This window comes from Lolium perenne, chromosome 4, assembly GCF_019359855.2.
Source record: "Lolium perenne isolate Kyuss_39 chromosome 4, Kyuss_2.0, whole genome shotgun sequence".
Taxonomy (NCBI): domain Eukaryota; kingdom Viridiplantae; phylum Streptophyta; class Magnoliopsida; order Poales; family Poaceae; genus Lolium; species Lolium perenne.
In genome coordinates, this window is record NC_067247.2 from 205,542,033 (window position 1) to 205,614,121 (window position 72,089).

A 72,089-nucleotide genomic window follows, 5' to 3' on the forward strand; every position below is an offset into this window, starting at 1 on the left:
TAGTTCGTTTAGTTCTTGAGGACATGGGTGAAGTCTAAATGTTAGTAGTGAATTATGGTTGAGTAATATTCAATGTTATGATATTTAAGTTGTGGTGTTATTCTTCTAGTGTTGTCATGTGAACGTCGACTACATGATACTTCACCTTTATGGGCCTAGGGGAATACATCTTGTATTCGTTTGCCAATTGCGGGGTTGCCGGATTGACAGAAACCTAAACCCCCGTTGGTATATCGATGCAGGAGGGATAGCAGGATCTCAGAGTTTAAGGATGTGGTTAGATTTATCTTAATTACTTTCTTGTAGTTGCGGATGCTTGCAAGGGGTATAATCACAAGTATGTATTATTCCTAGGAAGGGCGGTGCATTAGCATAGGTTCACCCACACAACACTTATCAAAACAATGAAGATTAATCAGCTATATGTAGCGAAAGCACTAGACTAAATTCCCGTGTGTCCTCAAGAACGTTTGGTCATTATAAGTAAACAAACCGGCTTTTCCTTTGTGCTAAAAAGGATTGGGCCACTCGCTGCAATTGTTACTCTCGCACTTTATTTACTCGTACTTTATTCATCTGCTACATCAAAACCCCCTGAATACTTGTCTGTGAGCATTTACAGTGAATCCTTCATCGAAACTGCTTGTCAACACCTTCTGCTCCTCGTTGGGATCGACATTCTTAGTTATCGAAAATACTACGATACACCCCCTATACTTGTGGGTCATCAGAGGAGGAAGACGAAGAAGACCAAGAAAGTGCGAAAGGCGATGAAGAGCCGCTCGACGGCGGCGAGCGCGGCGACGGGAGGCGTACCGTGGACACGCGGGGACCCGTGGTGCCGGACCGATGAAGAGAAGGCTGCGGACTGGCGGAGGAGCTTGGCCGCAGCTGGTCGCCGGAGTTCGCCAGAGGTCCGCCGGCGAGATCGACTGGGCACGAGAAGTTCGCTCGAGCGGAAGAGAGAGGCGGAGCGTGGGCGCGAGGAAGAAGAATGCGGGGAGGCCGCCTCGGTACCGCCCCACCGGCATTTATAGGCGCCTGCCACGCGCGGGTTGCGGCCAAGTGGGGAGCGTGGCCCACGACGCGGGATTTACTGTGCCATATCTTCCCCCACGTACGCAGCGGTTACCAGAAACGGCCACACCACAACGCCCACTACCGTAGAAGATCCGTAAAAGACAGTGATTTGACCAGACGAAGCGGCAACAGCGGTTGCCGTCAGAGCCATCAAGTCGGGCGCAGGGCCCGAGGTGGCGGAGACTCCGACGCGCCCAAGCCGCAGCCGGACGTCCCTCTCCAATTCGGCCCAAACCCTCCGAACAAGGCGGAAGAACCTCCAACACTTGAGAAACATAAAACCTGCATAACAAAGCGGCGTCCGGTTCGAGAGCAGCCGGGTGAAGCAAGCCGAATGAGGGCGCAGCCGGCTGAACAAAAATTCTTAGCTGGCCCCTCGAGTGCTTTTCAATCAAAATCTACGAGATCAAAGACTAACGGTCAGGAAAACCTGTACAGGTCCTTCTTTACGCAGGACCTTGCCAGCTTCAGGGGCTAATGTCGGGTGGAAGACCCAGGGTAGGGCAAAAGACTGAGAACAGCTGGCTCAAGGCTGGCTGGCCCGCGGCAAAGGCCAGCTAAGGAGCAGCCTGCTGGAGCCGTGGCCGGCTGCCTTGGGAGCCGGCTGGTTCAAAGTCTACGTTGGTCTAGCCATGGCCGTCTGCGCTATGGCTGGGCCGGCTTCCATTTTGCCATATCCGACTTCGGTTGTCTCTCCCCTGACCGGCTCGAAGCTGGTGAGCCTTGCAGGAGAAGGAACTGGAAAGGTGATCAGACTGCTAAAATCCACAATTATCTCATCCGTCGTAAAGTAAGGGGCACTGTAGAGCAACAGTGCTTCCGCCGAACATGCCATGATGGCTCACGCCGCGCCGTACGGCTACAGGCCATCGATGGTGATAGGGACGCTTCCTCTCCATACCGCTGACTTCGGCAGGAGACAAGACAAGGCCTCAACGCCTCAACGGCTCCTGACATCAGCGCCTCGGGAAGGAGCGGGAAGCCGGAGCCGGTCAGCCGGCCACTAGGTCATAGGGACTTCTTTGTATATTGCCAGCGTCTATAAAAGCTGCGCTACCCCTCTCGTGCAGGGGGACGATCGATCCTTTCATTCATTCTAGTCTTAGCGCTACTCTGGGAGAGAGATCTTCGTCTACCTTACCCTCCCCGAGCAGCCGGATACAGCTCAAGGAGCACCATTGTACTGTGATACTACTCATACACTCATAGCAGGAGTAGAGGTGTTACCTCCACAGGAGGGCCTCGAACCTGGGTATGTCGCCGTGTCGCTCGTGCCCGTACCCGCATCCGGCTACCGCCGTAGAAGTTACTAGGAACTACTTTCATTAGCCACCCCATGGCATATGCCGTGACGATACCACGACAACGGAGGGAGTGGAGATGGCGATGGCGGCCACTCCCTCTTCTTCCTTGTTCGAACCCTTGTCTTCACGCTCTTCACCTTCATCGGAGGAGTACTCCTCACGGATAAAGAAAGCCCTAGGCTTCTTGGTGAAGGAGACCTTGGCGTCACTGGAGTTGGAGGAGAACTTGGAGAATCCTTTGGAGAGAGATTTGAACTTGTCCTTTCGGACGAGCCTTCCACCATTGTCTTCCCTTCTCTCAAAGATACAATCCGCAACAAAATGACGTTTGTTGCCGCAATTGTAGCATGATCTCCCCCTTTGCTCCTCCCTTGGACTCTTAGAGGAGTATCTTGAAGAGTCACGAGGTAAGTATCTTCTTGGCCTTGAGCTTCGTGTCTTGTTCCCACTCCAAAAACTCTTGGCGGCAAGAGCCATGTGTTCATGATAACTGGTCTTGAGATCATCCGGACCCCACTCCATGGGATCCTCATCGCTCTCACTTGCTTCACGCTCCCTTATCTTCAATGCAAGGTTGGCATTGCGAGTGTTGTGAGCGCGAGCAACAAGGAACCCTGCATTCTTCTTGGAGATGTCCAAAGCAATAACTTCACTAAGGACTTCATCGAATGTCATAGCGCGGAAGGAGGCATTTTGGCAGATGGCCGTCAACTTCACTTCCTCATATGGGAGAAGAGCATTGTAGAACTTCCTTTTGATCCAATGGCCATCCACAAACGTTGCTCCAAGATCTTGCATTTGTACGGCAAGAGCGATGAGGCGACGGTACATTTCTTCAGGAGATTCTCCTTCATTCATGACGAAGTTGTCGGCCATGTTGTTCACTTCATCGAAGTGAGAGCTTTGGATGCTCTCATTTCCAAGGAAGAGCTTGTCGAGTTTATCCCATGCTTCCTTAGCGGTCTTGAGTGAGCGGATGTGAGCACGGTCCTTGGGTGTTACGGCCATGTGAATCATGTTGATGGCGGTAGCATTGAGTTGGTCATCCACCGCTTCCCTTCTAGTCAATTTCTTTTGGTCTCGTGGTGAATAGCCTTCCTCGATGATGTGCCAAAGCTCGGTAGAAGCGCTGCGCACATGAGAACGCATTAAGAATTGCCAATTTTCGAAGCTATTGGATTCAAGTAGCGGTGGTGAACCATGAGACAAAATATGAGGCATAAGTATTGGGACATTATGGTGTAATCACTTGGTGGAGGCACCGCATGATTACCTCCTAATTGTCCCGCAACCGGAGGTTCATCCTTCCCTTTTGAAGAAGTGTCGACATCCCCAAGTTCCCCTTCTCGAGTTGGTTTTGTCGATTGCGCGACAAAATCAACAAGAGGAAAGGTGTTGACTTGTTGTGGGGGGACATCGGCACTTGCCTTAGGATCTATGATGGGGTTGGTTTTGGAGCAATCATCTCCATCATCATAGCCTTCATTTGACTTACAATGGATGACTCCAATTTCTTGAGGTCATCCAAAGTAGCCGGTGTGCTATCAGCGATTGATGGTGGAGGTGATTGCTCACCGGGAAGGGAACCATTCACAACCTTCTCTTGTTCGGCCATTTCTTAGGCGGTAAAGCCCGAGCAAGAAAACCTTGCTCTGATACCAATTGAATGGATCGTAGCGAACAAGAGGGGGTGAAGGGGCGCTACACAATTTTTATCCTTTTTCAATTTTAGTGCGATGCAGAAGTAAAGGTGATAGCTTTGATGTTAGAGGTGATCCTAGTATGATCCTAGTCTAGTGCAACAAGCAAAGGAAGCAAGCATGATAGTAAAGATAGGGAGTGGGACAACCGGGGGACGCGGAGATGAGGCGAGGTTTGTTTCCCGCAGTTCCTCCCACAAAAGGGAGTACGTCCGCGTTAAGGAGGTGCTAGCCTCACACAAGAGGCTAGACGGCCACACCACGAAGGAAGGCCTCACCTTCTTCCTCGAGAGAGCTCCACAAAGGAGCTCCCCCTTCTCCACTAAGGCACCGGCCGAGGCGGTGGTTCCTTCACAAGGTTGGGGGTGATCTCCACAACACTAGGAGGCTCCCAACACCCTATGGGGCTAGCACAACTCCAAGCTAGCCTCCATAGGAGCACTTCCTCCAAGATCCCACCATAGGAACCCTAACAACAAGATCCACTAAGGACTAGATGGTATTCGTGAATTTTCTCTTGGTAGATCAATAGATCGGGGCCTCCTCCACCACTCCTCCAAATTTGGGCAAGATTGATTGGGTAGGTGGGGAGATCCTCAAGGTTTGAGCTCAGCAACAATGGAGGAGAGAGAGAAGAGCTAAAAACGAGCTGGGGAAGAAGGGGCCTTTTTATAGGTCCCTCCAAATCCAACCATTATGTGCAGTTTCCGCACAACCGGTACTACCGCTTTGGCAAGCGGTAGTACCGCTCTGGATTCGAAATCCCCCACAGATTTAGCCACGTGGACTCACAGCGGTAAAACCGCTTGAGATACCGCAATGACCTCTGTGAGTCCCTGGACCCTCGCGCGGTACCTAAGCGGTACCACAGCGGTGGTGCCATAACTTGCGTTACGGTACCTAAGCGGTACCAAGGCGGTACTACCGCTCTCAAGCGGTACTACCGCTCAAGGTACTGTAGAGGTACCGTAAGGCTCTCTGTGGGACTTTTCAGTGCAAACTTCCAGAGCGGTACTGCAAGGTGGTACCAGTAGGGTATCGGTACTACCGCTCCTGGTACCGGTAGTACCGGTCAGGCAGAAACTGTTTTTTCCTCTTTTCCTCTCCAACCATGTCACCTTGCGACACACACACAAAACCAGAAAACCTATAAGCTACGCTTCAGTCTTCCGATCATGACGTGTTCAGCGAGGGCACCGTGCACCTGCAAATCTATCAAAGACAATCTTTGCACACGGTTAAATTTATTCAAGTGTTGTTATCAAACACACAAAACACGGGATATAGACCTTGCTCTTTCAGTGATTTTATTGGCAAGTTTGTGGTTGTGTACTTTGATGATATATTAATTTACAGCCGCAAAGAATCTGATCATGGTATGCAAATTCGACATGTTTTGCAAGTGTTGCGTGATAATCAACTTTATGGTAATCTTTAGAAGTGCACATTTTGCAAAGATAAGGTCATATTCCTGGGTTATGTTGTCTCTAAGCATGGAGAAGAGGTAGATTCATCTAAAATTGAAGCAATTCAAAATTGGCATACTCCCATGAATGTGAGTCAAATAAGAAGTATTCATGGTCTTGCTGGTTTCTATAGACGTTTTGTGCATAATTTTAGTACTATTGATGCACCTTTGAATGAATTTACTAAAAAGGGTGTTGTATTTTAGTGGGGCCCAGCCCAAGATCATGCTTTTGATGAACTGAAATGAATGTTAACTTCTGTACCGTTGCTTGTACTTCCTGATTTCGATAAGCAATTTGAGATTGAATGTGATGCTAGTGGCATTGGAATTGGTGGTGTGTTGATGAAAGAGGATCGCCAAATTGCATATTTTTCTGAGAAACTTTCTGGTGCTAAGTTGAACTATCCAATATATGATAAAGAATTGTATGCTTTAATTATAGTTCTTGAGGTTTGGCAACATTATTTGTGGCCAAAAGAATTTATCATACATTCTGATCATGATTTTTTAAAATATCTAAAAGCTCAATCTAACTTGCATAGGCATCTTGCTAAGTGGGTTGAGTTCATTGAGTCTTTTCCATACATTATCAAGCATAAGAAGGGAAAAGATAATGTCGTTGATGATGCTCTATCTAGGAAAAATATGCTATTAACTCAACTTGATGTTAAGATTCCTGGATTGGAGATTCTATGTGATTTGTATTCTAATGATCATGATTTTGGTGAACCATATCGCTTATGTCCTATTGGTAAAGCATGGGAAAAATATCACATACATGATGGGTTCTTGTTTAGAGCTAACAGACTATGTGTTCTAGAATTGTCTGTGCGTTTGCTCTTATTGCAGGAATCACAAGCTGGAGATTTGATGGGTCACTTTGGGCGTGAGAAGACGCTACTCATGCTCGCTGATCACTTCTATTGGCCAAAGATGAGGCCGGATGTGGACAGGTATGTGAAGAGACGCATTACTTGCAATAAGTCCAAGTCCAAGCTGAAGCCTCACGGTTTGTATACTCTACCCGCACCTACTACACCATGGAAAGATATAAGTATGGATTTTTTGTTGGGTTTGCTGCGTACTTAGAGAGGTCATGATTCTATATTTGTGGTAGTTGATAGATTTTGTAAAATGTCACACTTTATTGCCTGCCACAAGAGCGACGATTCATCGCATATTGCTAACCTATTCTTCTGGGAGATTGTACGTCTACATGGAGTCCCGAAGACTATTGTTTCTGATCGTGACGTCAAGTTCATGATCTACTTCTGGAAGACACTTTGGGGAAAGCTGGGGATGAAGCTACTTTTCAGCACTACTTGTCATCCCCAAACTGATGGTCAAACTGAGGTGGTGAATAGAACATTGTCAAAACTTTTGAGATCCATGATCAAGAACTTTCGAGAGTGGGAAGATTGTTTGTCGCATGTGGAGTTTGCTTACAACAGGCGGTACATTCTACCACAAAGTTGTGTCCGTTTGAGTTGGTGTATGGTTTCAAACCCATTACTCTACTTGACTTGTTGCCTCTACCCATACATGAGAGAGTCAATATGGAGGCATCAGAGAGGGCAAATTTTGTACGGAAGATACATGAGAAGACTAAAGAGCTGATTGAGAAGAAATGCAAAAAAAATGTTGCAAGAGTCAACAAGAAGCGCAAGGAGATGTTGTTCAAGTCTGGTGATATGGGCTGGGTTCATTTTCGCAAGGATAGGATTCCCAAGCTACGGAAGTCCAAGTTGCTTCCTCGTGGTGCTGGTCCTTACAAAGTGCTTGCCAAGATCAATGACAATGCATATGTTATAGATCTCCCAACTGATGTGTTTGGTGTCAGTAATTCTTTCAATGTTGCTGATTTGACACTGTATGGCGGAGAAGACCTTGGAGCATCGAGGTCGATGCCTTTTGAAGGGTGGGAGATGATGAGGACATCCCTACTGAACTACTACCTCCATCATTGCAAGATGAAGACGATGTTGCTGTGAAGCTCAAGTCCAATGAAGTTAGGATTGGACCCATTATAAGGGCTCGTGCGAAGCTACTAAAACAACAGGTGAATTCGCTCTTAAATGATGCTTTGATCGATGAGAACTTTATATTGCCTAAGTCTTTTCACTTATGTATGATCAGGTATGTAGATGGAGCAAGCATCGCACGAGGAGGAGAGGAGCAGCTGGACGTGAAGACATCCCATGGACGTGCGAGAGAGGAGAGGGAGGCATGTGCGAAGGTGGGAGAAGGAGACGTCAAGACCGGCACCATGTCTGGACGGCTCGGCGCTATGCCCGGCGCCGCCAGCCTCTGTGCCTGATGACCCGGTCCCGACGGGCCCATAGACCGGTGCACACCGGGCCCGATCCAGGGTGATGGCGCACCCGCCCGGTGGCCACCCGATGCCTGGCCCGGTTCCTGCCGGCCCGCCCGGCCCCTGGACTGGTCCGCCGGACCATACACCGGCCGTGTCGGAAACAACTTTGGTCGAATCCCAATCTGGGTCGGTTTGTATCACCTATTTTCGACCCTTGGTCGTCCTAAACCCCTATATAAGTGCCCCTGACGCCCCCAAATTAGGTTGAGACCACGTTTAAGATAAACCCTAGTTCATAGTTGTTTGCTCTGCAAAACTATTTATACCAACACTCTCCAATTTGTTTCAATATGGAGTTTTATGCTATTGAAAGTTTGTGTGATCTGATGTTCCATTGGGGATTAGAAGATTGAAATTTACTGCTTCGTGGTCGACGGCTACGTGCGCAAGTGTGTGGAGTTACGAATATCTTGCAGGGTTGAGAGCTGTTGCATTGGCGACATGAATCAATCGAGGGACTTCGTCAGCGTCATACAAGTTATCTCCACTTCATCGTCGTCAGGGTTGATGTGTTTGGTGTCAGTAATTCTTTCAATGTTGCTGATTTGACACTGTATGACGGAGAAGTCCTTGGAGCATCGAGGTCGATGCCTTTTGAAGGGGGGGAGATGATGAGGACATCCCTACTGAACTACTACCTCCATCATTGCAAGATGAAGACGATGTTGCTGTGAAGCTCAAGTCCAATGAAGTTAGGATTGGACCCATTACAAGGGCTCGTGCGAAGCTACTAAAACAACAGGTGAATTCGCTCTTAAATGATGCTTTGATCGATGAGAACTTTATATTGCCTAAGTCTTTTCGCTTATGCATGATCAGGTATGTAGATGGAGCAAGCATCGCACGAGGAGGAGAGGAGCAGCTGGACGTGAAGACATCCCATGGACGTGCGAGAGAGGAGAGGGAGGCATGCGCGAAGGAGGGAGAAGGAGACGTCAAGACCGGCAACATGTCTGGACGGCTCGGCGCCACGGCCGGCGCCGCCAGCCTCTGTGCCTGATGACCCGGTCCCAACGGGCCCGTAGACCGGTGCACACCGGGCCCGATCCAGAGTGATGGCGCACCCGCCCGGTGGCCACCCAATGCCTGGCCCGGTTCCTGCCGGCCCGCCCGGCCCCTGGACCGCTCCGTCGGACCATACACCGGCCGTGTCCGAAACAACTTTGGTCGAATCCCAAACTGGGTCGGTTTGTATCACCTATTTTCGACCCTTGGTCGTCCTAAACCCCTATATAAGTGCCCCTGGTGCCCCCAAATTAGGTTGAGACCACGTTTAAGATAAACCCTAGTTCATAGTTGTTTGCTCTGCAAAACTATTGATACCAACACTCTCCAATTTGTTTCAATATGGAGTTTTATGCTATTGAAAGTTTGTGTGATCTGATGTTCCATTGGGGATTAGAAGATTGCAATTTACCGCTTCGTGGTCGACGGCTATGTGCGCAAGTGTGTGGAGTTGCGAATATCTTGCAGGGTTGAGAGCTGTTGCATTGGCGACATGAATCAATCGAGGGACTTCGTCAGCGTCATACAAGTTATCTCCACTTCATCATCGTGTATCTCTGTTGTGTTCATCGCGTGTTCATCACCATCCATCTCGCTTACTGAGAAGATCGGGCAACCCCTTATCATAGGACCATACAAAGATTCTATTGATTTTGGTGTGGTTCCTATGACGGTGTGTCATCTATTGTTGGGCTGGCCATGGCTCTATGACCGTTCTGTGCAACACAATGGCCGTGCCAACACATATCACTTGGAGTTCAAGGGCAAGAAAATTAACTTGCATCATGTGTCAAATCGTCAATGAATCTCGTCAGAAAACTCAAGTAAACTTGGAGGATGCATCCATAGATAGGCGAGAGAATTTAATGCCGTGAGTGATATAACAGAAAGTGAGGGAGTGAATTCCTTAGTCCTATTAGCCACCAAAGAGGATATGACAATTTAGTGAGGATCCTAAAGCCATGCCTCTTGTGCTCATGTACAAGGATGAGGTTTTGGTTTCTAACGACATGACCCCTATTTCTCTTGGTGTTTCTCATGTTTTGCAGGAATTCAGCGATGTGTTTCCGAAGGAGGTGCTCACAGGATTTCCACCATTGCGTGGTATTGAGCATCAAATTGACTTGATCCTCGGCGCCTCGCTGCCCAATAGGGCGCCATACAGGACGAACCCCGAAGAGATGAAGGAAATACAGAAACAAGTGCAAGCGCTTCTCGACAAAGGTTATATTCGCATAAGCCTAAGCCCTTGTGTTCTTCCTGTTATTTTAGTTCCTAAGAAAGATGGTACATAGCGCATGTGTGTAGATTGTAGAGCGATAAAAACCATTATTATTCGATATCGTCATCCTATTCCCCGTTTAGAGGATGTGCTAGATGAATTAAGTGGTGTTGTTGTTTTCTATAAGATTGATTTGCGCAGTGCTTATCATCAAATTAGGATGAAAGAGGGGGATGAATGTTAAACAGCCTTTAAAACAAAATTTGGTTTATATGAGTGGTTAGTGATGCCTTTTGGTTTAACTAATGCACCTAGTACTTTCATGGGATTGATGAACCATGTTTTACGTGATTTTATAGTTTGTGGTTGTGTATTTTGATGATATATTAATTTACAGCCGTAATGAATCTGAACATAATATGCATATTCGACATATTTTGCAAGTGTTGCGTGACAATAAACTCTATGATAATCTTGAGAAGTGCACATTTTGCAAAGATAAGGTCATATTTATGGGTTATGTTGTCTCTAAGAATGGAGTAGAAGTAGATTAATCTAAATTGAAGCAATTCAAAATTGGCCTACTCCCATGAATGTGAGTCAAGTACGTAGTTTTCATGGTCTTGTTGATTTCTATAGACGTTTTGTGCCCAATTTTAGTACTATTGCTGCACCTTTGATTGAATTGACTAAAAGGGTGTTGCATTTGAGTGGGGCGCCGCCCAAGATCATGCATTCGATGAGCTGAAACGTATGTTAACTTATGCACCGTTTCTTGCACTTCCTGATTTCAATAACCAATTTGAGATTAAATGTGATGCTAGCAGTATTGGAATTGGTGGTGTGTTGATGCAAGAGGGTCTTCCAATTGCATATTTTTCTGAGAAACTTTCTAGTGCTAAGTTGAACTATCCTATATATGATAAAGAATTGTATGATTTAATTAGAGTTCTTGAGCATTGGCAATATTATTTGTGGCCAAAGGAATTTATCATACATTCTGATCATGAAGCTTTACGGGCTATAGCGGGGCTATAGCCGGCTATTTAAAACTATGGTTTCAAGGCAGAGGTCAGAGGAGAAACACCAAACAGATAAGACATGGATCATGTCCTGCAAGCTGTCCAGCAGCAAAATTAACAGGTGCCGACTGTCAGAGATTCAGCAATGATGGTGTGTGTGTGGGGTGTCGCCTTCTCCGCCCTAGCTGGCCCTCGAGCCGTGCATCGCCGTCGACCTAGCTGGCCCTCGAGACAGTGCTCTGTTGACCGTGCGCTCCTCCCTCAGCCATCATCGTCATCAACAACAGCACGTCCACGCCATTGAGCCACACAGCGGATGAACATCAATTAGTGTGTAGTAAAAGCCCACATGAAAACGGTGGATCCGATGGTCGGGCATAGTTCTCTTGGAGAAGAACCGGTGACCTCGGACGAAACCATGTTGGTGTCGTCTTCCTCCGGCTGTCTCTCCCTCTCGATGGGATTCGATCTAGTTTGGAGATTGGAGATTGTAGAGGAGGAATCGTTTGTTTCCTGGCTATATGAGGAGACAACTGTGGCATGTGGCTCATGGATTCGTTTCGGGGACGGAGTCGGAGGAAACACATACAAAGACGATTGCACGGACGGACAAAACATATGAATAGATAGATAGGTATACTTATTATGGGTGGCAGTGGTGGGTAATTTGTACAAACTTTTAGGGCAGTTTTGAATTGGACGAACGACCAAGGGAGAAACCCTTTTGCTTTTATTATTAGGTATATATAACAAGGGAAAAGATAATATTGTTGCTGATGTTGTATCTAGGAAACATATGCTTTTAACTCAACTTGATGTTAAAATTCCTGGATTAGAAGTATTATGTGATTTGTATGCTACTGATTATTATTTTGCTGAACCATATTGCTTGTGTGTTATTGGTAAAGCATGTGAAAAATATCACATACATGATGGATTCTTGTTTAGAGCTAACAAACTATGTGTTCCAGAATCGTCTGTGCATTTTCTCTTATTGCAGGAATCACATGTTGTAGGTTTGATGGGTCACTTTGGGTGTGAGAAGACGCTACTCATGCTCGTTGATCATTTTTATTGGTCAAAGATGAGGCGGGAAGTGGATAAGTATGTGAAGAGATGCATTACTTGCAACAAGTCCAAGTCCAAGTTGAAGCCTCACGGTTTGTATAGTCCTTTACCGGCACCTACTACACCATGGGAAGATATAAGTATGGATTTTGTGTTGGGTTTTCCGCGTACTAAGAGATGCCATGATTATATATTTGTGGTAGTTGATAGATTTTCTAAGATGTCACATTTTATTGCCTGCCACAAGAGCGACGATGCGTCGCATATTGTTAATCTGTTTTTCAGGGATGTAGCAATTGTAGTGTCAACAATGACAAGAAAGTATATCTAAAGAATTCAATAGCTAATAGTTGTTGTTCACATCTTCATTGTTGATTTCATCAAAATGGTTATTCATGTTACTTTGATGTTTTGTGCCCAATTCTTTTTCTCTACATCCGTATACTTCTGAACAAGGTCGGCTCTATCTTTCTGGTGGCCCTTGGGCGAGTGACCAAAGAGGCCCCTAAGACTAACATATATGTATATGCATATCGATATATAAATATAAAAAATTAACATCCAACGATACATATAGTCTCAGATGTCTATAAGTATCATATAATGGTAGGAAGACAAAAGAGTAGCAAAATATGATAAATTGTATTTCTTACTAGTTTTATTACCTCAAATAAACAAAATTCCGAATGAATCCATCGACACCGTTTCAAACTCCGTTAGCTGCAAAAATCAATCATTCAATGTAGCAATTACAATGTCAACAATGACAAGAAAGTATATCTAAAGAATTCAATAGCTAATAGTTGTTTTTCACATCTTCATTGTTGATTTCATCAAAATGTTTATTCATGTTACTTTGATGTTTTGTACGCAATTTTTTCTCTACATCTATATACTTCTGAAAATACTCAATGACCCCATCAATGCGTTGGAGAGTAGCATCGATGCACACAATTTGTGTTTCCGTCTCACAATGTTTACATGGGATGAGAGGAAGGCAGTAACACAAAATGTTTGATCGATAAACAAATAAGGTGGAGAGAAATTAGTGAATTACAGGCAAGAGATAACGATCAAAGAAGAACTCGATCTGCAGGTTGGCGGTAGGGCGAGGCGGAGCGGATCCAGCAGTGGGGTCAAATACCAGGAGACAGGGTCGGGTAGAATAGTCGATCGCTGGCAAGTCTTTCTTTCAGTTCCGTACTCCCCTTCCCCTGCGTCTGTTTTTCTCCTTGGGCCTCCTTTCTTTCCTCCCCGCTGGGCTAGGTCCTTTTCTTTAAAACATTTTTTGAGCGGGAACGTATAGAAGCGAGATGCACTAATGGGCCCTTCCCACGCGGTGGCCCGTGGGCGTTGCCCATGGTCACCTAGGGCCTAAGCTGGCCCTGTGAGGCACATCCTACTTGATCGAAAATGAAGGGGATATTCGGAGCTTTCCTAGATCGCAGATCCGGGGCAGGGGAGGGCACTTGTGGAGAGGACGTTCGCGAGCCTAGGAGATGGGTGACGAGGAGACATATACTATGTTGGGTTGGTTTTTAATGCTGGAAAAAGAAACGTCTCAAAGAGATGAAGAGCAGAACCTTTAATTAAGGTAATGAAGAAGATGTTTAATTAAGGTAATGAAGAAGATGGTGCGAATGCAACAGGTAACAGAGATGCGATGGGCTGCAGCATGTGGAAAAAAGAAAATGATGCGGAGGCTATAAGAATGCAGCGTCTCAAATGAAGCCAGTGCATGCTATTCTTGGTTTATTCTTTTGCAAATATAAAAGTGTATACATGTTTTCTATAGTTTTATGTGTTTATGATATCAAATTGTGCGAACTGCATACCTTTTTACACTTTTGAAATACTACACGGCTATATTTTCTATATACAAAGATTTATGTGTGGTTTAAATTTATGAACCATAGCAACGAACAGGCATTCAACTAGTTACTACTCCCTCCGTTCTGAAATAGTCTATATTTTAGCTCCAAAATTTGTTCTGAAATACTCTACATTCTAGCTTTTGATCAACAACACTGAAAACGAAGTGATTTTGCTCTCTTCATTGGATGTTGTTATTTTTAATGTAGCTTGAATTGGTTATTCACATATCTAAGTAATACTAATAAATGCAATACTAGTTTGTCTAATTTTTTCTAGAATGTAGACTAAATCAGAACGGAGGGAGTATGTATACAAGGACTTCATACAGAGGAGGCACCTACTGTATGAGAAAACATTCTTGAAAAATTTCTTCAAGTGGTCAGTCCAAAGATAGTAGAACTTCCCATTTATTTATTTTATCATTCTTATGTACACAGTTCATACAGTGGGAGGCCTCTTTGTTTTCCTAAAAATGAAAATGCTCCAGTCAAAAATGTGTTTTTTTTTCCTGTGTTTTATCGATAACCATATAAGGTGAAGCTGATAATAACACCAAATGCTCTAAAAGTAACCAGAATAATAAACAAAATATACAAAACCTGTAGATTCCATCTCTCAAACATTAGCCTTAAGGCTCCATTGGTCAATATAGTTGGCAGCAACATGACAACGGTTATGTTTTACTCTGCTGTTAAGAATTGTAAGTACTCAGCCATGGAATTGCTACTTGCGATTAGAGGCAACGTTAATATATACATCCAAGCTATTCTGTTATGGTATTCTCTGTCAACAAAATTTATTAGACGAACTCTACTCATCTACTGGTCATCGATTGCATATGAGTTCTCTATCTTCTCTAGTGACAAAGGGGCGGAGAAATTTAACGGTGAGAACATGTCATCATAATTAGATTTGGGAGCAGGTTTGAACTCGTATGGGCCAGCCTTGGTTCCCCAAACCTGAAAATGATTGGGTGAAGTGTCAATATAGTACTCTTCGTTTTACTAGAATAGCAAGTCAAAGAACCATGGTGTCACAAACATAGGAAACATACCTGGTTTCCATCATCGTCAAAACCCTTGTCCCAAATGTGTATTTCACCATTCTTGTGAATGGACAGATCGGATGTACAGTATGCTGCACCACTCTGTTAAAATATTGATCTTCAGACGGAATCAATCGCCAAACATTGTGTAAGAGGATAATCCTTCGGTGGGGTTTTATTTTGAATTAAAACAAGCAACTTCTAATATTCTTCATCAGGAAGAAGACTGAACATGTAGATTCAGAAAGGAGTATAAGTGGCTCACCCAACTGTTGGGAAAACCTCCAGGTGGGGTTGATCCTTCATATAAGCAGCGTTTTCCACGCTCACATCGCGATAACTGTATGGTGGTCAAATGCTCTGCGATATCCTGGACACCAAATAATACACTTGAGTGCAAGGACAGTTTTATATGCCACAAGCTGGGATGTGTTAGTGTGGACCACATTCTTGGGTAGCCAAGTAGAAAGTTCGCCCATTTTATTTCTCCTACCAAGTAGGAATTCAAGCTTTACAGGATAATGTTCATTTTATTACCTTAACTTATTTTCTATCTCCTTAAGAGAGTTCACACACATCGACAAGAAACTTCATATTATATATAGTTCTATGCGCACAAACACACAGACACTGTAAATGTGTAATCTACAAAAATTGCCGGTATTCAGAACAAAATTTTAGAAAGAAGTCAACAACAGGAAAAAGAAAGCACAAATTATAATCACAATCCAAAAATTTATATTAGCGTCACAAATAAACTTCAAGACTGGAGACTTCTTCATATAGCAGCATTTTGTTCTAGAGCACTGAAGCTACCACCCAAATTAAGGTCCTAACATGTTACAGTGTGATCAAAATTAGCATCAGGAACTAAATCAAATTGGAGCGAGGACTGTACTATGCAGAGCCACCTGTCACAGGGCAAGCATGATTCCATGTAGAAAGATATACCATCTTTATCCATGCAGATGCTAATTCTGGTTCTAGTAAAAGTACTAACTGACCCAAAATTGGCTCAGCGGTTGCACTAGTAAGTGGTAAACTGGCAATAGCGCTAGATTCCATAATCTTTAAATCATCAACAGGCTGCACTCAGACGGCTGGCAGACAGTTGCAGCTCAACTAACAATTCACAAATAAACCTTTACTATTAAGGTGAAAGATGCAATGTCTGTCACACTTCCCGTGATGTCACACTTCTTATTATTAAGGTGAAAGATGCAATGTCACACTCCCGTGATGTCACACTTCACACTATTTACATGCCAAATGCCACCGCTTTCACGTCAAACTCACCTTTCAGTTACAACCATATTTGCGAAAAGGATGGCAGCGCGTGGTTGTAAAAAGAGCGGACGCCTCATCCCACTTAACAACCGAAACCAACGCATGCACTGGCTAACAAACCTTAGCCAGTATACTTCAACGCCTCCATCTTCTCCTGCCCAAGTTTATCTGTGCCTACCAGAACGGCGAATCAATACCACTAGAATCTCCAACACCCATAATCCTTTCTTTTTCCTAGGGCACAAAGCACTCATCTTCACCCCACTTCAGAGTGCGACTCATTTCAACATCTGGAGGCACCTAGCTAGGATGGACAGCAGATCGGTTCTTTCTTTGTTTCTCTCCTGCTGCTGGGTCACATTGGACACGGTGGGCGGCACAGGCCCGGCGGTGGTGCACCACTGAGCGAGATCAATCACACATCAGCTGGGCACGACGGCGAGGAAGCCAACTGTAGGGGTGCATGAAGGCTTTGATCAGAACCAACGTGTTGTGCAGCTGCCCACCGGCCGCGGTGCCGTACTCCGCTAGGCGGCGACCGAGAGTTCCGATGAATCCTAGAGAACGTATGCATCATCGCCTTGCTGCCATGAAAGGACCGTGCATCATTCATCTATTTTACTAACTGTAGGCTGCTCCCACCGATTTCAGGTTGGACCAAATCGATCAGCTGAATCAAAAATTCAAAATCGATCTGCTTATCCGACTCAACAAGTCTTATTTTCCAACTGGTTATGTCATGCCATCATATATGGGCAATACATTATTTTTATGTGTGATTGGTCAAGGTAAGGTTGTTTGAGAATTCGTGGGCGATCCTTTGATGTTAGATCCAGAGTTTGGTCTTGCAGCAGTGGGTATGTTTCTATCAGAATTTGGACTGAGTTTCAGGTAAATTGTCAATGTATGATGATTGATGGTGAAAAATCAAATAAAGTCAGATTCATTTCAATTAGTATGTATATGTTTTCTTAATGGGGCAAGGTTAATTGTTGGAATGACGCTTGAACGCTAGCATCATGCTCAGGTAATAAGAAAGAACTTCCAATGCGTGTAATGAAGGTTTTAATTCTTTGTCGCGCCCCCGCGTTGTCCTCGCTTGGGCGACACGGGGGATTTAGGGTTCCCTCTCAGCGCCATCGGCGAGCCCCCATCCGCCTCCATCAGCCTCCATCCTGCAACTCTCCCCTCTCCTTCTCCTTCTGCGGAGACGGCTGCCTCGCCCTGGGCTTCTTGGCGGCGCTCGAGGTCTTGGTCCTACTGGTGTTGTCCCCCTTTCATCGGTGCTTGCGAGTGGACGTCCGCTCGTTGGTCCATGCTTGGTCGCCGGCACGCCGCCAGATCTGACCATGGGTCAATCTGAGGCTAGATCTGACCAGGCTAGATCTGACCATGGCAGACCTTTGAGCTGTTCTTGGGCCTAGACCTCTCCGGTCTGCGCGGATCTGTGCGGGTACAACTTCGCTGCGGCGTGGAGGGATGGTGAAGATGGTTGTGGGTGTTGGAGGTGCGCTCGTGTGGCAGCAAGGCTGGCCTGCTGCGTGCGCGCGGCTCGTGCTCCGGAGGGAAACGGGTTTGGTTGGCTCCTCGGTTTCTGGAGCGGCGGCTTCGGGTGGTGGACTGATGTAGCCCTACCCAAGGTTGACACTACATCAAGACCGACAAGCCCTCCTCGTGGTCCAATGACACGAGCTCGAGCCCAAGCCATACACCAAGAGGTGAATTCGCTCCTTTCCACGTATACATTTGATACCTCTTTGGATGGCGTGCTACTTCATGCAAATACCCTATGTTCAATCAGGTACATCGACCAAGACGCGAGCCATGGAGACCAAGCCAATGGAGAGGGAGCTGGAAATGATGAAGATGGAGCTACAGCGCCCAGGCCGGAACTTCCGCCCCCAGGACCGGAACTTCCGGCCAGATGCCTTCCAGATGCCTTCCACGCCCAGGAAATGGATCCACTAACTTCCGCCCCGAGGGACCGGAACTTCCACCCAAGTTCCGCCCTAGTTCCGAAATTGCGCCAAAACGCCCCTGGATGTTACTGCAAGGAAATTGGCCATTTTCGGAACTAGGCCGGAAGTTGGCCGGAACTTCCGCCCCGACCGGAACTTCCGGCCTCCAGGACCGGAACTTCCGCCCATGACCGGAACTTCCGCCCAGGACGGCCGGAACTTCCGCCCTGTCGAACTTCAGCCCAACAGCACTTTTCAGCGTGTAACTTACCCCTTCGCCCACCAACTATAAATAGCCTTGTTGGCTCAGATCTGAGAGTAGACTTGATGTAAGAGAAAACATGAGCTATGCTCCTTCCCGCGGGAAACCCTTCTAGATCTACCAATCTACGAAGTTATCTACTCTTCTAGGTAGTTGATCTCTTCCATTCTAGGAATTCTAGTGTTTTGGATCTTTTGCTTTTGCAATTCTATCTATTTGCACTCTTTTCCTCTTTGGAACTCTATCAATTGCTATTGCCAATCTTTTGTGAGGGATTCTACTCCTTGTGGGTCTTTTTCTTGCAATTCCATTGGGTTGGTGTATCGGGCCAACGAAGAACAACCGGTTGTGTGTGTGTGTGTTGCGTTTGTATCTTCGATCCACCCCGCTTTCCACCCACGTTCTTCGTGTTCTTCCACCTCCCCCACGAATCCCATCCAAATCCGTGAAGATCGGGCACACCCTTGGGCTTAGCCCTCATCATATGGTATCAGCAGCTCTTTGGTTGCCACGGATTTGACCCCCACAACCCCCAATTCCACCAATTTCGCCCAAAAAGTTTCCCAAAAAAATTTCCCAAAAAAATAGCCCCAAATTGGCCTTGGTTGGATCTCGCGATTTGTTGAGTTTTTGGTGGTTTTGCTCCAATAGAAACTTGTCTTTGGTGTTGATCTGCAATTCCCCCACCTTCCCACAGCTTCTAGTGCCAAATTTTCCTCGAATTCGAAGGATTTCGGACCGGATTTCCGCCCAAATCGACGAACAGCCCGCAGATCTGATTGCGACCGGAAGTTCCGCCCGGGACCTAAGTACGCCCCAAAGGACCTAAGTTCCTACGGCCAAAATTTTGACAGCAACCTTCGTTTTTCGTTTTGGCACTAACCCCCTTGTGTTTGGACTTCGGTTTGAGTGCCATTTCAGCTACCACAAAGCTTCCGCAACATCGACAACGACGACGGCACCCCGAGGATCCGAGCGGTTCATTTGACACCTCCACCACCATAGCAAGTTAAAGGTCGTCGGCCACCATCATCAAGTGGTATAACTTGCCTCGTAACTTGTAGCCCTAGCCTCTTTTGCGTACCTTTCCTATCGAGAGTGGCTTTCTAGTGTTGCGAAGCATTACGCAAGTGTCCCGACCGTGAGGGTGTGCGTGTGTTGAGCAAAGCTACGAAGCAAGCTCATGTGAAAAGATAAGCAAAAGAAGTGTGACATACTTACATAGATAGTAGTATCCTTACATAGTGAGAAAAAGAAAAAAAATACAAAAAGAAAAAGTGTGTGAGTGACACCTATACACAAAAGAGTCCAAAGCTTTTAAGCAAAAGAGAGAAAAGAGAAGAGAGACGTCTTGCGCAAATCTTGTTGCTTCTCAATTTTGCAACCAAGCCACGGTCTCTCTTGAGTTAGCGTGACATCGAGCTAGTATTCTTCGTTAGGACCATTTTGTTCGTGCTCATTTTCCAAGTCGGGCTAACCCCATTTTGTCCCACGCGTGTGTTCCACATTGTGTATGCCTTTTGTGATCACCGTTTTTGACTTGTGCCTTTTGGATCTTACCCACTTTTGACAATAGACTTTTCGTTTGGTTCTTCCATTTGGTTTTCCACATCCATACCTAACACCATATAGAGTTTTGTTTTTGTGTGTGTAACCGGCTGTTCCTCACCTTGATACACCTTTCCAATTTTGTTGTGAGTCTTTGACTTACTTGTGAGCTTTCCTCTAACCCCCACAACATAGTTCTTGTTTTAGTTGTAACCATGTCTAGTGGAGAGGGGAACCAACTACCGATGACACGGCACCAACATTGGATAGCTACTCAAGCCGTCAACAAGAGTATCCATGACCTCACGGCAAGGATCGATGAGACCGTTGCACGCTATGAAGAATGAGCTCAAGTGCAAAGAAGGGACCTCAATGTCCAAGTGCAAGACATCCATGACAAGCTTGATGCTCAAGGACATGATATGAGGGCCACACTTGCTACTCAAGGTCAACAAAACATGGCGAGCATGAGAAGGCAAGAAGAAAGGTTGGCACGCCTTGAACAAGCTATTGCCAACATCGCCAACAACCGAAGCCAACACTCAAGGTCTTCGCGCTCTCATAGTTCAAGACACCGAGCTTCATCCCCGTCTTACCATGCTTCTAATGAAGACCCACACCACCATAATGTGGATGCTCAAGTACTTCAACAACAAGCTCGAGATGTGGAGCAAGCACATGCTCAACTTGAACAAGAGAGACTACAACAAGCAAATCGCCAAGCTCAATTCGAAGAGGAACAACAACGTCTTCGTCATGATCAAGCTCTCCTTCATGCACGTGAGCAAGAACGTCTTCGCCATGAGCAAGAGGCACGTCAACAACAAGGGCAACCGCGCCCATCTCAAGTGGCCAATGCTCAAAGGAACCCACCTCATGACGCCGAACAAGAAGTGAACCAAGAACGCCAAATCATCAATATTGATGCTCCGCAAGATGATGGCGCAAGAAGAAACAATAGGGACAATAGAAAACACAACCCTCTCAATTATCGAGCTCGTCAAGCACCTCTTGCTCATCAAGGTGAAGCAAGGCAACCACAATGAAGAAGACGCCTCAAGTGAAGCTAGTGTCATGCCACACCCCCGGCAACCTCATGGAAGGCGTCCTCCTCTTGCAAACTGCCGCAATGGAAATGAGGATCAACCTCAACAACCTCGCAACCATAATGAGGATGAAGATGATGCAAGACCACCTCCTATACGCAATGACCGTAATGATGAAGAAATCTTTGGGAAGCTCAAGTTCACCATGCCCAAGTTCCAAGGAGAGGAAGACCCCGATGCATACTTATCTTAGGTACTCAAGGTTGACAAGATTTTCCGCATCCACAACTTCTCCGAAGCAAAGAAGGTGGCCATGGCATCACTTGAGTTTGAAGGATATGCAAATGTTTGGTGGGAAGAAATGAACAACAAGCGTGACAAGGAAGATCTAGAGCCCATTGACACATGGGAAGAGATGCAAGAAGTCATGCACAAACGCTTTGTGCCCACCCACCACAAACGTGACATCTTCAACAAGCTCACTCAACTCAAGCAAAGCTTCAAGTCCGTTGAGGAGTACTACAAGGAGATGCACATGACCATGATGAGTGCCAATGTGGATGAGCGAGAAGAGCAAACAATGGCAAGATTCTTGAATGGATTGAACATTCCCGTCAAGAGGATAGTGGAGTTCTTGCCTTACACCAACATGGTTGAGTTGCTTCATCAAGCTACAAGAGCCGAGCGCCAAGTGCGAGAAGACTTAGCAAGTGCAAAAACAAAGTCCTTCTTCGCCGCAAGAAATGCAACAAACACCTCCTCAAGCCTTAAAAACACAAGTGCTATTGCCTCCAAGGATCCTCCCAAGCAAACGAAGAGTGCCTTCAAGACAACAAGCTTCAAGCCGGATCAATCAACTATGTCCTCTAAAGCTTCCACGGGATCTAGTAACATCACTTGCTTCAAGTGTGGTGCTCAAGGACATAAATCCTTTGAATGCAAGAACACAAGAGTTATGATAACTCGGGATGATGGAGATGTGGAGTACTTAAGTGAGGGTGAATATGAAGCCTTGGTACAAGCCGCAACCAATCATGAAGATGATGACTTGGAAGACCAAGAACAAGTCCTATGTGTGCATGATGCAAGCCCATCACTTGTGGTGACCAAAGTGTTGACAACCAATGCACTCCCCAATGAAGACCAAAGGTGCAACATCTTCCAAACAAGAGCCGGAATCAATGGCAAGTCAATAAAGGTTATCATCGTTGGAGGGAGTTGCCACAATCTTGCAAGCACCGAACTATGCTCCAAGCTCAACCTCACACTCCGGAAACACCCCCATCCTTACCATGTGCAATGGCTAAGTGACAATGGAAACGTCAAGATACAACACACCGTCACCATATCCTTCAAGATTGGCGCCTATGAAGACACCGTTGATTGTGATGTAGTGCCCATGACGGTGTGCCACATGCTACTTGGTCGCCCTTGGCAATATGACAAAAGAGCAAGCCATGATGGCTACTCAAATGCCTATAGCTTCAAGGTCGGCGACAAGACATTCATCCTACGCCCAATGACTCCTAGCCAAGTAATTGCGGACAATGCAAAGGCTTTAGCGAGGGCTAAGGAAGCTACTATCACTAGTGAGATGAGTGGTGAGAGAGTGACCCACCAAAAAGAAAGTAAGCGACACAAGCCATATGAGAGTGAGATGAAGAGTGTCCTCATAGCTACCAAGAGTGAGATGAGAGAAGTGCACCACAACCCATCCACCAAATTGCACTATGTGCTCATTTGCAAGGGGCCATCCTCGGAGACTAACAACTTAACAACACTTTCTTCGTCTTTGTTGTCTCTTTTGAAGGAGTTCCAAGATGTCTTCCCCGACGAGCTCCCTCATGGACTACCACCGCTTCGAGGGATCGAGCACCGCATCGACCTCATACCCGGCGCTCCTCTACCAAACCGCGCCGCCTACCGCACCAACCCCGAAGACACAAAGGAGATTCAACGCCAAATTCAAGATCTTCTCGAAAAAGGGTATGTACGTGAAAGCTTAAGCCCTTGTGCGGTTCCCGTGATTCTCGTTCCTAAACCGGATGAGTCGCAATGAATGTGTATGTATTGTCGCCCCATCAATGCCATTACCGTTCGATACCGCCATCCCATTCCGAGTTTAGATGACATGCTTGATGAATTGTGTGGTGCCACGATTTTCTCTAAGATTGATTTGCGTAGTGGCTACCACCAAGTTCGCATGGCGATAGGTGATGAATGGAAGACGGCATTCAAGACCAAACTTGGTCTCTATGAATGGCTTGTCATGCCATTTGGTCTTTCAAACGCTCCATCTATTTTCATGCGTCTCATGAATCACATCTTGCGACCTATCATTGGCAAGAGTGTGGTTGTCTATTTCGATGATATTCTCATTTATAGCAAAAATCTCGAGGACCATGTGCAACATGTGAGAGAAGTCTTATGCATCTTGCGCCGTGAAAAGCTTTTTGCAAATCTTCCCAAGTGCACCTTTGCACAAAACAAGTTGGTTTTCCTTGGATTTGTGGTTTCCGCTAATGGTATTGAAGTTGATTCTTCCAAGGTTGAGGCCATCCACAATTGGCCCACTCCTACCAATGTTGGTCAAGTTCGAAGTTTTCATGGACTTGCCGGTTTCTATAGACGCTTTGTGAAAGATTTTAGCACTATCGCTTGCCCTTTAAATGAGCTCACTAAAAAGAATGTTCCGTTTGTTTGGGGCAAGGCACAACAAAAAGCTTTTGATGAGTTGAAAAAGAGACTTACCGAGGCTCCACTTCTTGTTCTTCCGAACTTTTCCAAAACTTTTGAGATTGAATGTGATGCGAGTGGACTAGGTATTGGTGGAATTCTTATGCAAGATGGAAAACCCGTGGCATACTATAGCGAGAAGTTGGATGGCGCACGCCTCAACTATCCTATATATGACAAGGAACTTTATGCTTTGGTTCGTGTTCTTGAAGTTTGGCAACACTATCTTTGGCCAAAAGAGTTTGTCATTCACTCCGACCATGAGTCTTTGAAGTATTTGAAAAGTCAACACAATTTGAACAAACGACATGCAAAATGGGTTGAGTTCATTGAGTCCTTTCCATATGTAATAAAATACAAGAAGGGCAAGGACAATGTTGTTGCGGATGCTCTTTCCCGCAAGCTCACCCTCTTACTCACTCGATTGGATGTCCATGTTTTGGTCTTGATGAAATCAAAGACCTCTATGCCTCCGATACCTTCTTTGGCCCAATTTTTGCAAAATGTTCTAGTCAAAGGGGCATTGTTGATTTCTATTTGCACCAAGGATTCTTGTTTAAAGCTAACAAACTTTGTATACCCGAGTCTTCTCTTCGTAAGTTGCTTTTGCAAGAGTCACATGGTGGTGGCCTTATGGGACACTTTGGGTGAGACAAGACGCTCTCCATGCTATCTACCCATTACTATTGGCCAAGAATGAAGCGAGATGTGGAGCGCCTATGCAACCGTTGCACGGCATGTTTACAAGCTAAGTCTACAACCAACTCTTATGGTCTTTACACACCATTGCCTATTCCGTTTTGCCCCTTGGTCCGATATAAGCATGGACTTTGTGCTAGGATTGCCTCGAACTAAATATGGTCATGATTCAATTTTATTAGTGGTTGATAGATTCTCCAAAATGGCTCATTTTATACCATGCTCCCGAACGGATGATGCTTCACATATTGCCTCCTTGTTTTTTAGGGAAATTGTGAGACTCCACGGTGTACCAAGAAGCATTGTTTCGGACCGAGATGTCAAAGTTAATGAGTTACCTTTGGAAGACACTAATGGCCAAGTTCAACGTCAAGCTTTTGTTCTCGTCATCCTCGCACCCACAAACCGATGGGCAAACCGAAGTGGTGAACCGAAGCCTCTCCACACTACTACGAGTCCTTGTCAAGAAGAATTTGAAGTCATGGGAAGATTGCATCCCACATGCGGAGTTCGCCTACAACCGTGCCACGCACTCTACAACAAGGAGAAGCCCATTCATGGTGGTCTATGGCTTTGAACCACCTACGGCGATCGATCTACTTCCTCTTCCGCTACATGAACAAGTAAACATGAACATCGACAAGAGAGCCCAATACATGAAGAAACTACATGAAGACACAAGGGCAACAATCGAGGAACAAGTTCTTCGTCAAGCCACTAGACTCAACATGAAGAAGATTACAAGGATCTTCAAGGAAGGAGACTTAGTGTGGTTACACCTTCGCAAAGACCGCTTCCCTCAAGAACGAAACTCCAAGCTCAAGCCCCGAGGCGATGGTCCCTTCAAGGTCCTCAAGCACATCAACGACAACGCCTACGTCATCGACATACCAACGTCCAAGTACTTGGTGAGCAACACATTCAATGTGTCCGACCTCTCGCCATACCATGAAGATGAAGAGACTTTAGAGTCGAGGACGACTCTTTCCCAAGGGGGGGAGATGATGTAGCCCTACCCAAGGTTGACACTACATCAAGACCGACAAGCCCTCCTCGTGGTCCAATGACACGAGCTCGAGCCCAAACCATACACCAAGAGGTGAATTCGCTCCTTTCCACGTATACATTTGATACCTCTTTGGATGGCGTGCTACTTCATGCAAATACCCTATGTTCAATCAGGTACATCGACCAAGACGCGAGCCATGGAGACCAAGCCAATGGAGAGGGAGCTGGAAATGATGAAGATGGAGCTACAGCGTCCAGGCCGGAACTTCCGCCCCCCAGGACCGGAACTTCCGGCCAGATGCCTTCCAGCGCCCAGGGAAATGGATCCAGCCGGAACTTCCGCCCCGAGGGACCGGAACTTCCGCCCAAGTTCCGCCCTAGTTCCGAAATTGCGCCAAAACGCCCCTGGATGTTACTGCAAGAAAATTGGCCATTTCCGGAACTAGGCCGGAAGTTGGCCAGAACTTCCGCCCCGACCGGAACTTCCGGCCTCCAGGACCGGAACTTCCGCCCAGGACGGCCGAAACTTCCGCCCTGTCGAACTTCAGCCCAACAGCACTTTTCAGCGTGTAACTTACCCCTTCGCCCACCAACTATAAATAGCCTTGTTGGCTCAGATCTGAGATTAGACTTGATGTAAGAGAAAACATGAGCTATGCTCCTTCCCGCGGGAAACCCTTCTAGATCTACCAATCTACGAAGTTATCTACTCTTCTAGGTAGTTGATCTCTTCCATTCTAGGAATTCTAGTGTTTTGGATCTTTTGCTTTTGCAATTCTATCTATTTGCACTCTTTTCCTCTTTGGAACTCTATCAATTGCTATTGCCAATCTTTTGTGAGAGATTCTACTCCTTGTGGGTCTTTTTCTTGCAATTCCATTGGGTTGGTGTATGGGGCCAACGAAGAACAACCGGTTGTGTGTGTGTGTGTTGCGTTTGTATCTTCGATCCACCCCGCTTTCCACCCACGTTCTTCGTGTTCTTCCACCTCCCCCACGAATCCCATCCAAATCCGTGAAGATCGGGCACACCCTTGGGCTTAGCCCTCATCATGGACGCAGTAGCGCCTGGCGGCGGGTGCCATCGTACGGTGCTGGTCGGTTCTTTTGGCTGTGCGGGCAGCAAGATGGCCTACATGGGAGGCATTCGTGGTGCTGGAGTTCTCGTGCTCCTTCCCAGATCTTGGCGTAGTCCCTTGGACGGTGGTCTCTATTCGGGCGAAAGCCTTGCCTGACGTTGTCAGTGGTGTCAACGCTCCTGAGCACTAATTCCCTTCTTGGAAGCGTCATTGAGGATGGTGCTCCTCCACCATTGGCTCCAGGTGAGAATCTTCGGTCTGGTTAGCCAGACGGGGCAGCGACGATGCCTTGACGCCACTTCCTTCTTGAAGGCGCTACCTTGGGAGACTTTGGTCCATGTCAACTGGTCGTTGCGGTGTTTGTTGCGGTGTGGCCCTTGGGTTGCGACATAGTGGCTTTCGTAATGGTGGCCTTCCCCGGCGAGGGCGAGCTCAGAATCTCTTCTTCTTTGGTGGTCCGGCTTCCGGCTACAATTCGAGCTCTATGGTGAGCGCTCCATCGTCTGACGGCACGGCGCCCTCGAACCTGGGCGAGAGGGCAGGGGTCCTTTTCGGTGATGGACGGGTTGCACCGTGATGCAGTCATCCGTGTTTGAAGTAGATGAAGGCATGCTCATCCAACGGTGTGGTTTCCTCCTCCCCCGCTGCGCTTCCTCTACCTTGATCAGCATATGTTTCGCCGTCTGAAAACCTAGGCGTTTGGAGGCTTTGTGTTACATTTGCCCTGTAATGTTTCTGGTCTTTGTTGCTGTTTTCTTCAGCACATGTAACTCTAGCCGTTGGTGGCTTTATTAATTTAAAGCTGGGCGTAATGCCTTATGTTTTAAAAAGGTTTAAATTCTTTGAATTATGGGCAAAGATGTTACATCTCCTGCACGATGCCGAAGTAACAACCAATCTCATAACTGTAGGTGATAATCTATTGCTCTTGCAAAGGATGGTTCTGTTAGGCATAGACAACTCGTATTCCACGGGGCCAAAGGCCACAATATATAGTACATGTACAAAGTGAAATATGCAGGAACCCCCTAACTACTAGGGATGATACAAAATACAACTATCTCTCTAACACCCCCCTCAAACTCATGGTGGATAACAACACTAAGTTTGGAGTGTAGAAAACAATGCTGCGCTCTAGGCTGGGCCTTCGTAAAGTAATCCACCAACTGCAACTCTGAAGGCAAAGGCACATACTGAAGCATCAACACCATCAACACCAATATGCTTGGTAAGCTCGTGCCAGGGTCACGTGCTATACTGATAGCACCTGTAACAAGAGAGTCGTGTGTGTCGTAACAGACACCAAAATCTGCAAGTAACCACCGTAACCAAGACACCTCCGCAGTCAGAAGAGCCATAGCTCGCAACTCAGCCTCTGCACTCGAACGGGAATCTGCGGTCTGCTTCTTCGTCTTCCAGGCAATGAGAGAACCACCAAGAAAAACACAGTAGGCAGACAAGGACCGGCGATCCGAAGGATCACTCGTCCACGTGGCATCGGAGTAGGGCTGGAGCTGTAACGAGTTGAAACAAGGAAAGAAGAGACAAAGAGAGATCGTGCCACTTAAATAGTGTAGAACACGAAGAAGATGACTATAGTGGACCGAAGTGGGAGCAGAGACAAAATGACTCAGAACTGGGCGAGTAACAGCCAAATAGACGAGACTACCGACAAGATGTCAATAACGAGTCGGGTCAGAGAGAGGATCACCATAGGAGTATCACCAGTATGGTCATCAGTAAGAGCGGCACGATCAAGAAGGTCCTGTAAATAACGTTCTTGTGATATAAAGAAGCCATCAAAGGTGGCTCAATCCTAAGAAAATAGCGATGTGGGCCAAGATCCGACATAAGGAACTGCTCAGGTCGCCACAGTGATGATCATGTCATCAACATAGAGAAGAAGAGTGCGACCACGAGGAGAAGAGTGAACAAACAACGCCGGATCATGTGCACTGGGAGAGAAACCAGCAATAGTGACCACAGAAGCAAAGCGCTCAAACCATGCACGGGGGGCTTGCTTAAGGCCATAGAGAGAGCGAAGAAGACAGACCAGGCCATCTGTGACGGAATACCCAAGTGGTGGGTGCATATAAACCTCCTCACGCAACTCACCATTAAGAAAGACATTCTTAACATCAAGCTGAGACACAAACCAAGAGCGACAGGAGCAAAAGTCTCATCATAGTCACGACCATGCTCCTGCTGGAAACCTCTAGCAACGAGACGAGCTTTGTATCACTCAAGTGTACCATCAAAGCGGGTCTTAACCTTATAGACCCACTTACAAGTGATAGGATGGACACGGGGAGGAAGAGGAACAAGCTCCCAAGTGCAGTGCGCTCAAGGGCAACAATCTCCTTGGCCATAGTAAGCTACCATTCAGGATGAACAACAGCGTCACGATAAGTGGTTGGCTCCGGAATAGCCAAGACACTAGCTAGCAGGGTTATAGAAATCAGGAGAAGGACGGGGCCGAGTACGTAGAGAATAAGACGGCTTAGACAGTGCACCAGAAGTAGAGGGTGCCTCATAAGAAGAAGGTGCACCAGAAGTACCATGTTAAGCTTCATGCACTAGCCAACGCAACCAAAAGTACAAACTAATGGAAAGGGCTAGGCAATCTACTTATACACTTCAACACCCCCATCACGTGTGACGGGAAGACAAGTCAACACGTGTAGAGTCAGAGGCAGACTCAACAGGTCTATACGAGGACTCCGGGGGGGTAACAACAATTTTAGGATAAATTGCGAAAACCAGGACTCAAACTCGAGACCCTGGGCTCTGATACCATGTTAGTAATAGACAACTTGTATTCCATGGGGCCAAAGACCACAATATATAGTACATGTACAGGGTGAAATTTGCAGGGAACCCCCTAACTACTAGGGATAATACAATATACAACTATCGCTCTAACAGGTTCAACCCTACGCTTGTGAAGTAATTCCAAGATACTCATAATTAGTCTGTTATATATGCATTGATCAAGATATTAACGTTGACCTATCTCAAATTTGCGAAGTGAACAGAAATACGTATGTGTTCACACCCTTCTACAAAATGAAACGGAGTTCTGCTCATTGCTCTCTTATCTGATATGGTTTAACTTATATGCCAACCTAAAGTTGTAAAATCACATGCTCTTGATCTAAAAATTTACAATCAATTTGGCAAGGACGACTACATGCTATTGGCATCTCTCTCAATTGATTCGTTTATCTACAAATGCTCCAACTTAGGAAAATTCGAATGGCAGGGTTAATTTTAGTAGTTGATCACATGGGGTTGGCGGCTACATGGCCATTGTTTTGTCCAGTCCTGGACCTTTTCAGTTTGGCAGGTACAAGGAAGACTAGGGAAGAAAAAATATCCTGGAACGTTTCAAAAAACAATAGTTCTGCATTTTGGAGGAAGATTTCAAGTAAGCTCCATTGTGTGTCAAAACTAACTAACGTCGACGTCAGGACATTAGGTCATGTCAACTTTGCGCGCTAAACCTTTTCAACCGAGAGACCCGTATGAAGGCATAGCCCACAAGAGACTTGACACGTTCACATGTCCTATGATTTTGTCTTAAGGGGTGGATTAGATAGAGATAGAGAAGGATTTACTATAGTTCGAGAAGACGAAAGCACATGATGGCTGAAAGGAGTGATCCGTTGATCTGGACATTCATGTAAAGAATTGTTGTTTTCTTAAGCAACCATATGTAAGAATGACATGTCTTCATTGATCATTTGCGTTTCATAGTAATAAAATCTAAATGTTTTGCTAAAATTTTGTTGCACACTTAGGTTATCCATACCAACGAACAGGTGCTCCATATTTACATGTGCGGCAAGACAAAAAAAAAATTGTTATCCCGTGGCAATGCACGGGCATTCAACTAGTTTCTGTATATAAAAGCAAAATGCTATGTGAAGATATAGCAATGTTTAAGTCATGGTATAATACATATTTGACAAACCATTGTTTAATTACCAAGGCAACTATACAATCCATAATATTAAATTCGAATCTAGACCATTACTCCTTTTGGCACCCCAGTACCCAGCTTGGGAAATAAAAATCTGTATGTCAGCTATATAGAGGCAAAAGCAGTTCCAAGGTGCCAGTTGAAAAATGTAAAATATTTGGACCTTATGAATACCAAGCTAGTTAACCCATGATGTCACTACATTAGAACGTGCCATGAGCAACAGTATTTCATGGATTCATGGGCAAGACAAAATAATATTCACATCATAACTACAGAAGTGGGCAAAGCCCTCAGAGGGTGTTCTGAAAAGTATGTTTTGTTCACAAAGAAGACATACCGCAATTACTTCCTCTGGCTGTGGCCTCTGATCTTTTGGACGGTCACAGAAATTCTTGTACTCTTCAACATCTCTAATTGCATAGGAACTTAACTGTCCGGTGGAAATAATATGAAATGTTTCAACAAAACAGGGTTGAATTAAAGGTGTTTCATGCTGTTGTTAATGCCAAATATTAAATTCGTTGAGCAGAATATCATCCTAGATTCACTAATGTTTATTAAATGGCCAAAGCAAGTATGTTGGATACACCTTGGCTAAATAAAGTAGCAAAACTGTGATATTATACCCAGATCATTCTATGATTCATTCAGTCCAGAAATGTTGCATGACACCTTTAGGTTTCCAGGCAATTAACCATAATGTTTAAATTGGCAGGTATACCTAGTTACTTGTGTCTTGAAAACGATAAGAGAAAAGGCAGAAATGTGGATAAGATGTCTCTTCTATAGCTAAATATGATGATCTATTATTTTCTTCAGAAGATACCATCCAGACGACACCACAGCTTAAATTCAAAAGTGGAGGATGAGGAACTGTTCAACTGCGTGCCTAGAGTAACTTTAATACTTTATAGGTTCAGTATTTAAGTTTCACCACAACAGTGCAAGTCTCAGAGTGGGAGAGTGGGGAAACATTATTTGCATGTTTTTCAACGGTAGACAAATGCGTAAAATTTGAAGTTACCTCAACGTCACATTTCATCTCTTTTGGACATGGCTTTACCATGTAAAATCTCTGCAAAACCACATATTCATAGTTACTTACATATATGTAAGACTGAACAAATAAACAAGCTAAAGAACTACAGCTAAACTTCATTGTTAAATCATCCAAATAACACACTACAAATGGGTACAGAGAGTCCTACCGCCTGTGATTAACAGCCTTGTTCCTTTGTTCAAAATTTATTATTCAGTTGGATCTTATTATGTCACATGAATTAAACATATAAGTTTCAAAAGTGTTCTTGTAGCAGAGTATTGTAACATATTTTTGCACTACCCAAACTGCTAGTCAACTTGAACTGCCAGCAACATGTCTAATACTAAACAATGAAAGCAGGTATACCAAGAACAAAGGATGAAAAATAACCTAGAAAAATATTTACCTGGTTATAACTACCATAAACATAGTATTAGCAGAAACATGGAATGGACAAAAAATTTAATGGGTGTGCTTTGAATGCGCACTAAAAGGGTGAGTGGGCAAAATAGAAAAGAGGGTAATAGTCATGGTTTTAAATGCGTCGCCAAGTTGTCGCCTAGGCGACGCCTAAGCGTCAGAGCGCCTGGAGATGGCAAGGCGTTGTCCTCGCCCTAGTTTCTTGTCTAAGGCGTCCAGAATCGACCTTTTAGGCGTCCAGGTCATCGCTTAGGCAGGGAAGGCGTCGCTCTGGCTGCTTTTGGACGCCATGGATGTAGGGGACCATGGCTGTAGGGGCTAGAGAGAGGGGAAACAGAGGGGAGAGAGGGAACAGAATAAGTCAGGGAATCAATTGAGAGAGGAGTTGTGGTGTGCATGTGGTCTCTTTCCTCTCCTCCTGTCCTCCATGGTTGCTGTGGAGCAAGCCTCTCTGACTTTGCATGTGGTGTGCCCGTGAGTGTGGCTCAGATCTGATGGTACAGTGGTGCATGGTGAGTATGGCTCAGTGAGAGGAGCTGGCTTGCTGATTAGCTGCTCGTGCCTACAAGCAAAGTGAGAGAAGCTGTGGTGTGCCCGTGGTCTCTTTCCTCTCTCTCCTCTATGGTTTGTTGTGGAGCAAGCCTCTCTGACTTTGCTTGTGGTGTGAATCTGACGGTACAGTGGTGCATGACTGCTGGCTTGCTGCTTACCTGCTCGTGCCTACAAGCAAAGTGAGACGAGCTCGTGCTTGCTGCTTAGCTGCTCGTGCCTCTGAACTAAGGCGTCGCCTCGCTTCGCGCTTTAAGCGCCTAGGCGTTGAGGCGCCCCCAACCGCTTTAGGATGCCTTAACGCTTTTAAAACCATGTGTTATGGTCGGACTCCAGTATACACGGAAGAGGCCCAATAGTGAGCCGATAGGGGCTTAGCCCAAGTTATCTAGGGTTTAGAGGAGCTGTCCTCCTGTATAAACACATGTACCCCTTCGATTATAATCAGACAATAAACATATACTGTTGTCGTCTCCCTCAGGAGACGGGAGCCCCAAACCCTAGCCGCGCCCTGCCCTAGCCGCCGCCTCCTCCCTCTCGCAGCGATGGCGCCCAGCCGCCGGCGAGGTCTGCGCCTCCAGCCTCTTCGTCCTCATTTCCATCCCTACAATCTACGCCCGAGATCTGGTAGAACCGTAGTCTCTACCAATTTGGTATCAGATTGCTCTGGTTCGATGACTTCTTCAGGCCTCCCCACCGCCGCCGCCTCCACCAGCGCGGCCACCGCCACCTCGCAGCAGCCGCCGCCGCCGCTCCAGCCGCTGCCGCCGGCCACCTCGGGTCCGCCCACCTCGGGCACCAAGGCCATGGCGACCGACGCGACCCCGTCCTCTCTCCGGCGGAGATGTCATCGGCGATCCGCGACCTCACCCTGGCGGTCTCGAACCTCCGGACCTTCCTCCACGCTCCCTACGCGCCACCGATGATGAGGACATCTCTATGATAGATACAACCAATACTCCTACAGCCACATTTCAGGTACAGTCGTTACTAGGAATCCTTCCTGATATATATGAGAATATGATGCTACCTAAATCAAATGTATTTATATTATTTAGGAATGGATCTAGCATGGACGCCAAGCATTGGATTAGGAACGTGCATGGAGATGGCAGCAGACCTGCAAGAATTCAGGATGGCATTGCAAGCGAGGATTTCAGAACATTGAAGCCACCATAGTGAAGCAATGATGATTGGATGAATTATACAAGTTACTCCATCATAAAGTTAGTCCAAAGAGTTATTTATGATGCTGCGTCACCTTATTTAATGGGCCAGGCCCATGTATTTTCGGATTAGGTATTTTAGGGGATTTTAAGAGGCCATATAAGTGGAGGAAGGCCCATTTAGGGGTGTTTTTGGCCAACCCTAGCTGGTTGGACGAAAATCCCTTCACTTCCCCCATATATATCCCTCTGTAGCCGTCATTAGAACTTGGATTTTGATTAGATTAAAAGTTAGCCAATTGCTGCAACTTCGTGTACTTCTTTTGAGGCCAACGCCCAGAACAAGACCGACTATTCGGAATCCCACCTTTTCAATAAAGCTTTCATCTATCCGCAATATTCTGATTGCAATATTAGTTCTTACTTGTTCTCGATTTCAGGTAGGAATTAAGACCCTCGCTGGTCAGGCTGATCGTGCTCCCGCAAGATCAGTAACTCCCGGAGATTGCGATTGCATTGGCGCACGAGCTTTGCACGTGTAGTCGGATCGTCAAGCACGAACTCCACCAACAAATCGATTTATCCCCATCTCATCAAAAGATCGGACACCTTTGCCCTATCAACCGCCCCTGCCGGCTGCGACCTTCGCGCCACCACCGCCCCCGCCGGCTGCGCCCTTCGCGCCACCACCACCGCCCAACGTCGCGCCCCAGGGACTCCCGATCACCCAAATCAGGTTCCCGTCGTCATTGTCCCCGCTGCCGACGTGGATCGACACGCCGACCTACACGACAGCGCCACCACAACCGACGGTGCTGCAGTCGCCCACCACCACCTTCGGGGGGTTCGGCGGGTATACTGACCCACACGCCGGGAGCTCCATGGTGCCGCAGTACTCTCCTCCCGCCACGATGGGTCGCCACGAGGGCGCCTACACAGCCTCGCTTCACCAAGCTGGAGTTCGCCACCTACGACGACACCGTCGACCCCCTAAACTGGCTCAATCAGTGCGACCAGTTTTTCAGGGGGCAGCGGACCATGGCATCCGACCGCACGTGGATCGCCTCCTACCACCTCCGTGGCGCCGCACAGACGTGGTACTACACCCTCGAGCAGGACGAGGGCGGGATGCCTCCGTGGGAGCGCTTTCGCGACCTGTGCCTCCTCCGGTTCGGCCCCCCCATACGTGGGAGCAGCCTGGCCGAGCTCGGTCGCCTCCCCTTCACCACCTCGGTGCAGGACTTCTCCGACCGCTTCCAGGCCTGCCATGCGCCTGGCGTCACAGCTCGCCAGCGCGGCGAGCTCTTCGTCGGCGGCCTCCCCGACCACATCTGCGTCGACGTCGAGATGCGCGACCCCCAGGACCTACAGACGGCCATGTACTATGCACGCGCGTACGAGCAGCGCGCCAACGCCATGCAAAGAAAGCGTTCCTGGCCGCAGCGCCGCCACCCCGACGCGCCCCGCTCTGCCGCCCGCTACTGCAGCCGCCCCTGCGCCGACACATACCTTCCGACGCACATCAGCCGAGCAGCTCGAGCGGCGCCGCAAGGGCCTGTGCTGAATTGCGACGAGCCGTACGCGCCGGGTCATACGTGCGCCCGCCTGTTCTACTTGGAGACCGTCGACGACGCGGAGGTGGAGGCCCTCACCGCGGAGCTCGACGCCACCACACTCTCCGAGGCCGGCGTCACGACCTACGGGCCGGTCGATGCGACCACCTTCGTCGTCTCCCTTCATGCCATGGCGGGCATCAAGACGGCGAAGACGATGCTGCTTCCGGTGACGATCCACGGGGAGCGTCTCACCGCGCTCGTGGACACGGGCTCGATGCACAACTTCCTGGCCAGGGACGCTATGCGCCGCCTCGCCCTCCAGCCGGCGGGCGCGGAGAAGTTCAACGTCACCGTCGCCAACGGGGACCGCCTCGCTTGCCAGGGCGTGGCGCGGCAGGTTCCGTCCTCATCGGCGACGAGCCCTTCTCCATCGACTGCGTCAGCATCGACCTGGCTGCTACGACTTCATCCTCGGCGTCGACCTCCTGTCCACACTAGGCCCCATCCTTTGGGACCTCGACGTGTTGTCCCTCATCTTCTGGCGCGAGAGCGGCCGTCGCGTTCAGTGGACGAGCATCGGCGGCTCCGGCGCCGCGACCCCGCAGCTTCAGTTGATGGCGGCCGCACTTGACGAGGCGCATCCTCTCCGGGCCGACCTCCTGCAGCAGCATAGCAACATCTTCGACGAGCCACAGGGCCTCCCACCCGCGCGGCCCTGTGACCACCGCATCTACCTGCTGCCGGACACGGCGCCTGTCGCCGTGCGCCCGTACCGTACCCCCAGCTGCAGAAGGATGAGCTCGAGCGCCAAGTGGCGGTCATGCTCGCGCAGGGCATCATCCGGATTTTGACATCGCCGTTCTCCGCCCCGGTGCTCCTTGTGCGCAAGGCCGACGGCACATGGCGCTTCTGCATCGACTACCACGCCCTCAATGCCATGACGTCCAAGGACGAGTTCCCCATCCCCATCGTGGATGAGGTCTTGGGCGAGCTACACGGAGCGCGCTTCTTCACCAAACTCGACCTGCGTTCGGGTTATCATCAGGTGCGCATGCACCCAGACGACATCGAGAAGATGGTGTTCCGTACTCACCATGGCCACTTCGAGTTCCTGGTGATGCCGTTCGGCCTCTCCAACGCGTCGGCGACCTTCCAGGCCCCCATACTTGCATCGCTTTGTGCTTGTTTTCTTTGATGCCATTCTTATCTACAGTTCATCCTGGGCGGAGCACCTGCAGCACGTGGCCATCATCTTCAACGAGCTTCGAGCGCATCGTCTCCACCTCAAGCGCTCGAAGTGCTCGTTCGGCACGACCTCCGTCGCATACCTGGGGCACGTCATCTCGGCGGAAGGTGTCGCAATGGATACGGACAAGGTCGCCGCCGTCGCCGCGTGGCCGACCCCGCAGTCACCGCGGGCTCTGCGCGGCTTCTTGGGCCTCGCCGGCTACTACCTTTAGTACATCCGAGACTTCGGCCTCATCGCCGCGCCACTGACGCGCCTCCTTCGACGCGACGCCTTCTCCTGGGACGAGGAGGCGGCTACGACGTTCGCGGCTCTCCAGCGGGCGCTCACGACGGGACCCGTCCTCCAGATGCCGGACTTCGACATGCCGTTCGTGGTGGACTGCGACGCCTCCGGCATCGGCTTCAGCGCCGTCATCCACCAAGGCGAGGGACCGCTGGCCTTCTTCAGCCGCCCCTTCGCCGCTCGCCATCACAAGCTCGCGGCATACGAGCGCGAGCTTATCGGGTTGGTCCAGGCGGTGCGCCACTTGCGACCTTACCTGTGGGGTCGGTCGTTCCGTGTGCGCACGGACCACTACAGCCTCAAGTTCTTGCTGGACCAGCGCCTCTCCACCGTCCCGCAGCACCAGTGGATCAGCAAGCTCTTCGGCTTCAACTTCACCGTCGAGTACCGCCCAGGCCGTCTCCGCGACACTGAGGATGTCGCGGACGATGTTGCCACGACGGGCACTGTCCTGTGCATCCGCTCCGGGCCGTCCTTCGCCTTCATCGACGACATTCGCCGGGCTACTTCTACTGTCGCGGACGCACAAGCACTCCACGGGCGCCTTGACGCCGGTGAGCTGGGGGCGCCCTGGCGCCTGGACGATGGGCTGCTTCTACACGGGCACCGCCTTTTCGTGTCCGCCCATGGTGACCTGCGCCACCAGGTCTTGTCCCTGGCGCACTCTGCAGGACACGAGGGCGTGCAAAAGACCCTCCATCGCCTCCGTGTTGATTTCTACATCCCCGGTGATGGCGCGTTGGTCCGTGACTGGGTGCGGTCATGCGTGACGTGCCAGCGGAACAAGACAGAGACGCTGCGACCCGCGGGTATGCTACAGCCGCTGGATGTGCCCTCACAGGTGTGGGTTGATATCTCCATGGACTTCATCGAGGGCCTTCCCAAGGTGGGCGGCAAGTCCATCATCCTCACGGTGGTTGACTGCTTCTCCAAGTACGCGCACTTCCTCGCCCTCGGTCACCCCTATACAGTCGCGTCCGTGGCCCGGGCCTTCTTCGACGGCATCGTCCGCCTCCACGGGTTTCCTTCGTCCATCGTCAGCGACCGTGATCCTGTGTTCACGGGTCACGTCTGGCGGGATCTCTTTCGGCTGGTGGGCGTAAAGCTCCGGATGAGCACGGCGTTCCACCCTCAGACGGATGGCCAATCCGAGGTGGTCAATAAGGTGATCGCCATGTATTTGCGTTGTGTTACAAGTGATCGTCCACGAGCTTGGGTGGATTGGTTGGCATGGGCGGAGTACTGCTACAACACTTCATATCACTCCGCCCTGCATGCCTCGCCTTTCGAGGTGGTCTACGGGCGCCCACCTCCGCCGATGCTTCCTTATGAGCCTGGCACGGCTCGGTCCGAGACGGCGGGTGACTTACTCCGCACCCGCGACGAGATCCTGGCTGAGGCGCGCTAGCATCTTCTCCAAGTAAAGCAGCTGGCCAGGAAGTACTATGATGTTCATCATCGGGAGGCAGAGTTCGCGGTGGGCGATTGGGTGTGGCTGCGCCTCCTTCATAGGACCACGCAGTCTTTGGACCCGCGCTCCAAGCGCAAATTGGGATCCCGCTACGCCGGTCCCTTTCGTGTGCTGGAGCGTGTTGGCACACTCGCATATCGCCTTGAGCTGCCAGCTGGTTCTCGCCTCCACGGCATCTTCCATGTCGGCTTACTGAAGACCTACCGCGGGGACCCTCCTGCGGCAACCCCGGCCCTTCCGCCTACTTCGGATGGCCGACTTCTGCCAGCTCCCGCGAAGATGGCGAAGGTGCTGCAGGCGCAGCAGCGTCGCGGCGTGTGGCATGTCTTGGTGCAGTGGGCCGGCTTGCCCGAGGAGGAGGCGACTTGGGAGAAGCTCGACGATTTTCGCCAACAGTTTCCAGATGTTCAGCTCGAGGACGAGCTGTTTGAGAAGGCGGGGAGAGATGTTATGATCGAGCTCCAGTATACACGGAAGAGGCCCAATAGTGGGCCTAATTAGGGGCTTAGCCCAAGTTATCTAGTGTTTACAGGAGCTGTCCTCCTATATAAACACATGTACCCCTTCGATTATAATCAGACAATAAACATATACTGGTGTCGTCTCCCTCAGGAGACGGGAGCCCCAAACCCTAGCCGCGCCCTGCCCTAGTCGCCGCCTCCTCCCTCTCGCAACGACGCCGCCCAGCCGCCGGCGTCTGCACCTCAAGCCTCTCCGTCCTCACTTCCATCCCTACAATCTACGCCCGAGATCTGGTAGAACCGTAGTCTCTACCACCATGGTAATAGTAAACTGACATGAGAAGGTAGAGAGAAGATAATATAGTGTAAGTTTGCCTATCATATGTATTTGATGAGTTTAAGATGGTACAGGAACATATCAAGAATTGGCAATAGACAAATATGACACAGGTTGGCATAGGAAGTAAAACCACTTCAACTTGAAAGAGTGAGACTGCTTAAATTTTCTAAAGATGAACTGTTTAGAAGTTACCATACTTGTCGGAAAGGTTTTTCCGGAGCTCTCCAAAATGCCTGCAAATGAAAGTATGACACACATGTTCTTGCAAAGGTGCTATGAATTTGAAGGATGTCTAAGAACAACGGACATACTTGTTCAAAGTAGAGCACTCCCGAACCATCCACCATCTCAGTTGCAGGACATGTGAGAATTCTAAAAGAAAAGGATGGCCAAAAAAATTTGATGAAAAAAGGAAGATTAGCACATAGTTAATTAATGCTTAGCGGCAAACAAATTAATAAATTCCAAAGGATTCCATTAAGAGATCAAACACGCGCAATTCTAGGTGTGTAGATGGAAGTTTCTGCATCATAAGTGCACAACTGTTAAACTAATTCAACCATGCTGATATCCATGTGATTTTTATTTTCAAATGGAGCTTTTGAATCACATCTAGAAATTTGTATTTCTGTACAAGGTACCAGGTATTTATCGGTAAAAAAGTACCATTCAAAAAGAGAAGTAACCTTTTTGCGAATTAAAAAGAAAAGTAACCTGGTATCCTCCTACTGTCTAACAACTGGTCAACTGAATCACAAGGATAGAGAATCAATTTTGAGTAAACCGGGTTTTTTCAAGATTTCAGTAAACCAGCTTTGCACTTGCCATTTTATGTGGTTTGGATCGTGTAGAACAGAATTAGTTTTCTTGAGGGCTTTGCTAACATGGTGTTTCATTAAGATCATAACAGAAAACAGTTTGACGTTAGTTTTACAACCTAGGGACAATGTTGGACTCTTTGCTCCGGACAAGACAGACTTGATGCTAAGTCAATGGTCTACAGTTGTTTCAAGTTCTGTTTAGCATTGTAATTTAATTCTATACAACATTTCTGTGTAGCTATGTACAGGAGCCAGAACCCTGGCAACATTGGTAAAACATAAAAATAAGGCTTCTATCACCACAAGCTAATAAATAAATAAAATCTAAAACAATGGTCAACATCAGGCATTTATGCATATATAAATGTGGATTGTACCAATGCAACAGGAAATAATAACTTGTTACCCATATTTTAACCATTGGCAAAGCACAATTTTAGCAGTATCCTAACAAAATCGTAGAGTAACAACAGGACACCACAAGCTGCTGCCGTTTCCCCCATCCCCAGCCAAGAAGAAGCTACATCTTGCGATTTGCAAATACCACCCGTCCAAAGACAACAACCCTAGCCAAACGAACATCACAAGAACTAATGTGCAAACGGAATGCCTATGGAAAGAACAGTTTTCACCTCAGGTTGAAGTAGTTTCCAGGATCCTTCCTCGCCTGCTCCCTCGAGAACTGCACAGGAAGCGAATGAAATTCCAATGCACACCAAGAAACGCATCAGGACACAACTTTTGCTACTTTATGTCGCTCCAAATTGTAAAATCTTCAGACTAATTCAATTCCCCACATAATACGTTATTAGGAAGTTGGGGCGGGAGGGGGGGGGAGGGGGGGCTAATTCAATTTCTCGGGGCGGGGCGGGGCTGGGCCGAGCGGGGGCGCTCACCTTCTCACCCGAGAGAGCGTCCGCGACGGCGCGGGCGTGGTCCCACCGGGTGGTGGAGCGGCGCAGCCGCCGGATCAGAAGGACGCCACCGAAGACGACGAGCGCCTTCAGCACTGCGCCACGGACTATCCCGCCGACTCCGCCACTGGTTCCGCCGGGGTTGTCCTCGCCGGAGCCCATGGGGGATTCCACGGTGAACTCACGACCGCGATGGCGGAGGCGAGGTATGGAGGCGGAAGAGGAGCGAGAGATAGAAATCACATGTTTTTGGGGGTAAGCTGAAAGTATTTCCGTGGACTACAATAGTGCGTTCATCCACTCGACTATCGTCATTAAACCATCACGCTTCCTCATATTTACATGACAAATCCTGCTCCTATTATTTTTTAGCTAGTACTAGGAAGTTTGCGGCGCGGCGCACGCCGTGCCCGTGTTATTTATGGTGCGGCATTCTTTTTTAAAAACAATATTTTTAGGTTTAACCATGCTGGATTCCTTTTCAAAAAGAGCTGAAGAAACATCTAAAACTCGATCGCGCCCTTGCTATCAAGATCGTTGGTTACAATTTTATAGAAATAATAAAATATCTGGGTTGTTGAAGTACGGTGGAAGTGCCGATGAAATAGGTGGCAGATGGTGGAATGCTTTTTGTTGTGGGTATACTTCATGGGTGTACCATCGACAGTGCCTAGATCCGGCAAGCCCGGGTGGCCCACAGATGGTGATGAGGCATGTGGCCCATCTGCGGCTCAGATTGTCGTTGATCCCGACGGAAGATGTCCGGCCCAGGAGCAGGGAGCCGGATCCGACCGACCTCGAGGAGGAACCCGGATCCACGGAGGCCCATTAAGGGACCCGGATCCGGTACGACATAGATGGAAGGGCGGATCCTTGACGTACACGGCAAGACATTGTACCGTAGTTAGGAAACCTGTATCCGGGTAGGACTCTCCATGTAAACCCTAGATCCGTGCGTCTTTATAAGCCGGATCCCGGAAGCCCTAGAGGCAGAACCTCAACTCATTGTAACACCGCGAAAGCGCCTAGATAATTCCAGACAAGCAGCAGTAGGCCCTGTCATCGTGCAGGTGTTCCGAAGCTGGGTAAATCGCGTACCACCGTCCCGTGTGCACTCCGCCCTATGGCCCCTACTTCTTCTCCCCCTCGTGAGGATCCCTCCTCCGAGGTACCGTCGATTAGTCAACGACAGTTGGCGCCCACCGTGGGGCCTACGGCGTCTGGAGGCCGGAACCGGGAGGGTTCCGCCATGGGAAGCTACGACGACACCATCGCTGTGGGGCGCGTCCTTTACGCCGGAAATCTGCCGATCGTCCCTCCGGATGAGTGCTGGATTCCGGCTAGGACAAACCATGTCAAGCTCTCCATCGTCCCAGTTGGCGGCATACACATCATCATCGGGGAAACCGTCGATTCCGACGGAAACCCACTGGTAAGTAACGCAGACGCGACCGCCGCAGAGCTGGACGCAGTCGCGAAGATCTGATCTGAGATGCAGGAGCTTCCCAAGGAAGATTCCGCCTCGGGTCTGGAAATTTCAAACCCCACCCAATCCGCCCCTGAGCAGGAAATAACGGTGGAAGACCAATGCAGATCCGCTTGGGTCTCCCAGGTGTTAGAAAAGCAGAGGTGCCACTTCGTACACTTCTTGGCCCATACCGCCGGAACCGCCCCTCAAGAAGACGGAGCTGGTCCCGAGCAGGTCGAGGCACCGGAAAACGACGTTGTTCCGGATCAGGCCGAGCCTGTCGGAGAAAGCGAAACTCCGGCTGAAGAGTCGATTTTGGGCAATTTGAGCCCAATTTCCGGAGATACCCCCTCCATGGATACTGACGAGTTCAACCGCAAGCTAGGGGAGTACGGTTTCGGTGATCAGCCTGAAGTTGACTCCGCCCAGCCTAAGGTGTACTTGCGATCGTAGCGGCGCTGGGTGAACCTGGATCAGAAGGGGCAACCACCCAATCCGACCCTCAGCCATCCCGTCAGGGATCTCCAATGTCGCGGGAGCGACCCCGTAAGGATTCTTCCTCGGAGGACCTCCTGTCGCCTGAAGAGATGGTTGCACAAGCAGGCATGGATGCAATTTATCGCTCGGATATTCTTAACAAACCCATCACCCCCGAAGACGTAGAAGCATTAGAAGCTAAGAGACTGGAGATGCTGGCCACAGCCAAGAAGTTTAAAGGACACCGCAGCCGCCATGCTGGAGGAAAGGAAGCACGCCGCAGTTTTTGTGGAAGATTTCATCCAGCGCGAGCAGGAGGTAGACGAAGGACTGGCAAAGGTCAAAGAACTCCGAAAACATTGGGAGGACAAGATCGTTGAAGCTCACCACGAGGTCGAAAGGGTCCGGCGTGAGTTGATAGCTCCCCGCAGGATCACCTTCGCAACTCCAACGGAGCAGCAGCCGTTCGCAACCCCAAAGGACAATATGACGAAGGCTGCAGAGATCTTGAAGAAAAAGAACGAGGAGATCGACATCGACTACGTTCGCACGCTCGTCGCTTCAGCAATGAGGCAGACACTTCGCGCAAGTTGGAATCTAACCCGGAGCATTGCGTCTCCACTGCGCAGAAGGACGCCTACGACAATCGCCATCGAGATGACGAATCATGAACCGGATCTTCGGAACGCAGAAGGAAAACCAGAGAACACCCAAATCCAATCCCCGTCCCATCAAGGACGCCTCCGTCAGATCCAAGAAAGGGAAAGGATGCAATGTACTCTGGACGGGACAAGTACCGCAACCCCTCTCCTCCGCCCAATGGTTACCCGCGTCCCCCTCGCCGCCGTAGTCCAGCCGGAAACACCAGGCCCCAGGGGCATGGTGGAATTGTTATCCGCGACAACGTGCTGCCCTCAAGAAACAGAAACAGGGAGCGCACGCCGGAACCTCGCCGGAACCGGTAACAACGATCGTGAGCCCGAGCCTAGGAGGAGTCGGAATGAGGAGCGCGACCCGGAGCCTCGCCGGAGCCGGAACGACCAGGGCAGCCAGCGCCACGGCGAAGGCAGACACAGGAGCCGGAGCCAGCACCGGGAAGGCCGAGGAGAATCTGAAGGCGGAAGCAAGAAGTCGGATCGACCCCCTCGCAGGTCTCCCTCACCACCACCTAGCGGTGGCGGCGGAGGTGGAGGTGGAGGCGGCGGCCGGAGATCTCGTTCTCGCTCACAATCTCCTCGCCACGGCCCGCGCGACGCACGGGAACGCCTCAACGAATACAGAACCGACTACATCGGTCCGAAGTGCTTTGGCAGAATGATTCGAGAGGAACCAAAGCCAAGGATGAACCTCAAGCTACCCGGAAATCTGAAGCATTATGATGGCACCGAAAGGCCGGATACCTGGATAGAGGATTACTATAATGCAGTAACCTTTGTCGGAAGAACCCCTAATATCGCCTGCCGCATGCTCCAGTTGTACCTTGTAGGTCCAGCCCGGATCTGGCTCAGCGACCTCGAGAAGAACTCCATCTTTTGCTGGTTTGACCTGAAGACTGCTTTCGAGAAACACTTCAGAGGCACCTAGAAAAGACCTGCCACAGCAAGCGACTTACAAGCTTGTATCCAGAAGAAGGGAGAATCCTCAAGACACTTCCTCACACGATAGTTGGCATGCAGGAACGAGTGCGAAAATGTCGACCACACCACTGCCATGTACGCCTTCATCGGTGGACTGTAGAGAGGAGGATTGATGAGGCATAAGCTCACTTGTTTGGCTAACGCAAATAAACTGACTTTGGATGAAATGATCTCCATTGCCAGTGATCATACTGCCGCCGATGATGACGCAGGCGGTGATCTCGCAGCTACAGCAATCCCCCTACATCAACAAAAGAAGAACCGTGATAACGGCAACAGCAGCAGCCATAAACGCAAGAACCCTGATGACCAGAAGAGTGGCGGATCCAAGATGGTCGCCATGGCATTCCAACGCGGAGGTCCAGGAGGCGGAAGAGGACGCGGCCGTGGAGGCGGAGCTGGCAGGGGCCAGCAGCACGGCACTGAGGTCACAGCTAGCGGATCCCGCGCCCCGCAAACCTACGAGGAGTACAGAGACATGCCCTGCCTGGCCCACCTGGATCCGGTTACAGGGAAGTCCACTCACACCAACCGCAACTGCAAGTGGGTCAGTGATCTCAAGAACGACCCGGAGGCAGGATACAAGCGAGCCCGGAAGCACCACCCACGCGGCAAGGGAGGCAAGGGCAAGAACAAGGACAAAGAGGAGGACAGTTCCGAGGCGATGGATGAGGATGATAACTCGCCGGATCCCAAAGCAGGGTCCGCAGGTAAATCCAACCCATTCGAGAAAAAGAGCGTGGGGGCTTACCACACCTTCCTCGGAACCCCAACAGTCTGCGCTACCAAGTCAGCTACCCAGATCCTGAACGCCACAGTTCCGGCTGTGCCGCAGTATGTCAGGTGGTCGGAAGTCCCGTGCACATTTGACAGGGAGGATCACCCTGCCATTGTGCCAAAAGAATGCTACACCTTGGTTGTAAGTCCCCGCATAGACGGGTATGACTTCTCCAAGTGCCTCATGGATGGTGGAGCCAGCTTGAACATCATGTACCTGGAGACTCTAGAGCGGATGAACCTCACCAAGGAACAGCTCAAACACAGCAACACTGAGTTTCATGGCGTGGTTCCGGGTAAGAAGGCGAATTCCCTCGGCAGCATCACACTTCCCGTGGCCTTCGGCGATGTTCACAATTTCCGCGAAGAGAAGATCACGTTTGAAGTTGTGCCCTTCAAGAGCTCCTACCACGTCATCTTCGGCAGGCCCACCTACCACAAGTTCCACGCGAGAGCGTGCTACATCTACAACAAGCTCAAGATTCCGGGTCCTAAGGGTATGATTACCGTATCCGGAGACTACAAAAAGGCTCATGAGTGCGAGTTGGGCGAAGCCGCCTTCGCAGAGTCTGTGATATCTGGAGAAGAGCTGAAAGGCTACAGAGCCGCGGTGGATCCGACTGAAATGCATACCACCAAGAAGCAGATCTTCGAGCACAAAAACTCCTTCAAGGCCGCGATAGAGACCAAGAAAGTCAGCTTCAAGGAAGGCGACGATTCCAAGCAGGTCTCAGTCGGAGCCAACATGGACCCCAAATAGGAAGACGCGCTCGTCGAGTTCCTCCGCGCTAACATGGATATCTTCGCATGGCAGCCTTCTGACATGTCCGGAGTACCAAGGGAACTCGCCGAGCACTACCTCAACATAAACCCGGGGGCTAAACCGGTGAAGCAAGCTATGCGACGCTTTGGAGACAAGAAGCGCCGCGCCATAGGAATGGAGTTAGCAAAGTTACTAGAGGCAGGTTTTGTAATAGAAGTTATCCACACTGATTGGATCGCAAATCCCGTCCTTGTACCCAAAAAGAATACTGAAATACTAAGAATGTGCATCGATTACTCTGGCTTGAACAAACATTGCCCGAAAGATCCGTTTACCCTGCCGCGCATTGACCAAGTCATTGATTCGACGGCAGGGGCGGAACTTCTGTGTTTTCTTGATGCGTATTCCGGGTATCATCAGATCCGGATGAAGAAGTCCGACCAAAAGGCGACCTCGTTCATCACCCCATTTGGCACTTACTGCTATGTTACTATGCATTTTGGCTTGAAAAACGCAGGTGCCACCTACCAACGTACGATGCAGCGGTGCTTGAAGGACCAAATAGGCCGGAACATACACGCTTACGTCGACGACATCGCGGTCATGACCCGGAAAGGATCCGACTTGATCAGCGATCTCACAGAAACCTTTGAGAATCTCCGTCGGTACAAGATGATACTGAATCCGCTGAAGTGCGTCTTTGGCGTACCAGCTGGAAAGCTCCTTGGCTTCATTGTCTCTAACAGGGGCATTGAAGTTAACCCGGAAAAAATCAAGGCAATTTTGTGCATAAAAAGGCCAACTTGTCTCAAAGATGTGCAACGGCTCACTGGTTGTGTCGCAGCAATCAGCAGGTTTGTTAGCCGTCTTGGCGAGAAGGCACTTCCCCTGTACAAGCTATTGGAGAAAACAGACAAGTTTATCTGGGACGAGGCAGCGGATGCAGCTCTTCAAGGGTTGAAGGACATACTTACCTCCCCACCTATCCTCGCAGCTCCAAGAGAGTCAGAGCCTATGCTCTTTTACCTGGCAGCTACCAACAGGGTCATCAGCCTCGTCATCGTGGTGGAGCGACAGGAAGAAGGTCACGAGTATGGAGTCCAAAGGCCAGTCTACTATATTAGCGAAGTCCTTACGGAGTCCAAACAGCGCTACCCTCACTTTCAGAAGTTAGCCTACGGAGTATTCCTAGGCAGCAGGAAGCTGAGACACTACTTCCAAGAGCATCCAGTAACAGTCGTGAGCAAGGCTCCGCTGCCAACGATTCTCAACAACGATGACGCAACAGGACGCACAGCAAAATGGGGCATTGAATTATCCGCCTTCGACATCAACTACAAAGCCAGGACCGCGGTCAAATCCCAGGTCTTGGCAGATTTCGTCGCAGATTGGACAGAAGCTCCGGATATGAATTTGGAGCCGGAACCTGAGACATGGGTCATGCACTTCGATGGATCCAAGCAGCATCAAGGCTCAGGAGCCGGAGTCACCCTGAAGTCCCCTACCGGAGAAGAACTGCAGTACGTTCTGCAGATACACTTCGAAGCCACAAACAATATGGTGGAATACGAGGCTCTACTACACGGATTGCGCATCGCCAAGGAGATAGGGATCAAGCACATTATATGTTGCGGAGATTCAGACCTGGTGGCACAGCAAGTAGCCGGAACCTGGAACGCCAGAAATTCCGTCATGGCGGCCTACAGAGACGAAGTTGACGAGATCGCTAAACATTTCCTCGGATACGAAGTCAAGTACGTCAGGCGAGATGACAACACAGCGGCAGATATGCTATCCAAGCTCGGATCCAGCAGGAAGCCAATTCCGCCTGGAATTTTCCTGGAGCATCCCCGGATACCCTCGGTGAAGGGCGCTAACCCGGAAAACCCAGAGGTGGCAGTATCTCCGGCTAGAGAAGTGATGGCTATCATTCCGGCTTGGACACAGCCTTTCCTGGACTACCTCATCGATCAGAAGTTGCCGGAGGACGAGGTCCTCGCGCGATAGATCATCAGACGAGCAAGATCCTACACAATTGTTGATGGACAGCTCTACAAACGAAGTGCAACAGGGGTATTTCTCAAATGCGTCTCCAATCAAGATGGCATTGAAATCCTCAGAGAGATCCATGCAGGGGATTGCGAGCATCATGCCGCTCCCAGGTCACTCGTTGCAAAAGCTTTTCGGCTAGGTTTTTACTGGCTCACGGCTAAGGAAGATGCTGAGAAAATAGTCAAGACCTGCCGAGGTTGTCAGTACTACGCTACTCAACCAAACGCTCCAGCCCAAGAGTGAAGACCATACCTATCACCCGGCCGTTTGCGGTCCGGGGGCTCGATATGGTTGGTAAGTTAAAAAGATCATCTCCCGGCGGTTTTGAATACCTCTTGGTCGCCGTTGACAAGTTCAAGAAATGGATCAAGGCAAAGCCAGTGAGAAAAGCCGACGGTGCTACGGCACTAAAATTTGTCTCCAGCCTCGTGATGAGATTCGGCATCCCACACAAAGATAATTACGTATAATGGCACAAACTTCGCACAGGAGAATTAAAGGATTATTGTGAGACAAAGAGGGATTCGATCGGACCTTGCATCCGTGGCTCACCCACAATCCAATGGTCAAGTTGAAAGGGCTAACGGCCTAATATTATCGTGAATTAAGCCACGCCTTGAAGAACCGCTGCGACGAGCACCGGAGCTTGGGCTGATGAGTTGGAAGCTGTCTTGTGGAGTTTACGAACTACCCCTAACAGTCAACAGGTTTACCCCATTTTCCCGGTATACGGATCCGAAGCCGTGCTTCCCTCCGACATCATCCACGATTCACCGCGAAGTTTCCGCCTACAATGAAGAAACAGCTGACGAGGCCAGACAGCTATCTGTGGACCTGATCGAGGAAGCTCAGAACTTAGCTGACCAGTGCTCCGCCATCTACCAGCAGAAGCTCCGACGTTATCATAGTCGTCGAGTTCGGAATCGCTCTTTCATGGCAGGAGACCTGGTCCTCCGCCTTCGGCAGGTGAAAGACCATAAGCTGCAATCTCCATGGGAAGGACCCTTCGTCGTTAGCAAAGTGCTTCATAACTGGTCATACTACCTTGTTGATTTCCGCGAGCTGAAGGACAGACCTGCTAATTGGCACCGGAAACGCAAGCGTGAGGATCCGGATGACATCTACGACGAGACAGATCGCCCTTGGAACATTGCACAGCTACGTCCTTTCTACACTTAGCGTATTTTTCCGAGTTACAAACTCTGTAATAGTTATACATGATCAATGAAATAAAGCTTATGGTTCACTCTCTGAGTCTTTTACCTCCTTTACTTGTTCATTTTTAGATCATGTATGTTTTCCGACTAAAACCGCAGAGCTGGATATTTCCGCCTAGGCGTGTATAAAAGTTGTGATTTTCAAAAATCGTCCTTTAGGACGTAAGCTTAAGTTTTCTGATTAAATTATTATCTGTTGCGAACTCGTGGATTCCTAGTAGCGATTTCCGGCACCTATGCTTGGGGGCTTGTTTCCGCGGTTATTGACGGATTGCCATTGGGCTTCGTCGCCGCTGGCGAGTGTTTCCGGCTAAGGTCTTCCGGCTCGCGGAAGGTCAAGCGGGCAAGCCGGAAAACAATGAAGTCAGCACTTGCTTTCCGACACAAAACGAAACATGCACATAATATTAAAGGATAGCAGGATAAGTGTTTCCACCCCATGCATAGTTGTTTCGTTCCTAGCTACTTAAGAATTTAAAGTCTTATTACAAACCCACTCTGGGGTCAAAATGATGCAACTTTGTTTCATTGTTCAAACAGGAACTCTACTCGGAGTCCTCTTCTTCAGATTCTTGGTAGGCGGAGCCGTCGCCGTCGCTGTCGCCGGAGCCGGCCTCGGAGTCATCACCAGAGCCTTCTCCGGAACGCTCGATGCTTGACCCGGAGCCTTCCGCGTAATACTCCGGCTCGCCTTCTTCCTCCTCTGCGTCGGCAAATCCCTTCGGCAGATCGTACTTGTTATACCAGAACGAGTGGTTCACCCGCCTGACAAACAGCTGCTCATATCCTTGGGTTTCCGAGAGGATGGCGCCCATGTCGGAACCCTTTGGAGTTCCGCGCGCAACATCCGCAAAGTTGAGTGCGGGGAAGTGAGCCTTGCAGGTGGCTAAGACCAGGGAGGCGACTCCGCGCGCAGAAGATTTCTGCCAATCCTTAATGAAGTCCGGCACTTGTTCCATTAGCTTGGTCATCGTGTCGATCACGGAAGTTTTGGCCTTCTTCAAAGACAGAGTCTTGGCGATTCCGCGACAGGCTTCAAATAACGCGTCAATGGAAATCCGCGCTTCGTCGTATGCCTCCGTCCTCTTCAGGTTCGACTCCTTTGACCACTCGAAGCCAAGGCTCGCTGTGGAAGAACGAGGTCCAGTTCCGAGACGGAGAGAATAGCATATGAGGTAGTCGGAGCAACAACACGGAAAAACGCTTACGGAAGATAAGCTTGTCGATGGCCTCCGCCTCCGCTTCTTGAGCTTTGTTTTTGGCCACCAAGGAAGTCACACGACTCTGGCTCTTCTTGAGTTTATCATTCAGATCCGCCAGGTCGCGGGCATGCTTCTCGGAGAGCTCCTTCCTCGCCTCATTCTCCTTGTCGGAGGATTCTTTGATGAAGGTCTTGAGGGACTCGTTCTCCGCTTCAAGCACCTTGACCTTGGCAGATAGCTCATCAAACGTGGAGTGCTTGGCGGTCTCTTCTGTAGGCAGAAAGTTGCACATATTATGCATCATGAACAGTTATATCAGCACAAGAAATCAAAACTCGGATCTCGTACCACGAAGGCGGGTCTCAAGAAGCTGGATAGCCTTTTGGCTGTTTTCCGCGTTCTGGCGCAGCCCTTCGATCTCCGTGATCTGCTCCAGCACATGAACGCGTAGATCCTCGTGTAATTTCCGCGTGGTCTGAGAAGCAGAGAGGAGTTAGCCGGATATTTAAAATCTTGGGGGCTGGCGAGGAATTCAAAGTCTTGAGGGTATAAAATTTTAAATTTCCGCCTAAGGTACATCTTGAGAAAGCATCGACTAACACATGTTATACGAAAATGTCTGACCCAATGCTTGGGGGCTAGTATTACCTGCCGCACTTCCTTGTGCTTGGCGAAAAACACTTTCAGACCGTCCTCCAGATCGGTGAGCTCTTGCATCTCTTCGTCTGACTTCCCCCAAACCTTGTTCAGCATGGCGGAAACTTCCGCGTGGCGCTGTGCGAGGGAAAGCTTTTGCAGAGACTGAGTCGGTCGAGGGTCGACCCGAATCGCGTTGGAGGCTTGAACGAGCCGTACCTTTTGCTCATACTCTTCCTCTGTGGGCTCCGCGAAAGTGGCGCTTGGTTGATCTTGCGGAGGAGCAGACGAGGAGGCACCCTTGGCGGAATCGCCGTGGTTGGCGGGATCTTCCGGAAGGTCATCAAGGTTGATGACATCCTTGGGATCCGGCTTGGAGGCAGACGAAGCCTTGGGTGGAACCTCCACCTCAGGAGTAACAGGAACTGAAGCCGGAGACGGCTTGACCTTCTTCTTCAAGACCCTTGGAGCCTTGGGGGCTGGCTTCCGGAACTTCAGTAAAAGGAAAAAGCATAACAACTAAGTTAGGGTTTGCTTGTGAAGCTAGAACTTGGATCTCGGAAAAGTACACTTACCCGGAAGGCTTGAAGAAGTGCTGGATGTCGGGCTGCCCCTTGTTGCTGGTGTTAATCATCTTGAGGCGCTTCTTTTCAGCCTCCGCTTTCCGAGTAGCCGCGGTGCTAAGCACTTCGCGGGCGCGTTTCGCGGCGGGGCTGGAGTGAGCAGGCCTCTTCCTCTTAGAAGGGCGCGGAGCGTCATGAGCTTCCGCCTCTGATGCAGCTTCCGGATCCGTGTTGCCGGTGGAAGGAACCTGGACGAGAGTTCCGAGTTCGCTTTCTTCGAGGGCCTCGAGCTAAGGTGCGGAGTTAACACTTAGACGAAATAGTTTGAATGCAAAGAAAAACAATGGACTAAGTCAAGACGACGTACCGCGGTTCCGGATCCATTCGTGTGGATATCTTTGTTGCACACGTGAACGTGAAGTTCACACGGAATCTTGATGAGGAGCCGGATCCTCTTATCGATGGCGTCGGCGGAAAGGTTATCCTTTGTGGCGCGCATTGGGTCCTCGCGCCCCGTGTACTGGAACATCAGGCGGTCCCTGTGTTGGAGCGGCTGGATCCGCTTGGTGAACCAGGAAAGGGTCAAGTCCTTCCCTGTCAGCCCCTCCTCTGTTAGCTTGCAGATCCGCCCGACGGCGCGTGTGAGCTGGGGCGACTCCGAGAGGTGAGGGCAATGTGTCCACGCCGGAATCTCGGTGGCGGGGCAGTTCTTGAAAGGCGGCAATCTCCTTTTGCTCGCCGGGTCGGAAACATCCTTCAAGTAGAAGAAACCCCCAGACCAATACCGCGCGGATTCGTGGCGGTCGGTGTGTGGGTAGACGCGGCCCGGGCGGATCATGAAGGTGATGGATCCGCATGTTGCTAGCTCGGTGGACTGTCGGATCCTCTCCTTCTTAACGGAAAAATAGTACTGGAACAAAGAGATGTCGGGGGTTACCCGGAGATGACCCTCGCAGAGGGTGACGTGGTTGCTAATAGCAAGCACGCTGTTCGGAGAAATGTTGTGGGGTTGGAGCTCATAAACCTTCATGATCCCCAGGAAGAAATCTGAAGGCGGAAATGAGAAACCACGCTCCACCAGTGCTTTCGTCAGCACCATCTCGTTGTCCTCCGGAGCTGGAGCTAAGGCGTTCGGAACTGACCTCCAGCTTCCGGGTAGCAGGAAACCCTCCGCCTCGAGGTTCTTCAGCTCCATCTCAGTGGTGGTACAGGGCCACCATTTTCCCTTAGCTTCAGAGTCTCGCTGACGAGCCTTCGACTTTTTGGCGGCGATCTCTTCCGCCTTGTGCTCCGCCTGATCCGCCCCGGAGGTTTTCTCCGGGTTAGCGGAAGTCCCTTCGGCCTCCTTGCCGGAATCCTTTGTAGGATCCAGTCTGACTGGGACGAAGGGTGGAGGGGTGGAGGAGATTGGGGTTGCAGGATCGGTTCAGAGGTTGGAGGCGGAGTCGTTGAAGACATCTGAAGAAGAGACATTGGCGGAAAACATTGTTTAGTCGGATCCAACATCGTCGTCCCCAAGTTCATCCCTACCAACTACGGCGCGAGGACGAAGCTCGAGAACTCACCGTGATGGCTTCTGCGGTGGTCGGAGTCGCCGGCGACGAGGTTTCTGCACGGTGGCTCGCTGACGTTAAGAACATGACGAACTCTGTGCGGCGGCGAAGCAACTCCGGCGAAACTCCGGCGAGATTCCGGCACGGCGGAGAGAGAGCTCGAGGCGGCGCTTCGCAGAGAGGTAAAAACGGGGGTGAATGAGGGAATGGGGGTCGACGGCGGATATTTATAGGCCGGTGGGACGAGATTCGTGCTCCGCATCCTGTGGTCGGAATGCAAGCGTCGCACCATTGGATGCGTGACACGTGTCCAAAACCCTAAACGGTAAAAAATGGCTAGAGATAAGTTACCGCGCAAATCGCGCGAAAATGGCGCCAGAATTGGCGGAACCGTTTGAGCCTTTTAAGGTTCCGGGTACTTCGCGTGAGGATAAACAGCTCTCATTCTGTAATATCCCAGGTAATGGGGTTACAAAAAGAGAGGAAACAGATGTGTGCATTGCATTCATGCATAGAAAATCTGGGGAATTTTCGCGCTTTAAAGTAAAACAGTCACAGTAACTGAAGTTTCACTTGACCTTGGTGGAATTGAAGTAGCTCATCAAGTCAAGCGCTATAAACCTCAGTGTGACTATGCTAAAACCTTGTATTGGGTAGAGATGATTTGATCTAAGGGGTTAGATCAAAGGAGATTAAAATAAACACAACAACACCTCAATCAATGATCAATTACTTGATCTCATAAAAGATCATATTATGGTAATCCTTGACATGGCATATGAACATCTATTCAATTACAAATCAAGTAACAATAATTGGAGTAACTATTCCTAACTTATCTTTTCCATGTCTTAAACTAATCAATGATCCTACCATGAACCTCATGGAATTCATTTTACTTCGTTCATGGAAACATGACATGGAGATCAACTCAAGAAATATATATATTCTTCTCTATTCCAAATAGTTAAGCATCAAACCTAGAGAGGTGAGAGTTCTATTATAATTATTAGAGAAGCATTAACAAACCTTGAGTTAAAGCTTGGATATACATCCAAGTATTCTAATCATCATCTTCAAGAGGAACCCTAGAGTATTATTCAAGTCATTCCCAAATGAGAGAGATCATTCCTACCAATCTAGCTTTACATATTCAAGAATAAAGGGCAATCATTGAACTAAAGTATTAGGAGATAAACCATTTCATCTTGGAGTGGTGAGATAACCAAACATCAAATGGAACAAGACTATATCCATGAATTGGTGAAGTGAAATAGTGACTAATCCAGTTAAGTATCTAGGTGGAGACTCAACCTTTTCATATCTATTAAGATATTGTGAGTACACCATAAACCCTAGAATCCCTATATGAGAGAACTCAAGCTATGGTGTTACACTCAAGTTAGTTGAGGCAACACTTGGAATTGAGGGAAAGAGAACTATCTATATAACCAGATGATTATATCTTCATTGATTAAGTAGAACCCTAACATAACATCTCAGGCATTCTCCTGGGATATAAACTTTAGAGGCAACCATTGTAGTCCCATTCAAGAAGGTAAAATAAAAGTGCTATACCTTAATTGATCAAGACAATGCTTGATCATAGAAGTGAGAACCCCATTTAAGGAGAGATCCTTAGGAAGCCAAACTTTGATCATTATAAATTGAGTGATGATCATAAACCCTAAGAACTTGAGGTAAAGATATCAAGAACAAGTTGATCATGTCTAATTCATGATCCTGCTCTTGAGGTATGTGAGGATAAGTTAAACCCTAATAGGATAAGCAGATATCATTCACCACATGAAATCATAGGGAGATAACTAGTAAGAAACTCTAGGCTTAGATCCCAACCTTAACTTGTGAGTCACTTGGTGATCATAAGTAGAATCTTACCCCATCTATTCTTCATTCATTCATCAATTAAGGAACCTAAGAAAACCTTAGAGTCAAACTCTATACTTTATATAGTGAGAAACCATTCATCATTTTAACCAAAGTTAACTATAAAAAGAACCATAGCTACTTCAGTTACTTTAATAATAAATTAAGGAGATAAAAGAAGTCCATAGGAATAAGATACAATCAATTCTCAGATCCTTAACAACTAAATGGGAACAATAATAATTAAAGTAAGTAACCATCTTATTTTGGTTAGAGGAGATTAAACCCTAGCAAATATAATATGGGGTCATCTCATATCACAACCTAGAATTAATCCTCAACCCTAGTTTATGTATCACTATGGTGATCATAATATAAACCAGGCTATAATTGAGATTCCAAACCATATGCCATTACGTAAATAACAATAGAACCCTAGTATTGCACATTAATCAAATCTTATGCTTCAATTCTTGAACATAAGAAAAACTTTGTGCTACATTCCATAATTAAAACCATATGTGTAGTAATTAACCACTTATTCTTGTAACCAAGATCAACCTTGAGAGAGACAATACTTACCATAGGTAATTTCAAAGATAATAACAGTGTTAACCTTACAAGGGGGTTGGGATAGAAATCATAAAACCCTAATAGATTGATGCTCACATAAAATCATATGTGAACAATCAACTTCTCAAATAAGACCAAGACTTCATATTGATCTTAAAGATGCTTTGAATAGAAGTTATCCACTCTAATAATTTAGAAGAGACTTATAACCAAGAAGCAAAAGGAATTTTAAAGGACACATAAATTCATACCTAAATGGGAATTTAATCCAAATACCAATATTAATTAATAAACCAATGTTATAATGCCATATTAAATTTGCTAGTATGCTACTAAAGACTCATAGCATTCGAACTAATTCTTGTATGAATGAAATGAGCAAAACCTGCAAAATAGAAAATAATTCAAATATGAATTCAAAACAGAATTCAAAACCAGAAAATAAAACAGAAATAGAAAATACAAAACAGAAAATAAAATAAGAAGGAGCTTACCTGGCTTACCAGCCGATGCAGCCCACGCTGCAGCCCACCCAAGCAGCCCAGCACTGGCCCAAGCCAAAGCCCACCAGCAGCCACTTACCAGCCCGATACCCATTCGCTTAAAAATATCGGGGAGGAGATCATCCTCATCCCCTTCCTCTCGCTGGGTGGACAACACGACGCCGTGAAGCTTTCTTCCTCGCGCTGGCGCCCTCTCCTCGACCGAGTCCGTGACGAGGCACGCGCCCAGGAGCAGTATAAAGCCCCTGGACAAGCACTAGCTCCGATTTCTTTCTCTCTCTGCTTAATTTTCGTTCAATGCCGAAACCCTAGCCTCACAAACTCCGACCATCGCCGCCGTTTGGAGCATCCCCGAGTCTCGCCGTGGACACCATCTTGATCAGCACCCTCGACAAGCTCACTGGGCAAGAGGAATCGAGCTCAGAAGCTCTCAATCGCCGGAGAACCTTCGTTCCCTTTCGCCGGCCACCGCCAGTACAACGACGTTCGCCGTCGATTGGAACCACCACTGACCGCGCCGTCGAGCTCAACACAATCTCGGTGAGCTCGCGCTTCTCCAGAGCCAACTTTTGCATCCTAATTTGCATCGTAGCGCCGCCGCACCGAATGGCCGAATTCGCCGCCGCGTCACCTCGTCGCCGGGCACGCTCCGGTGACCAAACCGGAGCGGCGCCGCCACAGTTTGGTTCACCTAGATGAGCTGGTTCGACTGGAACCCGTAGCTAGACCTCGGGTGCGCGGGAACGCCGGCGCCATCGTCGACCACCTCGCAGGCCACCGTGAGCCATGCCACATCGGCGCCACGGTGACAGCTGACGTGGCCCTGGACCCACTGGTCAGTGGCTGTGTGTGTAGGTTAGCCCGGGTGTGTTTAGATTTCCATTTTCGTTTTAATTCAATTCCATATTTGCTGCAACTTCAAACAAATCTAGAAAATTCAATTTAACTCAGAAAAATGTAAATAAAATATTAAAATTCTTAGAAAAGAAAACTCCATCCAATAAAAATATAAAATGGAATTTTTATTTTTAATAAAAATTCAATTATTTAATACTTGTTATTTAAGTCTTTAATTTTAATTCCAAATTCAAATAAAATTCAATAATTAAGAAAAACTTTTAAATTTAATAAAAACCAGTAAATAAATCAGGAAAATATTAAAACTAATTTTCCTTTACTTATTACTTGTTAAATCCTTAATAGGAGGATTTAAACCCTAATTAATAATTACCCTAATTATTAAATTATTTAAAATAGTAAAAAGCCAAATTGAATGTTAAATTATTTTGAAGTTATTAATAACTTCAACTTTATTACTGAAGTTGTTAACTTATGAACTAAATAGGAATTAAGCAACCCTAATTCAATATGGTAGAAAGATAGGAACTCATCATTTCATGTGATTCCTAAAACCCTAAATTCTATTAGGAAACCTAGCTCCACTATTTTATGTGTGAAACCTAAATGGTTTCCAAACCTAAACCCCAAGTAACATGTGAATCATATTACTTCATTAGTAATCATAGATTTATATCTAGCAACTAAATATTAATTCAAATCCACATAAAATATGGGAACCCTATCACTACTAATTAGCATCCCATGTGTTCATCTTCATCAGACCTAGATAATCAAGTAGGGTTAACCAAGTATAAACCCTAGATCCTATTACCAAAAACAATTCCCCTTAATTATCCATGCTTAACATCACACCATGGTGATGAACCCTAATAGTAACCTTACCTATTATTTTGCACTACATACCCTTGTTCCACTAAACCTTACTAGTGTTGGATACTTATGAACCATCCTATTTATAGACCAACTATTTTACTTAAGGAAATAAATAGCAAACCTAAACAACCTCAACCTAATTGATATACTTCTTATTACTTAAGAAGTATGTTCTTCAAAAGTTATCTATACCTAATAATAAAGAGAATAGTGTTTCCGCGGTTTCGTCCGTCATGATTTTCGTCCGTCTGCTCAGTTCGTCCGTTGAGCTTTCCTGTCGCAAGTCTCCCTCTCCCGCTGAACGTGTCGAGTACGGAGTCTCACAAAGTACAGCTGGAACTCGATCAAGCTAGCCTAACTAAGTCCTACTCTGTTTGGACTAAACAACCACAATCTCACACGGACCCGGCCGGCTAAAAACTCAGCGCACGGAGAATATCTCTTTATTCATTGGCACCAGCGAACAGAGCCGGCCAGGATGCTTTTCGTGTGCTGCAATTTCCGGCGATCCGAAAAATATGTGCCGTGCTATCTAGGGATTTGATGTTCAATCTATGACAGGACTGAGCAAGATTCGAGTTCGATCTATGCCCATGTACTATCTACGATGGGACTGCACCATCATCGTGATTGATCTATGTCTATGTTCGATCTACTAAGGGATTGCACTGTTGTCAAGTTCCGTACATGCTGCCTAGATCACGGCTGTCTCGCTGTTCTGCCTCCCGTGCTCGGCGGCTGTCCCTAAGATAGCCTCCACGCCGGTACCAGCCTGTTTATGGCCGCGGCAACGGAGGCAATTAAATTGTGGATCAAAGCAATGAGCGGATGGCCAAGCCGGTGTGCGGCATCCGCCGAGGAATTTTCATGGTGGACTGAATAGGCGAAGAGGTCTGCTTCTGGAAGAGGCATGATTTTGGCATGGGCGCCGGCTCTCATCTATGGAAACGAATCGTCTTGTGAAGCCAGCGCCTACCTCTTCTTCTCAATCGGCGCTGGCAGGACCTATCGACGGCGGCCTTCAGCTCGGACGCGTCCAAAAAACAGCAATCAGTGTGCTAAGTCATGCTCGGTTTGGTTTCCTTAATTATCGTCGTTCAAGGTGGTTATTGATTCTTCCTCTTGGTGTTTGGGCAGCAAAGGAAAGATCCGATCGGATTGTATGAGCTGGTTTGTGCGTGATCAAGGATGCTCCTGATTACCCGCAAAAAAAGGATGCTCCTGATCGACTTGTTTAGTGCATCATATTCAGAGCTCGTAGGCGGGAAACAGGATGCGTCGGGCCTGGCCTGGACGAGTCTGCTACTTGACGTTGCTCTTGTGCTCCTATGAAGAGAGAAAGGAAGGGGAAGGGACAGCTAGGCCAGGTGGTGTGCCTGCAGAGGGGGTTGCCGGTGCTCAATGGAGGCAGAAGACGGGCTGGTTCTGGTTGCTGTAAGAAATTGGAATGAGAGAGATTGGGAATAGAGAGACTGCAGGAGAAGAAAGGCAGATCCAGCACTACTATGCTGTGGTCTAAAAAAATGATAGGGATCAGGAGAGTTTTAGATGGCTGCCGGTAGTGTGAGGGATTTAGCCATTAAGACATGCTAACTATCAGCTCGTGGGATTGAGCCATTGAGGTATGCTAGCTAGCAGCTCGGCGGATTGAGCCCTTGAGGCATGCTACCTAGCAGCTCGTGAGACTAGCAGTAAACTGAGACGTCAATGGACAGCAACAAGGCAAGGGGCCGCTCGTGGCCAGTACATCGGTTGCAGAGATAAGATTTCTATGTATAGATTGTCTGATTTTTTTCAGAAAGATATGTATATCGTCTCATCACAGCATTTGTTTCTTGTATGCATGGCCGTGCTCGAGGTTCAGAAATGTAAATATGTCCAGATCATATAAGCTTGCTCATGGAAAATAAGGGGATTTTCGGATTTTCTAATTAATAAGCCTGGTTCGTTGTACTCAATATGGCTTTTAACTTGTCCCGTCTGAAATCTTTAGAGCTAAATCAACGGTAAATTGCATAATCCAAATAATATCTGAATTGTTCTCCACGTCCTATACCCGTACTCCCATGTTCTGTAGTGAATGGATGGATACAAAAAAATTGAAAGGGCATAATATGACGCCCTTTCAGAATTAGGGTGACCACCCATCAATGCTTGAATTAGGTCTAACTTGATAGCCAAAGAGATCCTATCTTATTGGACATTCTTCTGTAATTCCTAGGTGTAGGCCACAACGTCGTCTCCGCAACTCAAGTCCTCATCTAAATTATATATGTTTTCTTCTCCTTTCTCTACCTCCACAACGCAAGGCGAACACCTTCTCGGATTGGATTGACGTGGCTATAGAGCTGCATGGCTCTACACGCATGTATCAGATTACCTGGTAGAGTAGATATACATGGAGTGTGTCATGAACCGTGTTTTTACGACATGCCACAATTGTGACAAAACGGACAAAAAAATGAGTAGAAATCTTATTTTCTTTATTAGTAGCTAAAATATTATAAATTTTGGTGGAATAGAAATGCTTGTTTTCAGTTGTTGCGCTGCATTTTGGTTTTATTTCCTGGTGCAACGCACAGGCAAATTTACTAGTTCCTTTAAAGAAAATAAGGAATCATCACCAACCCTGCTTATAAGAACCTATAAACCCTAGCTAGCAATCACCAGCCAGATGAATCAACCTTGATAGCAACTATGTATAAATACTTGCTTAGGATGCCTAGGCTTAACTCAGTCTTACCAGCCCTAGGTATTGATGAATTCAACATTGTTGTGATCCATCTACTACTTACTTCCGAAACCAATTAGAACCATAGAAAGCCATAGAACTCCACAAACCTAATTATCATACTTGTTCTTCATTAAAGAACATGTTCTTCAAAAGTTATTCTTTTGAAGTATATGATAATTAATCATTAACCATGCCATATAGCACTAAAACTGACAACTGTTCTTTACATGTTAACATTATGCCAAATATCATTCTTTGTGTGCTCAATTGATTACTGTGCTTTATTATCTACCTGTTCATGATACCAAGTAATCACACCTGAATAAGAACCTTGTATGTGAATCACTCTAAAAGTGCAACACACCCTGAACCAATTATTACAACTCACTGATCCTAAATCATCAGGGTTAGGTCACGCTTAGAGCGATTGCATCTCATACTTATGCATTATTGCATCTTTGCCAATCTTTTAAACATCGTCCTTACCGGACGATGATGCTATTTCAGAATTTGGAGTTATTGCGTATCGAAGACCTTGCCTGCATAATCTTGCAGTCAAGAAAGGCAAGTTCATCACTTGCTCATGTCATTTGAGTATTTCTATCAAATTACTTACAAAGTACAATGATTATCACTATTGCATAAAAACCAAAACCACTACTTTCATAACTATGAATATGACTATGTGGTGGGCAATAGAACCATGGATTGTGTTGATATGGTGGAGGTTCCATTGCAAGGGTTTATATCCATCTAGGATTAAACAACAAATGTCGCCAGTGATTCTTGTGCTGTAATATCCGTGTTAACCATAAGATCCGGAGTGGGACGGAATAGTCAAAAGTGTTTCCACCTCTCGTTCATCAACGGATGCGCTTTACCATAGTACACTTGTAATCCAAGGGGGCAAGCGGTGAGGCTGGGGAGTCCTAAGTCCCCACGGCATAGTCCGTAGTACACTTGTCGCCCGAAGGAGCAAGCGGTGAGGCTGGGGAGTCCTAAGTCCCCACGGTATTGCGGTCTATGATGGGTTGCAGCTACCGGCATAGGGGTGTATGGTAGAGCCCAGCACTGTCGTCGTGGTCGGGGTCCACCTTGAAATCTACAGGAATAATGGGACCGGCGTGGACCCAGGGTCGGGGCATGCAACAACGGGTGGGTGTTCGAGGTAGCGGAGGAACATGATTGGCTAGACCTTATACCGGGCCTCACACCATAGGAAGTGTGGACGGGAAGATCACCCGGTTGGCACCAAGGTTAAGATCTCTTATGGGTAAAGCAACACACCTCTGCAGAGTGTAAAGAACCGTGACCTGTCACTCCCTGTTCCGGGATATGGAACTGCGAACGCGGCCGGAAAGGAGCTCCATGAAGTTCTAGTAAACCGGTGAAGGCTGACGGACATAGTTCTTCTGAATAAAAGCAACCTTTTGAAGAAATGGTTATGAAAACTTGCATTGGTATTAGACTTTCTGGTCTAATGCTGTAGCTAGTGCATTAAACACCTCTTTCCTATAATGAACTTGTTGAGTACGCTCGTACTCATCCCACTCTTAAATCCCCTGCTTAGATATGGAGGCATCGAAGGAGGATCTACAGTGCAACTCGAAGAACGAGGAGTCGACAACTACTTCAAGATACAGGACCCTGTCAGAGGAGTCAGATACCACATCCATCAAGGAGAAAACCTAGTTTAGCCATATAAGGGAACTAGTTTCCTAAACCTAGCTCCTAATTAGCTAGAATCTATTCTTAGCCTCTGTAGCTAGTTAAATACTCTACAATTAGAGTTCGTGATAAGATTAGACTACGAGTCGTTCTTCTGGAGTTTATTTGCAGTTTTACCTCATTGTAAAGTAGGAGGCTGTGATGATCTTATGTAACAGAGTCGATGTTGTAATTCTATAGACATACCTTGGACCCGCATATGTTTCTGTTGTACCACTCTGAGCGATATAATACTAGTGGAACGGTGTTTCATTGGTGTTATATCAGACTTGCATACTACACCATGCAGTGGTATGCCGGGTCACCACAGTTGGTATCAGAGCAAATGCTTTGACCTTAGGATTAAAACCCTTTAAAGGAGACCTATAGGATTGGTAGTGTCTATAGGAGGTTGTCTTAGGTAAACCAAATATTCTTATGACTTGAGATGGATATTCAATTGAGAATAATCCTGACACACTTGAGTCAACCTTTCTTACCTATCTTTCCTAAGTAAAGTTAGTTAGTTAATTCCAAGTATGTAGCACACCATTAAGTACTTAAAACAATAGATGAGTAGATCACAGTTGGTATACAATACATAGTAGTCCAAAGAGAGGATACAACCATAAGGAAGATATCCTATTGGAAGAGGTGTACCAACACATGTTATGGTTAAGTAGGAGTTATCCAGAACTGTAATAGGAGTAATATTAAGTGACAAAGATAACTAAAGTATCCTAATAGAAAATGTAGATCAAGTTAAATAATGAGTAAGTAAATTATACAAACTTGTGAAACAATGGATAGTAAGTGATAACTATGAGTCATATGTAGTAGTATAGACCATGATGAGTCAATCATGGGAGGTAAGGAAGAGTGATAAGAAAAATAAATGTCTACTTACATGGTAGAGTTGCTAATCATATACGATTCACCTGAGAATCATTATGTGATGGAATAGAACATCATAAACATTTAGGAGGAGAACAATAAGAAGCCAGACAATAGTGCAAGATTTGTGTTCCAAAAATATGGGAAGTGTGCCAAGCACATCATGACCATATGCTTATAGTAGAAACACTTAGAAGTATAGGAACGATATCCTAGTAAATATGTATTCAAAGTAACCATATTAGAAATAGTGGTACCATACAAAATAGTCCTCAATAGCACTTATATATGGTATAATAATTTGTTAGTGCTTTCAAAGAATTAGGTTAACCTTAACCATCCCAAACCACTTTGTTTCAAGTTTATCTCATTGCAATTTTGCAATTAAGGTAAAGGTTGAGACAAATAGCAGAATCCCATATATTCGTGCTATGTATCACGATATAAACCTATCTTATGTGGTGTTATATACTACACATCAGAGCCTGATGTTCAGAGATGTCTTACTCAACTAGTATATTCAGGCTTATGATGGTGTGTATTATATACACAAAGCTGAATCTTCTTGGATTTTATTGGATTTTCATTGTTTGACTAGATCCATACATGAAGTTTGACTTTGATATGCAAATGCATGTTGCAATATCAAGTCCTTACCTGATGCTATAGATCTAGAGGGTAATGGTATTCGTGTGAGGAATTGACGAATTCTAAAGATTCTGAAGACAAGATGAAGGTTCATCAGATAAAGGAAACAAAGTTGTGGGAAGCAACCACAATATTCAGAAGGAAGTACCAACCCAAAACTCATGCTTAGCCTCAACAGAGGAGTACTTTAGTACGGAAAAAGCATGAAGGTGAGAAATCTGGTGATTATGGTGAAGCTCAAGCAGATCCATAGTCAATATAGAAGAGGGAATGCGTGGGAAATCACTAGAATACTATAATCATAGTGTCAGCCAGTGGTTTTCTTGCAACAATAAACCCTCGAAGAAAGGAAGATGACCTATGAACCCATAGCAGATATAAGAAGACCATAGTTGATATCAGAATACCACAATTGATATAGGATCAATACTGGAAGATAGAGTAGAAGATATCTCGTCCAATTGATCAGAACCTATGATAGAATCTATTTTCAGATAACAAATAGCCACAATTGGTATCAAGTAATCCACCATTGGATTATTTGTATCAAGAAATTGTGAACAAATAAAACTTTGTTAGCTAAATAACACTGACCTATAAATATTTAGTCGAAGGATTCACATTGGATGTCCACAATTAAGTGGATACACCCCAAACATTATTCACGAGACCTAAGAAGAAATACAAACCATAAGCTACACCTAGACCAATATTCTAACCATAAGTCCAATGGTTGGGAAGAAAAGGAGTTGAAGACATAAGAAAACTCTAAGGGGTAGAGTAAAGATTGAGTTGGAAGTACAAAAACTCAATATTTTGAGCAAGATAGATGATGAAGGTCTGAACTAAGAGGAAGTCTATCTTATTTTCATAAGATTTTTGGACATTACTTTCAGAAGGATGTCAGACCAGAAGCCGAGATTCATACCTCGAGGAAGTAAGAAGTGGACTATAACTTGAGAAAGTGAGTAGTAATTACTCATAAGTACTCAAGCTTAAGTCAGCTAATGATAATGAAGTTGGACAAAGGAAATACCGTAGATAAAATACAGCCCTAGAAGGCCAAAGACCAAAGGAGATTGACTATACCAAAACATAAGTCCAATTGAAAGATTCCTTTCATGGAACCTAAAAGAAATAAAATAGTTAGAGGTATCAACCATAATCCATGATTGGATGGACTAAATGAGTCTAATCCATTCTTAGGGAAATAAACCATCACGACCATTTCCATGGTAAGTACCCTACCAAGTAACATTATTGCAGTTTTGGTAGCAAGGGAAAACAAAGACCTATGTACCAATTAGGAGTATGTTATCAAACTAGTCTTCAGATAAGACTAGCAGCCTCAGAAGAAGTCTCAAACATTGAATCTTCAATGAGAAAGGAAACAAGTTTATAGAGTGGAAAGAAATCAAATAATTAAAGTGAGAAGCCATGGCTCAGAGACAGGTATTATTAGATTCCAGAGAAAAATCATAGAACTGGAGTAAGAAACTAATGTTCAAAGACAAACCCTAATGGATTCCAGGAAGAATCTGGACAAGGGATATATTCAATTATATCCAGTGATATCACCACAGAGTTCGAGAAAAGAAGTAGTCCGCACAAGTCAGATCCACATTCCGAAACGTAAGAGAGTTCAAACTTCGAGGACGAAGTTTAGTTTAAGGGGTAGAGACTGTAATATCCCAGGTAATGGGGTTACAAAAAGAGAGGAAACAGATGTGTGCATTGCATTCATGCATAGAAAATCTGGGGAATTTTCGCGCTTTAAAGTAAAACAGTCACAGTAACTGAAGTTTCACTTGACCTTGGTGGAATTGAAGTAGCTCATCAAGTCAAGCGCTATAAACCTCAATGTGACTATGCTAAAACCTTGTTTTGGGTAGAGATGATTTGATCTAAGGGGTTAGATCAAAGGAGATTAAAATAAACACAACAACATCTCAATCAATGATCAATTACTTGATCTCATAAAAGATCATATTATGGTAATCCTTGCCATGGCATATGAACATCTATTCAATTACAAATCAAGTAACAATAATTGGAGTAACTATTCCTAACTTATCTTTTCCATGTCTTAAACTAATCAATGATCCTACCATGAACCTCATGGAATTCATTTTACTTCGTTCATGGAAACATGACAAGGAGATCAACTCAAGAAATATATATATTCTTCTCTATTCCAAATAGTTAAGCATCAAACCTAGAGAGGTGAGAGTTCTATTATAATTATTAGAGAAGCACAAACCTTGAGTTAAAGCTTGGATATACATCCAAGTATTCTAATCATCATCTTCAAGAGGAACCCTAGAGTATTATTCAAGTCATTCCCAAATGAGAGAGATCATTCCTACCAATCTAGCTTTACATATTCAAGAATAAAGGGCAATCATTGAACTAAAGTATTAGGAGATAAACCATTTCATCTTGGAGTGGTGAGATAACCAAACATCAAATGGAACAAGACTATATCCATGAATTGGTGAAGTGAAATAGTGACTAATCCAGTTAAGTATCTAGGTGGAGACTCAACCTTTTCATATCTATTAAGATATTGTGAGTACACCATAAACCCTAGAATCCCTATATGAGAGAACTCAAGCTATGGTGTTACACTCAAGTTAGTTGAGGCAACACTTGGAATTGAGGGAAAGAGAACTATCTATATAACCAGATGATTATATCTTCATTGATTAAGTAGAACCCTAACATAACATCTCAGGCATTCTCCTGGGATATAAACTTTAGAGGCAACCATTGTAGTCCCATTCAAGAAGGTAAAATAAAAGTGCTATACCTTAATTGATCAAGACAATGCTTGATCATAGAAGTGAGAACCCCATTTAAGGAGAGATCCTTAGGAAGCCAAACTTTGATCATTATAAATTGAGTGATGATCATAAACCCTAAGAACTTGAGGTAAAGATATCAAGAACAAGTTGATCATGTCTAATTCATGATCCTGCTCTTGAGGTATGTGAGGATAAGTTAAACCCTAATAGGATAAGCAGATATCATTCACCACATGAAATCATAGGGAGATAACTAGTAAGAAACCCTAGGCTTAGATCCCAACCTTAACTTGTGAGTCACTTGGTGATCATAAGTAGAATGTTACCCCATCTATTCTTCATTCATTCATCAATTAAGGAACCTAAGAAAACCTTAGAGTCAAACTCTATACTTTATATAGTGAGAAACCATTCATCATTTTAACCAAAGTTAACTATAAAAAGAACCATAGCTACTTCAATTACTTTAATAATAAATTAAGGAGATAAAAGAAGTCCATAGGAATAAGATACAATCAATTCTCAGATCCTTAACAACTAAATGGGAACAATAATAATTAAAGTAAGTAACCATCTTATTTTGGTTAGAGGAGATTAAACCCTAGCAAATATAATATGGGGTCATCTCATATCACAACCTAGAATTAATCCTCAACCCTAGTTTATGTATCACTATGGTGATCATAATATAAACCAGGCTATAATTGAGATTCCAAACCATATGTCATTACGTAAATAACAATAGAACCCTAGTATTGCACATTAATCAAATCTTATGCTTCAATTCTTGAACATAAGAAAAACTTTGTGCTACATTCCATAATTAAAACCATATGTGTAGTAATTAACCACTTATTCTTGTAACCAAGATCAACCTTGAGAGAGACAATACTTACCATAGGTAATTTCAAAGATAATAACAGTGTTAACCTTACAAGGGGGTTGGGATAGAAATCATAAAACCCTAATAGATTGATGCTCACATAAAATCATATGTGAACAATCAACTTCTCAAATAAGACCAAGACTTCATATTGATCTTAAAGATGCTTTGAATAGAAGTTATCCACTCTAATAATTTAGAAGAGACTTATAACCAAGAAGCAAAAGGAATTTTAAAGGACACATAAATTCATACCTAAATGGGAATTTAATCCAAATACCAATACTAATTAATAAACCAATGTTATAATGCCATATTAAATTTGCTAGTACGCTACTAAAGACTCTGCAGTACCCTGAACTAATTCTTGTATGAATGAAATGAGCAAAACCTGCAAAATAGAAAATAATTCAAATATGAATTCAAAACCAGAAAATAAAACAGAAATAGAAAATACAAAACAGAAAATAAAATAAGAAGGAGCTCACCTGGCTTACCAGCCGACGCAGCCCACGCTGCAGCCCACCCGAGCAGCCCAGCACTGGCCCAAGCCAAAGCCCACCAGCAGCCACTTACCAGCCCGATACCCATTCGCTTAAAAATATCGGGGAGGAGATCATCCTCATCCCCTTCCTCTCGCTGGGTGGACAGCACGACGCCGTGAAGCTTTCTTCCTCGCGCTGGCGCCCTCTCCTCGACCGAGTCCGTGACGAGGCACGCGCCCAGGAGCAGTATAAAGCCCCTGGACAAGCACTAGCTCCGATTTATTTCTCTCTCTGCTTAATTTTCGTTCAATGCCGAAACCCTAGCCTCACAAACTCCGACCATCGCCGCCGTTTGGAGCATCCCCGAGTCTCGCCGTGGACACCATCTTGATCAGCACCCTCGACAAGCTCACTGGGCAAGAGGAATCGAGCTCAGAAGCTCTCAGTCGCCGGAGAACCTTCGTTCCCTTTCGCCGGCCACCGCCAGTACAACGACGTTCGCCGTCGATTGGAACCACCACTGACCGCGCCGTCGAGCTCAACACAATCTCGGTGAGCTCGCGCTTCTCCAGAGCCAACTTTTGCATCCTAATTTGCATCGTAGCGCCACCGCACCGAATGGCCGAATTCGCCGCCGCGTCACCTCGTCGCCGGGCACACTCCGGTGACCAAACCGGAGCGGCGCCGCCACAGTTTGGTTCACCTAGATGAGCTGGTTCGACTGGAACCCATAGCTAGACCTCGGGTGCGCGGGAACGCCGGAGCCGTCGTCGACCACCTCGCAGGCCACCGTGAGCCATGCCACATCGGCGCCACGGTGACAGCTGATGTGGCCCTGGACCCACTGGTCAGTGGCTGTGTGTGTAGGTTAGCCCGGGTGTGTTTAGATTTCCATTTTCGTTTTAATTCAATTCCATATTTGCTGCAACTTCAAACAAATCTAGAAAATTCAATTTAAGTCAGAAAAATGTAAATAAAATATTAAAATTCTTAGAAAAGAAAACTCCATCCAATAAAAATATAAAATGGAATTTTTATTTTTAATAAAAATTCAATTATTTAATACTTGTTATTTAAGTCTTTAATTTTAATTCCAAATTCAAAAAAATTCAATAATTAAGAAAAAAAATTAAATTTAATAAAAACCAGTAAATAAATCAAGAAAATATTAAAACTAATTTTCCTTTACTTATTACTTATTAAATCCTTAATAGGAGGATTTAAACCCTAATTAATAATTACCCTAATTATTAAATTATTTAAAAATAGTAAAAAGCCAAATTGAATGTTAAACTATTTTGAAGTTATTAATAACTTCAACTTTATTACTGAAGTTGTTAACTTATGAACTAAATAGGAATTAAGCAACCCTAATTCAATATGGTAGAAAGATAGGAACTCATCATTTCATGTGATTCCTAAAACCCTAAATTCTATTAGGAAACCTAGCTCCACTATTTTATGTGTGAAACCTAAATGGTTTCCAAACCTAAACCCCAAGTAACATGTGAATCATATTACTTCATTAGTAATCATAGATTTATATCTAGCAACTAAATATTAATTCAAATCCACATAAAATATGGGAACCCTATCACTACTAATTAGCATCCCATGTGTTCATCTTCATCAGACCTAGATAATCAAGTAGGGTTAACCAAGTATAAACCCTAGATCCTATTACCAAAAACAATTCCCCTTAATTATCCATGCTTACCATCACACCATGGTGATGAACCCTAATAGTAACCTTACCTATTATTTTGCACTACATACCCTTGTTCCACTAAACCTTACTAGTGTTGGATACTTATGAACCATCCTATTTAGAGACCAACTATTTTACTTAAGGAAATAAATAGCAAACCTAAACAACCTCAACCTAATTGATATACTTCTTATTACTTAAGAAGTATGTTCTTCAAAAGTTATTCCTTTAAAGAAAATAAGGAATCATCACCAACCCTGCTTATAAGAACCTATAAACCCTAGCTAGCAATCACCAGCCAGATGAATCAACCTTGATAGCAACTATGTATAAATACTTGCTTAGGATGCCCAGGCTTAACTCAGTCTTACCAGCCCTAGGTATTGATGAATCCAACATTGTTGTGATCCATCTACTACTTACTTCCGAAACCAATTAGAACCATAGAAAGCCATAGAACTCCACAAACCTAATTATCATACTTGTTCTTCATTAAAGAACATGTTCTTCAAAAGTTATTCTTTTGAAGTATATGATAATTAATCATTAACCATGCCATATAGCACTAAAACTGACAACTGTTCTTTACATGTTAACATTATGCCAAATATCATTCTTTGTGTGCTCAATTGATTACTGTGCTTTATTATCTACCTGTTCATGATACCAAGTAATCACACCTGAATAAGAACCTTGTATGTGAATCACTCTAAAAGTGCAACACACCCTGAACCAATTATTACAACTCACTGATCCTAAATCATCAGGGTTAGGTCACGCTTAGAGCGATTGCATCTCATACTTATGCATTATTGCATCTTTGCCAATCTTTTAAACATCGTCCTTACCGGACGATGATGCTATTTCAGAATTTGGAGTTATTGCGTATCGAAGACCTTGCCTGCATAATCTTGCAGTCAAGAAAGGCAAGTTCATCACTTGCTCATGTCATTTGAGTATTTCTATCAAATTACTTACAAAGTACAATGATTATCACTATTGCATAAAAACCAAAACCACTACTTTCATAACTATGAATATGACTATGTGGTGGGCAATGGAACCATGGATTGTGTTGATATGGTGGAGGTTCCATTGCAAGGGTTTATATCCATCTAGGATTAAACAACAAATGTCGCCAGTGATTCTTGTGCCGTAATATCCGTGTTAACCATAAGATCCGGAGTGGGACGGAATAGTCAAAAGTGTTTCCACCTCTCGTTCATCAACGGATGCGCTTTACCGTAGTACACTTGTAATCCAAGGGGGCAAGCGGTGAGGCTGGGGAGTCCTAAGTCCCCACGGCATAGTCCGTAGTACACTTGTCGCCCGAAGGAGCAAGCGGTGAGGCTGGGGAGTCCTAAGTCCCCACGGTATTGCGGTCTATGATGGGTTGCAGCTACCGGCGTAGGAGTGTATGGTAGAGCCCAGCACTGTCGTCGTGGTCGGGGTCCACCTTGAAATCTACAGGAATAATGGGACCGGCGTGGACCCAGGGTCGAGGCATGCAACAACGGGTGGGTGTTCGAGGTAGCGGAGGAACATGATTGGATAGACCTTATACCGGGCCTCACACCATAGGAAGTGTGGACGGGAAGATCACCCGGTTGGCACCAAGGTTAAGATCTCTTATGGGTAAAGCAACACACCTCTGCAGAGTGTAAAGAACCGTGACCTGTCACTCCCTGTTCCGGGATATGGAACTACGAACGCGGCCGGAAAGGAGCTCCATGAAGTTCTAGTAAACCGGTGAAGGCTGACGGACATAGTTCTTCTGAATAAAAGCAACCTTTTGAAGAAATGGTTATGAAAACTTGCATTGGTATTAGACTTTCTGGTCTAATGCTGTAGCTAGTGCATTAAACACCTCTTTCCTATAATGAACTTGTTGAGTACGCTCGTACTCATCCCACTCTTAAATCCCCTGCTTAGATATGGAGGCATCGAAGGAGGATCTACAGTGCAACTCGAAGAACGAGGAGTCAACAACTACTTCAAGATACAGGACCCTATCAGAGGAGTCAGATACCACATCCATCAAGGAGAAAACCTAGTTTAGCCATATAAGGGAACTAGTTTCCTAAACCTAGCTCCTAATTAGCTAGAATCTATTCTTAGCCTCTGTAGCTAGTTAAATACTCTA

The 72,089-nt window shown here is 46.6% G+C and overlaps 1 protein-coding gene across 2 annotated transcripts; it reads right to left on the bottom strand.

The window, feature by feature from the left end:
- Positions 1-14,680: 14,680 nt before the first annotated feature.
- Positions 14,681-41,333, bottom strand: LOC127295101 (chromophore lyase CRL, chloroplastic). 2 transcript variants are annotated; one of them, XM_051325009.1, is made up of 9 exons: positions 41,024-41,330; positions 40,760-40,809; positions 39,618-39,678; positions 39,504-39,539; positions 31,795-31,845; positions 31,108-31,200; positions 15,429-15,533; positions 15,173-15,265; positions 14,681-15,077 (listed from the first exon to the last, which is right to left on the bottom strand). In XM_051325009.1, exons 1-9 carry the CDS (start codon positions 41,201-41,203, stop codon positions 14,937-14,939), a joined length of 810 nt encoding a protein of 269 aa, XP_051180969.1. In that variant the 5' UTR covers positions 41,204-41,330; the 3' UTR covers positions 14,681-14,936. The 2 variants fall into 2 exon arrangements, with proteins under 2 accessions (XP_051180969.1, XP_051180970.1); XM_051325010.2 differs by lacking the exon at positions 31,108-31,200 and having other exon boundaries at positions 41,024-41,333.
- Positions 41,334-72,089: the final 30,756 nt, after the last annotated feature.

Coding starts and splice junctions, on each gene's coding strand:
- LOC127295101 (XM_051325009.1), bottom strand. CDS start 41,203: ATGGGCTCCGGCGAGGACAACCCCGGCGGAACCAGTGGCGGAGTCGGC. Junction 31,201..31,794: donor AGATGAAATGTGACGTTGAG/GTAACTTCAAAT, acceptor TCCACCGGACAG/TTAAGTTCCTATGCAATTAG. Junction 15,266..15,428: donor GAGGTTTTCCCAACAGTTGG/GTGAGCCACTTA, acceptor ATATTTTAACAG/AGTGGTGCAGCATACTGTAC.